This window comes from Solanum lycopersicum, chromosome 10 (genome assembly GCF_036512215.1).
Source record: "Solanum lycopersicum chromosome 10, SLM_r2.1".
Classification (NCBI taxonomy): domain Eukaryota; kingdom Viridiplantae; phylum Streptophyta; class Magnoliopsida; order Solanales; family Solanaceae; genus Solanum; species Solanum lycopersicum.
Genome location: NC_090809.1, coordinates 53,252,967 through 53,325,055, shown reverse-complemented (window position 1 = coordinate 53,325,055; position 72,089 = coordinate 53,252,967). Strand labels below are relative to the sequence as shown.

Sequence of the window (72,089 nt, the reverse complement as noted above, 5' to 3'; positions counted from 1 at the left end):
AAAATTGAGTCATGTGCTAGTACTAGTAAAATTACCCCCGCTTCTTGCCGAAAATAATACAGGATTTTTAAAATTTACGAGTCATTAAAAATAAAACACTATATTATCTTAAATACAAGATTATGCAGTAACAATCATTAATAATGTAAAGGAAAATAAAAATAATGACATCTTATCATTTATTCTCAATAACATAAGCACAAATTAATGACTGTAAAAATAAGTACTAGGATTTGTAATAATAAGAAAAATGGTGTCTCTGAGCCACTCAACATAAGCAAAGTACACAAATTCAGAATTTTTGTTGTTCTAAAATGAGAGGAAATCCCACTATTTATTGACAACAAAGGGTAATTTGAACAAATATTTATTGTGTCTTATCGGAAATGTTACAACTATTTGGAAAAGTTGCAACCCTACTGTAAGGTCACAAACTTTCATAAAAGTCACCACTTTTCATAAAAGTCTCAACTATTCATTAAAGTCGCAACATTTCATAAAAGTCACAACTTTACATAAAAATAGCAACTTTGCATAAAAGTCAGAAAATTTCATAAATCTCACAACTTTTAATGAAAGACGAAGGCTAGTTTTGGAAATTACTAAGTAAAAAGAAAATTCTGATTTGTGATGGAGTCACGTAGACGATCCTAAGGTTTTCTTTTATATAAATATATGATATGATATATGATGATTAACTAAACAATGCATATCCCTCATTTCATATTTGCATTTTCTATTTTCAAATTCATTAGATTTGGAAGTTTTCTTAAGTTGCGTATTGAAGTTGCCTTTAGTTCTCTCTTCAAGATATTCATGAGCAATTTCCCTTTTTTACCCCACAATACTATCTAGATAAAAATATAAGGGGCTTCTGTGAAAGGATTCAATTTGCTTTCCTGTTTTAGTGGGTTGATTTCTCACCAACCTAATTATTTATTTATGACAAGTCCAAAAAAATGTAAAATATTCCGCAGTTGTAGAGAATTGAAGAAAGATCTCCAAAATGAGTATTCTGGAAAAGAGAAGTCTAGAAATATTCTAGAAAAGGTAGTTCTAGTACAAAGATATTTAAAAATATTCTAGAAGAGATCTCTATCTAGATTCTTCCTGTTGGATTTTAAAAAGGTGTGAATGGAAAATGAAGAGTTGCGACTTTTATGAAGAGTTATGACTTTTATAAAATTTTGCGACCTTTATGAAAAGTTGTGACTTTTACGAAAAGTTGCGACTTTTATGAAAAGTTGTAACTTTTATCAAAAGTTGTGACTTTTATGAATAGTTGTGACTTTTATGGAAAGTTGTGACTTTTATGAAAGGTGATGACGTTTTTGAATTATTGTGACTTTTCCAAATGTTTGTGACCTTTCCGGTAAGGCACAATAAGAATCTTTTCGCACTACCCTTTGTTTTCTATAAATTCAGGGATTTCCTCTCAATTTAATATAGAATTCATGGACTTCTTCTTCAACTACTAAATCTAACATTCTAAGTGTACTTTACTGCCGTTGAGTGGTTCAGTGACACCGGAGTTTTGGTATCTATACTCTGGTGATTGAGATCATTTTACCTTGGGAGGTAATATTCCAAATCAAACCTCAGATACTAGAGGGGAATAATTTCTTTAAGGGGACACTGTGAGTTCAGTGCACTTGATCTTTTTCATATTAAAAATTTTCTAGATTCTTGTACGTGTTTTATAAATTTTAGATTTGTGAATTAATTTCAGTTCTTCTATTCTTTCGTTCTTCACTGGTTCATTAAACTTGGTAAGTTCGTGTTTCTGCAAATTTTATTGGAATCAGTAAGATTCTTTAAACACATATTAACAACAACTCTTCTTTAAGAAAAATAATTTAGTATATTTTTTTAAAAATCTGTTTCTGACTCTAGTTTCGCTACTAGTTTTAATTTTCTAGTTGTGAAAATGTTGTTAACCTTTGTTGTCTTACAAAGATGTTCAAAGTTTTGTTATAAGAATGATTGAAATACAAGATGAACAACACTTTCATCACCTCCTATAAATAGAGATGATCCACATTTATTGGTAACCAAGTCAGAAGTAAGTTCTCAAAGCATGTAAGCAAGATAGCAAACAACAAGTGAGTGAAAAATATGATAGAGTTGATAGAGTGTAATGTAAGAAATGTTGTGTGTAATAAATGTAGTACCGAAATGAATCTTTTCTTTACAATAATAAAATATAATTTGTAAGAAATCGATTGTGTCCTTAAAACCAAAAATATACAACAAGTGATTCTAGAGAGTCTAGTGGATAAAGAAAGGTAGAAACTCAAAGGAAAGAAGATCCTACAAGCTACTGTTGGAGGCAACAAATTCACAAGGCACTAATCAATGGTGTATTTTCCTAACACTCTCAATAGTGTTGAGAATCTAAACACAAGCAACTTTCTGAACACAAGCAACTATCTCAAGTTGTTTGAGTGACATGTTATCTATGTTACCGATAGTTTCTCACATATCTTTAGCGAACTTGTTACTTTTAAGCTTTGATATACCTTTAAGAAATCCTATCTGAACACAACATAGTTTCCTGAAGCTATTAATTGTGACACTTATAATAAGTTTTATGACACAAAAGTAAGTTCTTTTTATGCATAGAAAATGGTAGATTTTTGAAGTTCCACTTCTGTCGAGCTCTGATGTGACACGAACATCATTTTGCTAATATGGGTTATTGTCCTTTTTGAATTATTTGCAGTCACCATACTTGACTGCCTTTGTACTCTCTCGTTTTGATGAACTTTTTCTCAGCACTAGTCATTTACATAACCGAGTAGTTTCTTGTAATCTCCTCTTCTTTGTTATAGTGTTAAAGTAATAAGATCCTCCTCTTCTTTGCAAATGCAATCTACGTTCAGATAGTTTCTCACAAGCAGCTATCTCATGTTTTTACAGTGACGACTAATCTATGTTATGACATCCATAACAACTTATGTGGTAGTTGATAAAGTACCAATTCACATACAGAGAAGATATCTTCAAAATGTGAAAATAAGAGTCCATGAAAAACTAGAGTATATGAAACTCTAGAATCCTTTCAAGGGAGACTCTAAGAATCTCTAAAACCTTAATTAAAAAGGATGACATGAATGAAATGCTCAAACGCCAAATATATTAATGCAACACTGGCAGAGATGGTCAATAATAAAGAGACTACTACCTTTGAATAAGCTTAAAAGAGTAGGGATAAGAATAATCAAACAAAGATGAAGATTCTCAAAGGGCATGGATCGGTGTCATGGTGTTTGTAGAGTTTTAAGAATAGCTCACAACAAAAGCAAAGAACACATTAAGTTGGTTATTAAGGTTTAAACAAAGTGAGAAAATTCCATAAGACCCTTGAGTTAGTTGTTGTCGGACCAAACTACGACCTGGACTGACGGGCCGTTGTTCAATCGACCGTCCATCGTTTGGGTCCGTACGTTGGGTCTGTTCGACAGGCCTTTAATAAAACAGACATAATTTTTTACTCGGAGGTCTGATTTTGGCAAACTGGTGGTTATGGAAAGCTATTTCAATTATCTATCATTTCATAGGTCATGGCACACCTAATTCATTTTGTGCAACAAGTTATGATCATTTTAAGTTGACCCAATTACATTTTCCCCCTAACTGTCTTCTAATCTCCACCTACGGTCTGTAGGTCCTTCCACGGACAATACTGGTCAATCGTGGTTTTTATCAGAGAGTGGGTAAATAGTGTCTTGATCGGTGGATACAAATGGACCGTAGTCTGACCTACAGACCATACGTATGTGCAGCATGGGTTGTGCTTCTTGGTGGAGTTTCATTGCCAATCGACGGATGTGCAGCATGGGTCGTGGGTTAGGCTACGGTCCGTTGATTGCACCTGCAGATTTTTGAAAATGTGATTTTTTGTCTCTTTTAGATATGGGGTGTTATATTATCTCCTCCTTGGGAACATTCGTCCTCAAAGGAAGACTAAACTATCTGAAATAGAGGGACAGGGCTGCAATCCCTACTACTAAACATTGAGAAATGAGTTTTTGACTGAATTGAGTTCCAAGAACATGCAAATACACTAAAAATGCAAGTACAAACTGAGGGAACATGATACAAGGCTGAATTTATGAATGAATGACTGAAAATCTTAAGAGGAACTATTACCTCAAGTTGGATTGGAATTGGAATGAAAGAGGTGAGGATACTTGGATTTCATGGCTTCTTCTGCTTCCCAAGTAGCTCCATCTATGGACTGACTCCCCCACAAAAAACCTTCACTGAAGCGACTTATTTATTTCTCAACCTTCTAACCTGACGGTCAAGAACCTCAACTGGTACATCCTCATAAGAAAGACTATATTTCACCGCCACACTCTATAATGGCACTACAGAGGCTGTTTCACCCACACACTTCTTCAATAGTGAGATGTTGAAGATCGGATGTACTACTGCTAATTTTGCTGGCAACTCTAGTTGATATTCCACCTTGCTAACCCTTTTCAAGATCTTGTAAGGGCCTACATATCTAGGACTGAGTTTCCCTTTCTTGCCAAATCTCATCACTCCTTTCATAGGTAACACTTTCAGGAAAAACCAATCATCAACTTGGAACTCTAGTTCCCTTCTCCTTACATCTGTATAAGATTTCTGACGACTCTGGGTTGTGTTAAGTCCATCTCTAATGAGTTGCACTTTCTCCATAGCATAAAAGAATGAATCTGGCCCTATCAAAGCTGCTTCAAACCAACCAATAGGAGATCTACACCTAAGCCCATACAAAGCTTCATAAGGGGCCATCTGAATGCTGGAATGATAACTATTGTTATAAGTGAACTCAATAAGAGGAAGGTGATCATCCCAACTACCCTTGAAATCAATCGCACAAGCCCTCAATATATCCTATAGGGTTTGAATGGTACACTCTGCCTGTCCATCCGTCTATGGGTAAAGTTTTGTGCTAAACTGGGGACCTCTATGTGATATAATAGACAAAGTAACCCCATGCAATCTAAAAATTTCATTAATGTAAAGCTTGGCATAGTCCTCTGCCGGATCTGTAGTCTTGACTGCTAAAAAAGCGAGAAGACTTAGCCATCCTATCAATTATCACCCAAATTGAGTCATGTTGCGAGTACGAGGTAACCCTTAGATGAAATTCATATTGATCACTTTCCACTTCCAAGTAGGAATATCGATCTCTTGAGTCATACCTCCTGGTTTTTGATGTTCTACCTTGACTTGCTGGCAATTGGGGCACTTACTCACAAAATCTTCTATATCCCTCTTCATGTCATTCCACCAGTAGACTTCTTGCAGATAACAGTACATATTAGTTGCATCTGGGTGAATAGAATATCTGGAGTTATGTACAAGGATATGTTTTCTCAGGAACACACAATCTACCCTGATAGCGAAGTACACCATTTCCCCTTTGGGAGGAAACCTCCATTCTCTGATTGTGGACTACACTCCTAAGATCAAGAAATATTGGATCACTGTTTTGCTTTTCCTTAACCTCCACTGCCAAAGAAGATTCTGCCCAATTCTGAACTGTCAGACAATTTTGTGATATTTTCATTAGGCCAACTCCTAAGCGAGCAAGCCTGTGAAAATCCTTCACTATCTCCTTCCTTTATTCCTCAACATAGGATACACTACCCATAGATAAGCTGCTAAGAGCATCTAATACTACATTCTCCTTACCAAGATGATAATGTACACTCCTTAAGGAACTCAAGCCATCTCCTCTGGTGAAGTTTCAACTCTTTTTGGGTGAACACATACTGAAGGGTCTTATGATCAGTGAACACATCTACAAGAATACCATACAAGTAGTGTCTCCATATCTAGAGTGCAAACACTACTACTTAAAGCTCGAGGTAATGGGTTGGGTAGTTCTTCTCATGAACCTTAAGCTATCTGGAAGCATAAGCTATAAACTTATCTCGTTGCATATCATACACAACCTAGGCCAACTCTGGAAGCATCAAAATAGATAACATACCATATGAACCCTCTGGTAGAGTTAAGACAGGAGTTGTAGTCAATCTAATTTTTAATTCTACAAAAATTTTCACACCATTATCTGACTGCTAAAACTTGACAATCTTATGATTTAACCTAGTCAATGGTTAGTCTATGGATGAAATCCTTCCACAAACCTTCTGTAATAAATCGCTAGACCTAAAAACTTCTAACATCTATAGAAGAGGTAGGTTTAGTCCATTCTTTCACTGTTTCTATCTTCTGTGAATTTACTCAGATCCCTTCGCTAGATATAATGTTACCAAGGAAAGCAACAGATTGCAACCAAAACACATATTTTCTAAAATTAGCGAATAACTGACAATCTTTGAGGGTCTGTAGAACAATCAAATTACTTCCATGTTCATTCTCATTCCTCGAGTAAATGAGGATATCATCGATAAAGATGATAACGAACAAGTCCAAGTACTACTTGAACACTCTGTTAATCACATCCATGAAAGTTGCAGGAGCATTGGTTAGTCCAAACCACATAACTACAAATTAATAATGACCATACCTAGTTCTGAAGGTTGTTTTTGGAATATCACTATCTCTGATTCTTAGCTGATGATAACCCAATCTGAGGTCTATCTTTGAGAAATGACTAGTACCCTGATCTTGGTCAAACAAGTCATCAATCTTGGGGATGGGATACTTATTCTTGATTGTGACCTTGTTCAAGTGTCTATAGTCGATGCACATTCTGAGAGAACCATCTTTCTTCTTTACGAACAACACTGGTACACCTCATGGTAAAACACTAGGTCTAATGAAGCCCTTGTCTAGAAGGTCTTTCAATTGCTCTTTCAATTCCTTAAGCTCTGCCGGAGCCATTCTGTAAGGAGGGATAGAAATAGGTTGGGTATTTGAAAAAAGATTAATTCCAAAGTCGATTTCCCTATCGGAAGGGGCTCGAAAGATCTTATGGAAATACTTTTCGAAACTCACAGACTACTAGAACTGACTCAAGAGTTGGGGTTTCATAGCTAGAATCATTAACCCGAGATCATCTTTCTGGCCTTAAGGTAAGAAATGAATCGACCCATAGGCGCTAAGCTTCTACCCTGCCATTCTAAGATTGGTTCATGTGGAAACTGAAGACAAACAATCCTAGTTCTACAATCAACTAAGGCATAACAAGAATGTAACCAATCCATGCCTAGAATTACATCGAAGTCTACCATTTCTAACTCTAAAAGATCTGTTGAGATGACTTTCTAAGTGACTGTGACAGGGCGATTTCTGTATACTCGTCAAGCTATAACTAGGTCATCAACTGGAGTAGAGATTGAGAAAGGTTCAAAGAGAGTTTCTGGACTGACACTGAATTGCACTACTATGTAAGGAGTTACAAAGGATAGAGTAGCCCCTGGATCTAACAATGTATAAGCATCAAAGTTAAAGATTCATACCCTACCAATGACTACATCAGGAGAACCATAGAAAATTTGATAAAAAAAAGTCTCATTTCTCTTTCTGCTATTTGATTTAATGTTTACCATCTTGCTGGACTAAAAAAAAGAAACATTTGAGTATCTCTTGATCCTAGTGAGCTTGAAGAGCATACAACCTGTTCTGACGGTGATCGCCACAATGTACCAGATGAGTTACCCTGCTGAGTTAGGCTACCTGCTGGTGCTTATGAAGTAGTTGACTGAGTTGTACCATTACCACCTCCTTGACCCTGTCTAGTATGTGACCATACTGACCGCACCCAAATCATCCTTCTTTTCCTGGGAGACACTCACCCTGATGGTTCTTACCACACTTAGGGTAGGTGGGGTAAGTCTTGGTGCTTGACAAACTTCCCTGAGACTTAGAGCGTGGTGCTCTCACCTTCTCATCATACCTGTTCTTGGAGGATGGAACACTAGCCGACGAGGGGGCTCGAGCTGAAAACTTTTGCTGACTCTGCGAGTGATTTTCACCACCCGATTTTTGCTGAGAATAGTGATAGTTCCTAGTTCTAGCCTTATTATTCTCCTTAGCCTGTTCCCTAAGTATATCACCCTCATCCTGCTGAGCATGAGTCATAACCCTAGAGATGTTCATATCTCCAAGAAACATAGCATTTCTATACTCAATTTTCACAAAATTCGGCACTCCATACAAGAACTTATTTCATCTGAGCCCTGGAGTCAGCAACCATGTGTGGAACATACATGGTGAGTTGGTTAAATTTTAGCCCATACTCATGGACCGTCATGTTTCCCTGCTCAAGTTCATGAATTCCTGAGCCTTTTCTTCTCTCAACTATATTAGGAAAAACCTGTCTAGAAAGGTCTTACTAATGCAAACCCAAGTAACAGGAGTTGTATCCTTCAACTGAATGTACCATATATGAGCAACATCTTTAAACTGGTATGATTCAACCTTAAGTCGATCATTCCCAGTGACATGCATAGTCTCAAATATCTTGTTGATCTCATCCAAGAAATTCTGAGGGTTCTCATTAGTTTGTGATCCTAAGAACTCAGGCAGATTCATCCTAACAAAGTCACGAACCCTTGTTGCTTCTGATCCACCATTTGCGTTAAATGGAGCATGAACCCAATTGTTCTGGTTGGTCATACAATAAGCCAACATCTGTATAACATTTTTGATCTCAACATTGGAGACTTCCTGATCTGGGATCGGATGAGATGTGTTTACATTCTTGGCATTCATATTACTAGAGTTAGCTCTACGAGAAGGCATGATCTAAAATGTAGAACGTCAAGTTAGAATCGAATTAGATCATACCTTATGCACACTAAGAGTAACAAGAAAGTGAAGTTTTGCTATAACACTTTATAGCCTCCCTCTCATTAGATGTGGTGCACTTCACACCCTTGAAAATGACTCTTTTTATTGCTGTTTTTAAGACATCCTAGGACACTCAAACCTAGTTCTTTGATACCAAATTTTTTTACACCCCGAGCTACCCCCGACACGCAGAAACGAAACCTAGGACCATAAGTGATTCCAAGCTAACCCTGTTGGCATGATCATGAGCATACTAAATATAATAAACTGAATACGAAAGCTAAATCATAATTGAAACTAAAAAAATAGAGAATACCCATAATCTATAACTGATACATTTGAAAATAATGGGTTTAATAAAAAAGAAATATTAACTTAATACTAAGTTGAAACTAACTATGTCTGAAATAAGCCTCTAACTGACTAAAAATGTTATAACAAGCCTAGCTAAGTCTAGCAAAAACTGAAACTAAATGACTAAAAGACTGAAATGAACTCATGACAATTGTCCTCATAGAATGAGGATTCACCACTAAATCTGCTCAACTGGAGATTGGGAATCAATATAAGCGTGATCTAGATGCTAAGAACTTGAACCTACGTCACGAGAAGATGTAGTTCTCGTAGGTGTCAGTACTTGAAGGTACTGAGCAAGTAGGATAAAGTAAAGTTAAAATGATACATAACTGAACAAGCACAAAAGCAAGTATATAAAGTGAACATGATATAGATTTTGAATGCTGAGATAATATAACATGTTGAAACACAATACTGAATATACTAATAAATGGTCAATGCAGTGAAATCTGACTGATCTATAGGAGCTACTAATAACTGATAATAATACCATATGAGCTAAATGTGGAGTCCAATTTATATGCCCCATCGAGAGGACCCAATATACCCTACAAGAGGTATAAAGGCATGCTGGCGTGATCACTAAACTGATGCCCACATAGAGGACTTACAACCCACTTGTCTAGTAGCTCTAGGACTATTGGGTACGTTGAACCCTAGTCCAACTTGATATTAATACTACTCCCAATGAATTATGTAATTATCTAATTATAATTGAGTTTCTGTAAATACTGGATTGCTCCAAACTGTACATGCAAAGTGAGATGCAACAATTAATCTTGTAATTATGCATTTATAACTTAAGCATGTATATCTGAAGTAACTGAGATATCTGATCTAGCATGTGTAATTCAAGAACTAAGGAAATACTTATGTAGGGTTCTAAAATTCATTCGATAAAGTGAATAATAACATGGAAAACTTATTTGGAAGATATAAATAATTCATTCATGAAGTTCCAAAAACCCTAGATCCAATCATGATATAGGAATGAAGAATATGACAGAAAACTAAGGACCTAATGGGTAAAAGAAACCCACTAGTGAAATCCACATACCTAGTGATGAAGTTCATAGAGAAATATTCAAATTTTGGGGCTGGAACTGTTGGAACCTTGTTGCGTTCTTGAACTAGTGTTCTTGACCTTTTTATCCTTTCTTGCTTCTAATTTTCTAAGTTTTTATTTATGATTTTGACTAAGGTAAGTTTTTAGTTATGTTTCTAGGCTTAAACTTACTAAAATTTGATGATTTAGGGTGTAACACCCCGTAGCCAATATAGACCAAAACTTAGTTTTTCAAAAAAATCTGCAGGTGCAACCAACGATGACATCGACGGTACATAGGAAAGACGATGGTCTATCCTTCACAACCGTCGATGGTTTTAGAAACTCCCAAAAATTCAGTCAGAAAAAATTTGTTAAGTCTTGATTGACAGACGGACCTACGGTCCATAGTTTGTGACCGTCGATCGAGACCCCCATTCACCCACTCTCAGACAAGAGCTACGGATGACCAGCTTGGTCCGTAGGTGGAAACTTTGCAGACACCTAAGGGAAAATGAAGTAAGGTCAACTTCAAATGATCATAACTCTTATCACGTAATGAATTAGGTGTCCCATGACCTACCCGCTGATAGATAATTTAATTATATTTCCATAGCCACCTACCTTGCTAAAATTTGACTTTCGAGTAAAATTTATTCCTTTTTTAGTAAAGACTTGTCGAAAAGGCCCTGAGGAAGGACCCAACGACGAGGCGTCGAGCAAACGACAGACCATGAGTCTTGGCTGTCGTTTGGTCCGACAACAACTTTCTCAGGGGTCTTTTGACCTTTTCCACTCCGTTTAAATCCTAAATTACATCCTTTTTGCCCTAAATCATCATATTTTATTTAGTTTAATCTTAGAAACATAATTAAAACATACTAAGACAAATCATTAAATCAAAAGTTAAAAAACTAGAAGCAAGAAGGAGAAAAATCTCAAGAATCCTAGTTCATGAACGAAACAAGTGTCCAGCAATTTCAGCCACAAAACTTGAGTATTTTCCGTGGATTTCATCACCATGTATGTGGGATTTCACTAGTGGGTTCCTTTCTCCCATTGGGTCCTTAGTTTTCAGTCAGAATCTTGATTCCCATATCATGCTTAGACCTAGGGTTTTTAGAATTACAGTAGAACTTCATGATTTAGTTAAAATATATGTTCCAAATCAGATTATCATGTTATTACTCAGATTATTGCATGAATTCAGAACTCTACCTTTGTATTTCTTTAGTCTTTGAATTACACATGCTAGGTCAGATATTTCAGTTATTCAGTTATACATGCCTTAGTTATAAATGCATAATTACCAGATTAATTATTGTATTCTCACTTTGCATGTTCAGTTTTGAGCTATCCAGTATTTACATAAACTCAAACATAATCAGTAAATTTACATAATTCATTGGTTGTAGCATAATACCGAGTTGGGATAGGGTTCAGCGTACCCAAATAGTCCTAAAACTACTAGCCAAGTAGGTTGTAAGTTCCTTCTATGGACAATCAGTTTAGTGATCACACCAGCAAGCCTTTATACATCTAGCAGGTTATGTTGGGTCCTCATGATGGGGCGTATGCATCGGACTCCACATTTAGCTAATCTGGTTTGATTATTGATTATTAGTAGCTCCCACAGTTCAGTCACACTTTCCACATTGAACATTTATTAGTATATTCAATATTTAGTTTCAGCATGTTATAAATTGGTCATTGCATCCAGCTAGCTCAAAATTCAGTGTATCATGTCAGATTATTATACATGTTATTTTCCTTTTTCAGTTATGTTTTATTTCAGCTTTACTCTATACTACATGCTCAGTACCTTTCAAGTACTGACGCATACGTGCGCTACATCTTCTCGTGATGTAGGTTAAGGTTCTCAGCATCCTGATCATGCATAGATCGATTTCCTGATCTCCAGTTCAGAAGATTCAATAGTGAGTCCTCATTCTCCGTGGACAAAAGTCATGAGTTTCATTTCAGTCTTTAGTCATTTAGTTTCAGTTTTTGGTAGATTTAGCTGGGCTAGTCCCTGTGTTTCTAGTGCAGTTTAGATGTTTATTTCAGACATAGTTAGATTTAACTTAGTATTGAGTTAATATTTCCTTTGTATTAAACTCATTGTTTTCAAATATCTGAGTTATAGAATATGGGTATTCCCCATATTTTCAGATTTAATTATGATTTAGCTTCCGCATCAGTTTAATATATTTAGTATGCTCATTATCATGTTTGCAAGGTTTAAGGAAAAAAATAAAATGTTACTTTCTATTATTCTCCTTTAGAATGACTTCTAGAATTCAACTAAAATAAGTGAATATTTGATGATTTACCTTCTTTAGCCATTTGAATAAGATATTATCAATGTTTAAATTTTTAGATGAATTCCATTAATAAAATATACTAAAAGAGTTAAAATTTCCCCATAAATTATGTGAGATAAACCATTTATACCCTCCAATACATATTGGGATAAATGATGCCCTCCACCGTTATATGTCCAAGAGACTACTATTACCCTCAAGAGTTAACAACCCATATTTTTAGTAACGTGGCAAGCCACGTGAGACTTATTCCTCCACCTAAATAATGTGGGCAAGTAAGACTTGAATTTTAAAAGCGACAAAATTGGTTGCCATAAATCGCCACTAAAAGGTTTTTCATTGATGTGAATATATATCTTTAAGAATATTTGTATGATAGAAAACAGTCTACTATTCTACTCCTTTTACTATCTATAGTAAATATTTGGTAGATACTAATGATAAATAAAACATGTCTCTTAATTAGAGTAAGTTTGTGTTTTCCTTATTATAAAAAAAATAAACTTTATCATTTCTCTTCGATGCAAATCTATGGCGTAACCGTGCTAAGGCTGGGCCTGGCTGCGAGGAATCAAGAGATCTTTGCTGGTGCTGACTTGGATCTCGGATGACGGAATAAGGCGGCCAGAAGCGACGAGCAGTCGCGGTCGAAGCTCGGCTCGCAGAATGTGGAGCAATAGTTGGGGGTGAAGCTTGTTTAGTTGATCAGGGTTGATCCACATAGATGACCCGATCTAATTTCCTTCAATTAAATATTCATTTAATACATCACTTTATGTATGCCTTGTGGAGATCATGTCTTTGTGGAAAATACTTTAAACTGTATCACAGGTTTTTAATAAATATTTTGTTGAGCGGATAAGTTATGGTTGTAAATTGGGAATTTAATAGATATTAAAAAAAGTCTTCTAAATTACTTGGTAAGCAAAATCTAATTGAATGAAGAGCATCTTTTCCGTTATTATTCTCAACATAAAATACTTTCTAAGATACATATCCTTTATCAAGACATGCATGCGTAATGCTTAGAAAATTCCTAAGTTAAGATCAATTCCTAATTTTGAGAAGTGTAATGGATGTAAATTAAGGTTATAGACAATGAAATTTTATTAATAAATCCATATTAAATTTAGATTAAATCATAAAGAAGAGGGAGGAAAAAATGAAAGATAGAAAGATGAAAAATTATTCTCTTTAGAAATTTGTAATTGATTTATATTTGTTATCCTTTTTACCTTTTTTGAATTTTTTTGTTCGATAATATTATCTTTTCTTCTATGAATTATTTGTATTCTTTCAAATTAATCAAAATAAAATAAATACATAACTAATACCATAGCAAACAAAAATAATATCATTTTAAATAAATAATGAAACTATTGTGAAGGAGTCCGACTAAAAACTAAAATATTATTGTTTTGAAATATTTCCCTTTTTTTTGGGGTGAATGTGGTTTATATTTAATAAATTAGGAAATTTATCCATCTTAATTTGGTCCTTTTACACAAGTTCAATTTAAAAAACCCAAAGTAAATGGCCAGCCCATCCCAGATAAGCCCTCAATATTCTTCATATATTCATTTCCCTTACGATTAGGGTTCCTCATCCGCCACTCCACTTTGCTCCCCTTTTTTTTCACCAAATTACTGAAATGCTCCCGCGTTGGATGAATCAACATCTTTGCCTCCTTATCTGGGTCACTAACAGTGTTGCTTTAATCTTGGATCGAGCTTGTTCTACATTTAATCTGAGATCTCAATTTTGGTGAAAGGTATATCTTTTCAATTTGTTTCTGATTTTTTTTATGTTAGATGGTTAAATTTAATTCCTTTTCGTTTATGTCGGTTTCTTTACTAGTGATTATATTTATGATTTCTCTTTAAAGGAAACACTTTTTGTGATGTCATTTATTAATTTTGCGTTTTTCTTTTTTCTGGTTGTTGTTTATTTTCTTTTTTTGTACATTTTTATTTTTTTTACTTGTATTTTTACTATAATTATGGTTAAAATTTGTAATTTATTATATATGAAGTTTATCTTTTGGTGTATGAAAATCATCGGTGTCGTAAAAAATCATTATTTTTCTTTTGAATTGTTTGAATGACTTCTATTTAGATCTGATATGAATTTGTCAAGCTTGATTATAGTATCATGATGTTAAGTGAATTTTTGAATTTTTTTAAGCTTCAAGTTTTATACCTTTCCAATTCAACTGAATTCACATAAAAATCCTAAATAACTCCAAATCAATTGTTATATGCTATATGGTTGGTTCATTGAGCTTGTTCAAGCTTTTATTTGATTGTAAAACTTGTTGATTTAAGGTTGGGTTGATGGAAAAACTAATTTGAAAATTAGGGCTCTAAATTTTATTCAATTAAAGACTTTCAAACTTAACTCAGTTAAATGGAGTGTATATATTAGTGTATGATAATCATGGTGTTCCTCTTGCATTAAATATATTTGATTTTGTATCAAATAACTTTGAATTAATAGGTGCATACAAATTAAATTTATTGATATCTTTGATGATATTTTCAAGACTTGATACAAATAATATTTATTCTTGTAGGTATATCAATTAACTTTTTATCTCAAAAATACATGTGACAATATCTTCAAATTTCTTATTGAAATTTCAATTTAGGTAGTCGCTTTAATAGATAGACAGATGACAATCATAGTTGAAGGAGCTTGTCATGAGACAACTGATTCAAAATCCTTAGGATCCGAGCTCAAGGTAATTGTATATTTATTGATATTGATCTTCCATTGTCATTACTATAGAATGAGCACTGACATCATTTTGTCGATATGGTTACTCTCTTTTGTTACCATTTAAATTCAATTAGTATGTATTAATTCATTTAAAATCAATCTTATGATTTAATTAGTATTTCCAAGTAGTAATTCATTTAAAGTCAATCTTATGACTTAATTATATGCATGAGTGAGTTCTCTATTTGTTGTTTCACTTATAGTATTAATTCAAATGTATGTATTGACTATCTTTGGATAATCTTATAATTACTGTGAACTAGTTTGAATTTGAGGATTTAGGACTAGTTTGAATTAGGGTATTGCTTGAATCGATATTGAATTTTAATTTGAAGTTAGAAGGTAGTAATTGAATTGTTTTGAGTATAAGATAGATGTTTGAATGTCATGAATATATTGACCATGAGATCTTTTTCTTCTGTATTAGTAATTGATCAAGTGTTTTGACGTTTGAGTATAAGTGAATTGTGTAAATATTATTTAGTTGGGAATTGATGAAGTGATTTTCAAGTTAGATATTTGAGGTTGAATTACAACTTAATTAGAACTTATAATTTATTATAATTTGAATTTGTTATAAGTTAAACTTATTAGGAATGTGAACTTGATGAATATAGTATGTTTGCACCACATGGCCAAATTCGGTTAAACATGATAATAGGGTTGAACATTCTAATAAGGTTGAACATGATAATATTGATGAAATGATCAATGGTGCTTTGATGGTTCAAGGTGGGATGGAACCCGAACAATATATTGATGTAGCTCCTAATGGAGAAGGAAGACGCTTATATGATCACATAGAAGAGTCTAGTCATCCTCTATCTGAAGAGAATATGAACATAGAAGGGTTCATGAAATGATCAATGGTGCTTTCAAGGTTCAAGGGGGGATGGAACTCGGACAATATTTTGATGAAGCTCCTAATGAAGAAGGAAGACGATTGTATGATCACATAGAAGAGTCCTATCGTCCTCTATGTGAAGGGAGTCCGCATTCTGCCTTGTCAGTTGTGGTTATATATATATATATATATATATATATATATATATATATATATATATATATATATATATATATATATATATATATATATATATTATATGATCACATAGAAAGTCTAGTAGTCCTCTATGTGAAGTGAGTCCGCATTTTTATCTAAGAGTTGTCAATGACTCTCTTAGGACAAGTATAGATTCGCCCCATGGATCTTGGGGGTCCAACAGTCAACAAAATATTTAGAATTTATTGTCTACCATGCCAAGTTCCAAGTTTCAACAAATTGAGAATCACTGTGATTTACATAAACATATAGTCCAAGATAAAAATAATGATTTCAGGTTAACTAACAAAATTCAACCTACATTTAGCTCAGATTCCAACCATGTAAAACGAATTTTCCCTTGAGATATCATTAGAAAATACATTTAATTAGAAGAGTTTGCATGGACAAGAAGTTACATTTCTTAGTCGCAGACGATTTTGAACATTAGAAGTTGAAGGACTACAGAAGAAATAATTTCCTAATACTAGCATATGACATTATTATGTTGCTTGGACTCTTTAAAAATGTCAATGGGTGTGTGTCATGTTCTCAAAAGTAGTGTAATTTATAGAATAAGATACATGTGCAACCTCAAAAGTGAAAAATTTGTACAACTTAGCATATGATTACTTAATACATAAAGTGACTTTCAACTTATTAAGTAGATGTTTTAGTTATGTAGCTTTTCCTGAATGAAGAGGAGCACTTGAAATTCCTACTCATCTTCTTTTGTCTTATATTATAATTGAGTTTTTCATTATAGTTTGTCTAAAAAATAAAATCCATAGAACAACTATTAACACATGTTCCTCAGTCCCAAGTAAGTTGGGTCATGTAAAGTAGGTTTCAATTGTACCTGTTGGTATATGTTAAGTAGATTTTTCTAAAAGAAGATAATGGCCTGGATGTGTATCTCCCTAATTCAGATCAACAACATGGCTAAATCTGGATGAATCTGTAAAACGATCCACAATAGCATTATTTTGCGACCTTCCTTTTCCTCTACCTCTAGCTCTAACTCTACCTCTACTTCATCCCCTTCAATTACTACTACTCGAGATGTTCTGTTGATTAGTAATTTGATCATCCTCAACAAATAGTGTAGTATTTTTGATGGATGAAATTGATTTCTGCTTTCTCTTTGAACTTGTTGCAGCAACAACAAGAGGAGGAATGTTATAAAGTAGAAATAAATATCTTCCATTGCAAATACTACACTACTTGTTGATGATGATCAAGTTTTGAATCAATACAACATCTCAAGTAGTAGTACTCAAAGGGGATGAGGTAGAGGTAGAGGTAGAGGTAAGGGAGAGGAAGAGGAAGTTTGCAAAATAACGCTAAAATTTATCATTTTCAAGATCCACCTAGAGTTAAAATAATGCTAAAATTTATCATTTTCAAGATCCACCTAGAGTTAGCAATGTTGTTGGTCAACATCTAGGAAACTTAACCATTCCTCTTCTTTTAGGGCAAAGATACTCAACATAATCAACAGGTACAATTGAAATATACTTTATGGATTAGTCACGATCCAAACTTATTTGGGACCGAGGCGCATGTAATAGTTGTTGTTCTATGGATTGTTTTGGGAAGAAAGTATAATGAAAAACGTAATTTAAATTGATATAATTAGATAAAGGAAGACGAGCCAGGAAGTTCAGGTGCTCCTCTTCTTTCAGGAAGAGCTACTCAACTTAAACAACATGTACTTAATTAATGGAAATCTACTTTACGTTTTAAGTAATCATATGCTATGTTGTACAATTTTTTCACTTTTGATGTTCCACATGTGTTGTATTCTCCAATATTACATTAGTTTTGAAAAACACAACACACCCATATTGACATTTTTATATAGTCCGGGCAGCATAATTGAGTCATATGCTAGTATTAGTAAAAATACATGTGCTTCGTGCCGGAAATATTATGAAATTTATAAAATAATATTAAAAATTTATGGGTTATTAAAATTAAAACACTATATTATCTTACATACAAGATTATGCAGTAACAACCATTAATAATCTAAAGGAAAATAAAAATTATTACATCTTATCAATCATTCTTAATTTCATAAGCATTAATTAATGACAGTAAAAATACATACCAGGATCTGTAATATAACAAATGGTGTCTCTGAGCCACTCAAGAGGAGCAAAGTACACAAATATTTAATTGTGAAGAAGAAAGAGGAGGTTCAAAATTTTTCTTTGTTCTAAATGGAGAGGAAATCCCTCTATTAATTGACAACAACGGGTAGTTTGAACAAATATTTATTGTGTCTTATTGGAAATTTACAACTATTTCGAAAAGTTGCAACCCTACTGTAAGGTCACAAATTTTCATAAAAATCACAATTTTTCATAAAAGTGGCAACTATTCATAAAATATGCAACTTTTCATAAAAGTCGCAACTCTTCATTAAAGTTGCAATACTTCATTAAAGTTTCAACTTTTCATAAAAGTCAAAACCTTTAAATAAATGTCACAACTTTTAATAAAATACGAAGGCTAGTTTTCTAAATTAATAAATAAAAAGAAAATATTTATTTGTGATGACTCCATGTAGACGGGCCTATGATTTTCTTTTATATAAATATACTAGATAATTTGCCCGTGCTTTGCGCTGTCATAAATTATAATTGAAATGAACTTGCAAAGATAATTTCTTTTCTAATATCCATAAATTAAAAATAATAGCAAAATAGGTTCTTAAAAACATATTTACAATATTTCAACATGAATTTGATTATTTGTCGTTATCACATAACTTAAGAACCTCTAATGAATGAATTACACACAAAATAATAAATCATTTGTTCTTGAGTAAACATTTAAAGGGAAATAAAGAAGAAAAAAGGAACTCAAAAAAGAAATAACGCTTGAACATGAAGACAATTATAACTTTTAAACTTGCATAATGAATTTCGTCAATTGAAATGTGAGAATGTTATATCTATGTAAAAAAATACATGTAAGCTTATAAATATCTTTAAGTTACAAAATTTAATACAGAATATTAAAACGTGAATTCTTAAAACTTAGTACAATAATTATTTTCTGCACAATGAATATACATATTATATGGGTATATGTTCAATATAACCGGAGACAATAACTTTGCAGATACATAAACAACAGAGTTTAAAACAGATACTAAAAAATAACAATTAATATCATAATCATAAATTAATGAGTGTAAAAAACATACTAGAATATGTAAAAAATAAAATGAAATAGAAAGAAAAAAATTGAGTCCACTTAATGCACAATGTGCCCTTAAAACTATTCTCCTTCAATATTAGTGGTTTAATGAATTACATCCACTCAAGATGAAACGATTTTATTCACAAACTTATTGATAAAAAATTAGTGTTGTTAGTAAGTAACGCAATAGGAGCAAAGTACCCAAATGTTTAATTTTATGGAAGTAGAAGAAGAAGATCTGATTTTTTGTTATTTTAAAATGATAGACAAAAACAATGTTCAGAAAGATTAAGGGCCCAAAAGTCTAAATCGGGGGTGAAATATTCCCCATCTCATTGGGGGCGGAAAACGAATCAACATCTCGATGTGACGCAGCCCTTTCGATTTTAGTTGAGAATATTTAATTTTGCGGAAGTAGAAAAAGAAGATCAAAATTTTTGTTGTTTTAAAATGAGAGGAAATTCCACTATGTATAGACAACAAAGGGTAGTATTAACAAATCCTTATTGTGCCTTATCAGAATAGTTACAACTATTTGAAAAAGTTACAACGCATCGAAAAGTTCACAACCTTTCGTAAAAGTCGCAACTCTCCATTAAAGTCGCAACTTTATATAAAAGACACAATTTTTTAAAAAGTCACAACTCTTTATTTAAGTCACAACTCTTTATTGAAGTCACAGCTCTTCATAAAAGTCACAACTCTTCATAAAAGTCATAACTTTTAATAAAAGTCGCAACTCTTCATTAAAGCCACAACTTTTCATAAAAGAAAAGGCTAGTTTTGAAAATGAATAAATTTACAAGCAAATTCTTTCATGTGGTTGTTAGGACAAAAAATAAGAAGGTGTAAACGCGGAAGCTAGAAAAGCAAACCTCGAAACACCACGAGTAAGAAGACAACGAGAAATATCCCAAAAGACACAAAGATTTAACATGGTTCGGTCAATCGACCTACGTCCACAAAAGAGATGAGCAATCCACTATAAATATGAGAGTACAAAATACAGCGGGAAACAAACTCAACCAATTCACTCGGAATACATGGGAGGTTCACACAAGTGATAACGTATCAAACTTGTGACCCATAAATTCTCCCCCTAACCAAAACTCTCAAAGCCCTTAAGACTACATTGTGAATGTTGATTAAGTTAGAAGGAACATGTCTCTATTTATAGAGTCCTAAACCTTTTCCTACCAGAAAAGGATTAGTCAATTCAAAACCTTTTTCTGAAAGGAAAACCTATTTATGGTAAGAAATCAGGGCAAATAAAATCCAACAAATCTCCCCCTTGGCCTGAATTTCTGACAAAATAAATTTATCCACCTTCTTGACTTAATATTCAACAACTTGCTTCTCCTCTCCGTAATCTCTTTTGCAAAATCTATGTCTCAACACAGAGAACCTCTCTGTAACAATTTCTCCAACAAAATCTTCATTACTGTCAAAAAAGGTTGTGGCTAGAACTACACCCGTCAAGATGAACAACTCTTTCTGACCTGGTTCAATAATCTATTATCGAACCACTGTACCTGACTCCATCATTGAATTTGGCTCTGATACCACTTTTTAGGACTGAAAATTAGTAGGTGTACACGCGGAAGCTAGCAAAGCAAACCTCGAAAGACCACGAGTAAGAAGACAACGAGAAATATCCCAAAACACACAAAGATTTAACGTGGTTCGGTCAATCGACCTACGTCCATAACGGAGATGAGCAATGCACTATAAATATGAGAGTACAATATACAGAGAGAAACAACCTCAACCAATTCACTTGGAATACATGGAGGTTCACAGAAGTGATAACATATCAAACTTGTGACCCATAAATTCTCCCCCTAACCAAAACTCTCAAAGCCTTAAGACTACATTGTGAATGTTGATTAAGTTAGAAGGAACATGTCTCAATTTATAGAGTCCTAAACCTTTTCCTACGAGAAAAAGGATTAGTCAATTCAAAACCTTTTTCTAAAAGGAAAACCTATTTATGGTAAGAAATCAGGGTAAACAAAATCCAATAGTGGTGGCGCCACGTAGGCCGCCTAGGATTCTCTTTTATATAAATATATGATGATATGATATATGATTATTAACTAATCATTCCATATCCCTCCTTTTGAATTTGCATTTTATGTTTTCAAATTCATTAGATTTGGAAGTTTACTTAGGCTTGTGTCTTGAAGCTACCTTTAGTTCTTTCTTCATGATACTCGTCAGCAATTTCCCTTTTTTCGCCACAATACTATTCATATCTAGATGAAAATATAAGGTCTTCTGTGAAAGGATTCAATTTGCTTTCCTATATTAGTGGGTTGATTTCTCACCAACCTAATTATTTATTTATGACAAGTCCAGAAAAATGTAAAATATTCCGGAGTTGTAGAGAATTGAAGAAAGATCTCTAGAATGAGTATTCTGGAGAGAGATAGCTAGAAATATTCTAGAAGATATGTCTCTCTAGATTCTTCCATCACCTCCTATTAATAGAGATGATCCATATTTGTTGGTAACCAAGTAAGAAAGTAAGTTTTCAAAGCATGTAGGCAAGATAGCAAACAAGTGAGTGAGAAATAAAAGAGAGTTGATAGAGTGTGATACTAGAAATGTTGTGTGTAACAATTGTAGGACCGAAGTAAATCATTACTTTACTATGATAAAATATAAGTTGTGAGACATTGATTGTGTCCTTAAACCAAAAATATACAACAAGTGGTACCAGAGAGTCTTGTGGATAAAGAAAGGTAGAAACTCAAAGGAAAGGAGACGGTGACATAGAACCTAGGACCACAAGTGATCCCAAGCTAACCCTACTGACATGATCATGAGCATACTAAAGAATATAAGCTATTGCGAAAGCTAAATCATACTTAAAATGAAAAGATGGGGAAATAACCATACGCTAAATCTGCGATATATGAAAACTAAGGAGTTTAATAAAAATAAAATATTAATTCACTACTAAGTTGAAACTAACTATGCCTGAAAATAGACTCTAAACTGGACTAGAAATACTAGAACAAAAGTAATTTCTTTTTATACCTAGAACATGGTAGATATTTTGAATTTCCACTGTTGCTGAGCTCTGGTGTGACACGAACATCGTTTTGCTAATACGAGTTATTGGCCTTTTTGAATTATTTGCGGTCACTACTTGACCGCCTTTGTACTTGCTAATGTTGATGATCTTTTTCTCATCACTAGTCATTTTATAGCCGACTAGTTTCTTGCAATGTCCTCGTCTTTGTTATAGTGACAAGGTAATTAGTTCATCCTCTTCTTTTCAAAGGCAATCTATGTCCAAATAGTTTCTCACAAGCAGCTATCTCAAGTTGTTACAGTGATAGCTAATCTATGTTATGACATCCGTAACAACTTATGCAGGAGTTAATAAAGTACCAAAATGATAGTTCAAAGAAGTTTCCCTGCCAGATAAAAAATGAATTGGATCAAAAGGTACCATATAAGCTTGAAGAAGAAGGACAAGGAACTGAGAGAAAACTTGAACAAGAGGTATGTGAATAATATAATTCACATACAGAGAAGATATCTTCAAAATGTGAAAATAAGAGTCCATGAAAAAGTAGAGTACATGAAACTCTAGAATCCTTGCAAGGGAGACTCTAAGAATCTCTACAACCTTAACTAAAAAGGATGGCACGAATGAAATTCTCAAACTCCAAGTAAATTAATGCAACATTAGCTGAGATGGTCAATAATAAAGACACTACTACCTTTGAATAAGCTTAAAAGAGTAGGGATCAGAATAATCAAACAGAAATGAAAATTCTCAAAGGGCATGGATCGGATGTCATGATGTTTGCAGAATTTTAGGAATAGCTCACAACAAAAGCAAAGAACACATTAAGTTGGTGTTGAGGGGGAGCATTAGGATTTCATCAAAAATTAGTTGTTTATTTAAGATAGGTTAAGAAAAATCTAAAATGTTTCCGAATTGTAGAGAATTGAAGAAAGATATCCTGAATGAGCATTCTAGAGAAAAAAGTCTATAAATGTTTTTTAGAAAAAGATATCTAGTAAAATTCTAGAAGAGAGTAAGTAGTATATCTCTCTCTAGATTTTTCATCACCTCCTATAAATAGAGGTAGTCCATTTGATTTGTAACTAAGTAAGAAAGCAAGAAGAAAGTCATCAAGATTGCAAACAAGACCGAGTGTTCTAGTAAATAATATTTGTTGAAGCAAGTATCAAGTGAATGATTGAGATTCTAAGATCGAAACACGTCCTTACTTTGATATAATAAGATTAATGTTCTGAGAAAATGACAGTGCTTGCAACCAAATACATCCAATAGACAGTCTTCTTTCTTAATGATTTAATTTTTCAATAATAACTAGTAATACATATTAAATATTTAAAGAATATTCAATGTATATGAATTGTCTCTAGTAAATTGCAAACTTTTAAATGGTAATTCGAAAAAGAATCCAAAGAGTTCTAGTTTAAAATCAGTAAAACATAAAACCCCATATCTGCCTCACATAACTTCTATTCAATTTCTATGGGACGAAGCTCAATTTCATTAACAATTAGTCAACCTTTGTAAATACATGTCTTCTTAATCAATCTTGCTTCAACATGACCACCAATGCCTTTCTTGCTATTAAAATATCACAATTTTACTTCCATCCATCACCTCTCATATTTGGGATACCCCCACTTCCTTGCAATCTTACAAGGTGCACAATGTTAACCCGGTTTTCAATATCAATTTCACTCTCATAATTAACAAATCTAATACTTGATTTAGCAGATTTAAGTCCATTGAACCTATTTGCCAACTTGAACACCAGATAAATATATTCTGTCTTTGGTGACAATATTTCAATGTCTATTGTTCCACGAATATTCAATCGACATATAGAGACAATATATGCTACTTCAGAGAATCTGCAAAACATTTGCAAGATACTCTTGTAAAATTAAATTGTAATTTTCTAACGATATATATTGCTGTAGATCTTTAGTAGGTGTACCAGATGTAAATATAATTAGTGGGCTTTGGGTATCTACTAGTTGTACTTTAAAAAAATAGAAAGAAAAAAAAAAGACAAAGTAATACATAGTATTATTTATGCAATTTAATTTCGGACCATGTGAGATTGCGTAGTATAAAGACAATTATTTGTGGGGATAGTTAAGATGTTCCTATTAAAGACATCTTCTTTCAAGGGTGTGCACTACCTTTCTCAAAATGCAAAACAAATGTTTACCTTTTTTGTTAAATAAAATCTCTCAAGGGAAAACATATCTGTAGATGTGTAAATATTTGTATCACTGTAAACAATTGGCTTCTAACAAGCTAATAACTAACTGAGTTAACAATTACAACTAACTGACTAACTATGTGCATAAATATATTGTCAATACACCCTCCCCCCCCTCAAGTGGGATATGAGGCCTTCATAGCCAACTTGAACATGATGCAAGTTTGTTTTACACAACTTTGGTGAGTAGGTCAGCCAGTTTATAACATGATGAAGGGATAAAAGACCACCTTCGAGCTTATTTCAAACAAAAAGACTGTAAACTTCTATATGTTTTGTTTTCTAAGTAAGGTCTAACCAGGGGCGGAGTCAGCAGTATGTCAGGGATTCATCCGATGAAGATTAAAGTAAGAGAGTAACTTGGTATGTAGTTATGAAAGTCGAAAATGAAGAATGAGTAAAATATCATATATTACTATAAGTGGAAAGAGTTTGACCAAAAAGTAGATTTATCATTTTAACCCTATAATTTTAATAAATATTAATTTATTATAAATCATATCATTTCATATATATATATATATATATATATATATATATATATATATATTCTTAGCCCTGCGTATGTGGCTCAACCACAGGGCAGAATTCTCCTTTTAATTATTTTTTTTCCAACAATACCCTTCCCTACCAAACATTCACACCACAATTCTTTATTTAATTATTTTACTACCAACAGAAGTCTTCCCTCTATACAGTCATACCCGTTTGGAAACAATGTACACCTATCTAAACAACATGTCTCTTCCCTACTCTCACCACACTGCCGCAAATAACTCCCACATCAATTCAACTACCAAACCTTCACCCTCCCTGCAAACAACCTCTAATTCCCTTTTCTATTTTGTATCTCTACCCAACTTCCTCCTCACCACTGACTAAATCCTGCACAATCCAACAAACATTAAAATCCTCATATAAACACCTCCAACTGAAAGAAATCCCTACAATAGACCCCCAATACACATCTGTTCCTACAGATATGCACTCTCAGTCAAGGAATTTTTATGTAGCATATACTATTAATTTAAGCATAACATCAATTGTTTCTAATGTCACATTTCCCACCTCTGCCTTTAATTACATTCCATCATGAAATCCTCACGTAATTTATTTTCTTCACATCTTTCTCTTCATGTGTTCGAAACTTCTATTTGTGCCTAAAGCACCATAGTATTTCGGCCTCCTCTTGCTTCTTCAAATGATAAAAATTCTTCGTTGTCAGTTTATCCATGTAGACTTTCTCCTTGTTGGGTTCTCAGACTCCCTCTTTCTCTTAACTTCTCGACAATTATATTTTCTAGAGAAACAATGTCAATTTCCTGTGAAGTCTCAACACTAACATAGGATCCATTGTCATACTCTCTTATTATCTCATCGATAGATATTTTGGCAGTTTTGGAACTTTCAAAAATAATATATTTTGTCTTTAAGACTTCAAAATAGTCTTATTCCTCCATCGATCTCTACTTTCTCCATCTTCTTCCAGAATTTGCTCTGAGTCATTAGTTGACCTTGATATTTTCAATGATTGACCATGCACTTCCACTTTCAGTACATCTTCATCAATGCTTTCTTTGTAGAGGTTTTTATTAGCATTTGTAGTTTCAGATACTACCTGTTCAAGATCTTCTTCTTTGATTTTTTGAATAGTAGGAACCATGTCATCACTGGAAACGACCGCAAAAACTTCTTGCTTTATGCCGACAATATCAATTTCTTGCTTCTCCATGTGATCGGCTATAATATATTATAGATCTTTGATCCAATCTCTTTAGATTGATGGAAATCATGACATCTATTGTTCGAGCCTCAGCTACTAAACATTTTCCCCACTCTTCTTCTTCTTCAAAAACTTTTTGATCCATATTGCTCTCCTTGGCTCGACAATATTTCATTATGTCTCCTACTTCACCACAACAATAACATCTGAGAGACTTCTTACCATAATAGTTAGAAGACTCATCATTCTCTCAAGGTGAGCGTGAATCACCTGAGGATTGAGATTATGGCATATCTCCTATTTTTCTTTTAATGTTTCTCTTGTCTGCTGCAAGAGCATCTTCTTCTTTGTTTTTGACAAACACACTAGCCAATTGCTTGGCTACTAATTCCAGGGACGACACTAAATTTTTAAATTCCTCCAAGATTGGTTGTTGAGCCCATCCTTGAATCGACGTCAAAAATGGAATATATTCAGGTTTTAGTCCACGAATGAATATTCTTCTCATTCGTGCTTCCAAAATAGCCTCTTCCCGATTCAACAAAGATATCTCAGAATATAAGTTCTTAATCTTCAAAAAGTACTCGACGATAAAAAGGTTACCTTGAGTGGTGTTAGCCAATTCATTCTCCAATATTTGCAGCCGAGCTTCATTCTTCTTGTTGAACAAGTGATCGAGGGTCCTCCATATCTCGTGAGCTGATTTACTCTTTATAATGTGATCAAATAAATCGGAGGAGATTGTCCTCTTCACAATGAACTCCGCCTTCGCATTAACCTGCTTCCACTTCTTGTATGACTGTTATTTTCCGGTCCGTCAGCAGGAGGACTTGTGTCATTCCCATTAACAACATCCCACAAATCCTCTCCCACAAGGTATTATTCCATACATGTCTTTCATACCTTGTAATTGGACTGATTCAACAACTCCATCCCCAGCCCATTAACACGACCGCTAAGTTCCATATCGAAATCAGTTGAATCTACCACTAACCCAATCTTGAATAAAATTCAAAATTCAATAAATAACTATGGCTCTGATACCATGTAGAGAATAGCAAAATAAGAGTATAATTAGGGAACCCTTCTGCTAGCCCAAGATCGTTAACTAAGATCTGAAGATACAACCAAGGAAGATGAAGCTAGAAAGGAGAAAGAGTATTTTGGATTAAAGTACTTTGATATAGAAGAAGACTATTTGATTTAGGTTTTGGGTTGATTACAAATTACAATGGTCAGCCCTATATATACTAGAGTAGGGATGCTTCTAGAAATTATTCTACATTGATCTACAAGAAAAATCATGATGACTTATATCTTCTAACTATTTAACAAGAATCTAGATTTTTCTACAATTCACTATAAATATCTACTTCTCTAGAACATCTACACAATTCCTAGATACATCAAGTTACTACTCTACATAACTCTAGAAAGTTCTATTAAATATCTAGGATTATTTATACCTCCATAAGTCATCTTTATTTTTCATAGATTCAAGTATCAATGGTTTTGAAAGCAATGCCTTATGTTTTAATAAATTATAATGCCATGTTTACCTCAACTCAGCCCTCATACTGCCAATTAATTATTCAATCATCAATTATTTACACTTTCAATTTTAATTTTCTACTAAATTTGTCAATGTGCAATTTAGAATTTCAGCAAATTAGTATGTGTTCTGGTTAAATTTTTAATTTAAGTCGGCCTGTGAAAGTCCATGTGTGTTAACCAAGAACATCATCTTTTATCACTTTGTACCTCTTTCAACAACTCAAGTTGCAACAGAGTATTCATAAAATATGTTGCTCGGACAACTCCAACTTTGAATTAGTTATTTTAAATTTATTAAATGTATATTATCAACGTTCAAGAATTTGAAGATTAACAACATAAGATACCTAAATATGTTGTTCGGACGAATCCAACTTTGAATTTAATTCTTTCATATTTATATAATGCATATTATCAACTTCCAATAATTTGAAGATTCAAAAAATAAGATACTATAATGACATCATGTTGTGACTCAGAATCACAGAATTTGACCTTTGACATTATAAAGTTCAGCCCTCATACAGTTTGATTGCTCAACATAGGCGAGCATGCCTAAGCATCTAGCTGCCCTTACGAGATTTTATAAATAAATTGAAAATGACTTGACTAAATTTAAAATGTTTGATGTCCTTTAAGCTTGGTGCATCTTATTTTTTGTGGCACACATCTTCTGTTGTCAATCTGTGTTATGAAAATCAGAAATTACTGATTGTAATAAATCATTTAGAAACATGAAGTAACTGAGATTCTTAGAACCACTAAGTAAGATGAACAGAAATTTATTTGTAAAAAATAATTGAATCTGTAAAAACTTACCAGAATCTGGAATACTCTTTTTAATAGTTTAGGAAGAAAATGAAGTCCACTGAATTCACAGTGTCCCCTTAAGGAAATTATTCCCCTCTAGTATCCGAGGTTTGATTTGGAAAATAACCTCCCAGGGTAAAATGATCTTAATCAGTAGAGTATAGATACCAAAAACTCTACTGTCAGCGAAGAACACGAAGATATATGTGTTTTTAAGAACAAGGAAGATCAGAAAATTCGTAGGGAAATATTCTTAAAACTGAATGGTATTTATAGGCAAGAAGAATATATTCTGAAAGGTTGCAACCCTTTTAGAATTGACGCGACCATTAATGAAAGGTAGCAAACTTTCAAATGGTATTGACTGTTCCTGAAAGTTGCAACCTTTCAGAACAGTCATGGCAGGAATTTTTAAATATAACGGAATATAAAACGGGTCACGCGCGCGGAACCTACTCGGGTCGGGTTAACTAAAAAGTTGAAAACATTCGGTTAACGTCCAAAAAATTATCTCTTGATCATTTGTCAAAGCCGAAGCCGAAGCGAGCGATGACGACGACGTGAGGGGGGTCCCTCTTTCCAACCCTTTTAACAATTCATAGGAGTGTTTATTTATTTAAACTCTTCTATTTTCATTTCCATTACCGATGAGGGACTACTACCTTTTTCATTAAAGCATTAGAGGAAAATTCAAGTTCCAACCCTTCAAGTTCTAAACTTTTCAAATTCCTCCCCTTCCCTCTATTTCCCATCAATTCTTGCTATATACTCAACATCTTCGGCTAAAATTAATACGTTATTGTCTAAAAACAATATTGTTTGTAATCTAATATGCAGAGGTAATCAATATTGATGTTCACTTGATGTGTGTATTCAGCTTATGCAATACTATGATATATTTCTCTTTTAAACGTCATTCAGAATGCAACCTAAACAAGATAATGTTCACGAATATATGACACTGATTTTTGTGTCTATTTTCACAATCGTTTGCTAATGATATTTTAACTACCAAAGGCCAATTTGTATCAATTTCAATAATTAAAATAACAATCTGGTGGAGAAGTGTACTTTACCATGCCAAAACTACAATTTTGTTGGGACAATATTTATACCCATTTGATGTTAAAGCTATCTCCAGTGCAAAGTTCACAGACCTGAATTTACAGAAAAATTAAAATATACTGAAATCATGTTCTAACGCAATAATATATATTTATAGTTAAGATTTTATCCATCATACTTCATCGTGGTCGTGAAATTATCCTCATCGAAAATGAAGACAAATTCATGAACAATTTGGATATCTTTGTTTTTTTCCTAGCTCTACCAGTTATTTGGTGTATTCAAACATGCTGCCCAAAAAATCAAACGGGTACAAATAGAGTGCGTTTTTTTAAACTGTTTAATTATAATATATGGAAAGACCCATGCCTATTCCAGTCCAATACAAAATAACATACTAACACACATAAAACCTAAATGTCTATATGATATTTACGCCTTACAATTCTTTTTTTAAATTGCATATCATATAAATTGTCCAACAACACAGGCTTCGTTTCAATTTTATACATAAATATATGTAGATACCCAGGGCTACAAGAGCCCTATAGATTGAAATATAAACCTGCTAATTAAGCCTACAACTGCCCTCTTAAATATTTAAGACGATATTCCTAACGCCTCTTGCTAAATAGGACGTACTGTCCTTCACAGATGTATAGACACGTCTCTTCGCAAGAGGTGTTACAAAACAATGCGTCTCTTACAAACGTTGCAAACCTCTTTCAAGTTCCCTCTTTGTCTTTATAATGCCTACCAATCTCCAGTCACCCATTATTGATCACATCTCTCTTTATTCCCAAAAAGAACGCAAAACTTCTTTTTCTCTCATATAATTTTTATGGCATACACACTTATTTCATATTTGGATACCTCAAGGGATAACTGGTTGATTAAGGTACGAGTTTGTAGGATGTGGGAATTTAAAAACTACAAGCGAAGCAACGAGATGATAAGTTTGGACATGATACTTATTGACGAAAAGGTACTACCCTTTCACTTTTACGTTATACGACATTGTTGGATGGTCTGGTTATTGGGGATCCACTTACGAATTAACATGTAACAGGGTACTTTGGTACACGCGGTAATCTGGAGAAACCAAGTCAACAGGTTTCGTGCTAACTTATGTGAAGGCTCTGTAATCATTATTAGAAACTTTAAGGTATCTGAAAGTATTGGAGAATAGACACTCATAAAGTCCGATGTTAAAGTCACTTTTCTGCAGCTCACTGCGATACAAAAAATACAGGAGGATAATGTTAGTATCCCGTCAAATGGCTTGCTTTATTAAGCAAAACATTATTCGCTCAACGGTTAATAATAACACCTTCCTAACAGGTATACTTATACATATCATTTATGTGACACACGTTCATCTACATATGTACTTAATATAGTCTATCTTGATCTTGAGAGTGTTGGTTCGAAATGGAATAAATGTGACCTACACATTCTTACTGATCCGTAATTCACTAATGTCATAAGATCATTTTCACTTATATTCATTAATCCCAAATAGCACTCATAACACTAACATATAATATTTTTTGTTTTAGCATGATAGGTCTGCGAAAACTAAATAACGTTGTGGGGAGGACTTTGGAGAAGGATTTTACCCGTACCTATCCCCCCCCCCGAGTCCGGACAATACATAGTCATTGTTACGACAACAACAGTGAAGGAATTCAAAGGTAAGTACTAACACAGACCATATCCGTGAATAAATCATTAGACATCATTAACTCATCCTGACTTATAATGTTTGTTCACCGCTGCAAGCAAAACGTTTGTTAATCTTCCAATGGCAAACGTCACCTCATTGATTCAAAAGTTTGCAACCAAAACCATTCAGAAACAAATAATAGAGAGTGCTAATGGAAGGAACATATCCATTGATGAGGCAATGTTCGAGAACAGGATGACTGTTTCAGAGTTACTGGATTCGTACTAGAGTCAACGACATAGATGTTAGTTCCCTAACAACTTTTCCAAAATTATGCTTAATACAATAAATAAACCCACTTCTTCCGCGTATTTATCTGATGGTTGTTTATTTTTCTAGGAATGTATCGTCACACTACAGGCACAAATCGCTGAAATAGATACTTTTTTAATTGGCATTACATATCATGCAACTTATGCAACAACAAAATAGAACCGACGGATGGAATGTACACATACCATAAATGCGTGAAGAAGTGTGATTTCCCGTTGGTTAGGTATGGAAACACTAAAAAATCTACCACATATTAGCTTAGAAACAAACACTAATATTTTCACCAGATACAGGTACAAGATACACATTAAGGTAAAGGACAATGGTGGGGAAACAACTTTGGTTCTTTTTAATGGTGTTGCCAAAAAGTTGCTTGATACTTCTGCTTTCAAGTTGCTTAATCGGTCAACCCACGATGATAAGGATGTCCCATAACAAATTGAGAGCTTTTGCGGCAAGGACATTGTCTTCAAACAAAAATTTACCAACTTCAATTTGAAAGAAGGTCTGGAAAATTATACAGTCACAAAAGTGTTTGTGCCGAATGAAGATTTAGAATTGCAACACCGCATTAACAACGAAAAAAAAGTGTAGTTATCATTCACAGTTCAATACATACCTACTTTGTACATACATTATTGATCAACAGAAATAACCTCGAACGTACACCGATGTAATAATTTTTCCATTTATTCCTACAGGATCAACTCCTAATGGAATAAATAGCAAAATCACAGGAGCATGTTGCCGGAGGTTCACACAATAACGACTCAGAAGAATATCTCGATGAGGTGGAAGACACTTCAACCGGCAACACAATAGTGTTTGCAAGAAACCAGAACAACAAACCCAATTGCAGCCAAACATTTTCAACTACAAACATCAAAAAGAGGAGAAACATTATCGTGCAGAACAACAAACATATCGCAGGACTAACCAAAATAGAGTCACAACTTGACATTCCTTATGAGGAAATTTCAGAGCCTTACAACATTCAACCAAAATCTAAGGTAAAGTAGTATAATTAAGCCAACTGTGGAATAAAAAGAAAACCTTAAATTGGTAATTATGTTTTAGTTGTATTACATTAATTAGGGTCAAGGAGAAATGAAAGACATAAATGCTCCGAACGAATGGAAATCAGATGGATCTAAGACCAGCGATTTTACCGGAAGAAGATCAGGATGACGCACAAGAACCCATTTTGAAGAGAAGAGTCTCAACTCAAAAACTAAAAAAGAAGAGAAGCGTATACATAGAGGACGACGAAGAAAGCTTTGCTCCCACCAAGACAAATGCCAAATGGAACATTCCCCTACTTTAATGTAGATACTATTAGTTCACCAAAGAAGTAGATTCTTTCAAGATGGGTATTGACTATGTATTAGTAACTACAATAATGAATTTCACTAAATATAATGTTGCATATGTAGATTATTCAATACAATTATGTTATTTTGTGTTGTTAAATCGAATGTCAATCAACAATGTTTACTACATACTACATGCTATTATATTTGTCATGCAATGCGTGAGTGGTAATGATTAGCCAAATTGTCGTTTGATCAACTACCATAGTAAACACAACCTCCCCACTCCTTCTACAAGTAAATGAAACCACAAAACCAGCATAATCAAAAGTTCCAAGGACATAGCGGGGTCCATATCCATCGGATATACCATAGTATCAATAAAAAATTAATAACACATGAAATTACATTGACATTATTCATAAAATGATTGAAGAAGTTCATAGAAGATGATCATATATATGTTAAATCACCCTTTTAAATTTCATCAATTTTGATTTTAAGAAGATGTACTAAGGTAATGCATTATTTTATTATATCTTTGTGATGGATGATTTATGATTCTCAAAGAATTTTGTAGTCTGTTCATCTTCAATTGCACTTGCTAATGTTGTTTGAGGCGAATTTTACTTCAACAATATGTGATTGCACTTATCTTCATTCACTAAAAAATGATAAACTTAAATTGTTTTAAGGATTAAGTACTGAATGGATTCAGGCATATTCAACTAATTTGGGATGTGAGAATTAATTTCCAATTAGAGCATCTTCTTACAACACATGAATTTATCCTTCCTATAAATGATTATTTAATCATGTAAAGGTGTATCTTACAATGTTCTGTGCCAATTGGAGCTCAACTTTTTTATCCTAATTGCAATGGATCTCCAAAGGCGGTGGAAAATTCACTGTATTTACTTATGTGGAAAGTTTGATATTGATTTCTTTATCTACACCCACAAAAATGGTATGTATGTGATTAATGAATCGTATATTTTGTTGAAGCAGATTCTTATAACGTAAATCTTGCGATGTCAAATAAATTTTTAATTCATCAACTTAGTGCAATAAAGACCGTGAACTTTCAATTCCATTATATATTTACACTGTATCTTATTTCAATTTAACAGCTGAAAAATTGACATCCATACATATTTTCAAAGTACATAATCAATAACAAAAGTGTATCTAAGGTGAGAGTTAAGTATACGTAATATATAAGTTTATTCTACCCTAAACTATGTAAGTTATTTTTAAAAATACTAGTTGAATCTTTCAGAATCAGATTACATTAAGTACACGACGAACAATTTCATTTATTTTATGAGTGAAGGAACACATTAATATGAATGGAACTGTACAGGCACAACCGCTTTTGCAAGTGTAATCATATATTAATACACGGAAACAATTATATATTGTTACACGGTAAAATCCAAAGGATGTGTCCTTTGGCATAAAAAGAAACTGTCAACTATCAGTTATTTTGGTGACTGTAACTGCTCCACAAAATAATTTAAAATGCACCTCACATTTATAATATACTAGCTTCTGGATACGCGCCACGTGGTGTGTCCATATAAATAAAAATATTTTTGTGAAGATCCTATATTAGCAATATTTTTAAGTTATATTATGTGTTATAAAATAGAAAATACAAATTATATGTTCTTAAATTGATAAGCATCCTATATGGTGTTTTTGTTTCTAAGATTCAAAATCAAAAACTATACAACTACAATATTTAAATGAATAAGTGAACTTTTATGTGCTACATTAATGAAATATGTGTAAAATCAGTAACATATAGAAATTTTTTACCGTAAAATTAATGTCATGTGTTGCACATATTAAGCCCTAGCAAGGAAATTAAATAATAAGTGTCATGAGTGTATTCTTCACTAAAAAATTTCTTTGACGAATCCAATAACATCGATAGCTGAAATTCTTGCACAAATCCAACAACGTTCGTAGCGTATTTTAATAGCCTTTAACTTTGACATTGATTGAGAAAAAACTGCTCAGAAAAATGATATACTCTTCTTTACAGCCCATAAAAATGGAGAGGGGACTTGAGGAAAATGAAAATTATTCTTGGCTTTATATAATACTTTCACTTTAAATGATTAATTAGTCCCTTTAGCTTCTTTTCATGTATTCTTTGAAAATAACATGTATTAATATATTAATTATGAGATACATTGTATTGAAATCTACAACTTTTAAGATTCTAGCAAAGTAAAGGTAACTACTTCTATATTTTAGTTAATGTGCAACTTGAATCTCTACATATTTGCTCTCATTAACTAAAATTTGTCTCCTCATTTTCTTTAACATTTAGATTATTTAATTTTCATAACTCTTCAAATGTTCTCAATTCATTAATAGTAAAAAGGTTTATTGCTCAAAATTTTTCAAAAATAATATAATTAAATATGAATTTAATATTTTTATTTAGTATAGGGATAAAATAGTAATTCAACTTTATATCTTGGAGCTTCCCACTTATAATATAATATGATATACAAAGGTAACAAGCACAGAAACGATGTGTATGTTGTCAGACTAAGTTACAGACTCATGCCTTTCACTCCAATCAATTGAAATATAATCAAAACTACTGTGAAATTTGATTACAACACACTGTAATTACATAGCCTGCAATTTAATCTGACCCATACTCCACAAAATTCACATCCATTAGTGTACTGTCTCCATTTTCGTCTACAACCACAACAGTGACACATTGCAATCGGGATTGGATCTGCAATTCTATCAAAGTGCCCGTGGTGCTGGGAAAAAATCTCCACATTTTCACTGCTAATCCATAACAATATTGTGAAAATCGTGGAAAAAGACAACCTTACGGAGATACAAGTGGACACAAGTTACTCTTATACAACAATATAACAAAGGTCCAACTCAAACCTATTGAACATCAGGACAATACGAATATATGCTACCATACATCAATGAAATGTTGCCTATGTGCAGGTAAGTAATTCATACATCATAGTGTGCACCCTCAGACTTGCCTCTAGAATGAAAAAATACATTCATCGATACGGTGAACTGTACCTAATAATGGGTCATTTAACTATAGTGTCTCTGACTTTTATGCTACTCATTATGCGAATACAGAGGTCTCTGCTACCTAAAATTATAAACTGCAAAACTACGGAACGAATGAAAATAAGGCTATGCTCAATATTGCTCTATTTAGCATTAAGCATGATGACCAAAATACAACACAATAACCAACAATCGAGTGGATAATATACAAACAAAAAAATTAGTAATTTAAGTATAGTATGAACTACTAAGTACAAACTATGTTAACTAAGTTCAGTCGGTAGGTGTACAATGTTATCTTTACTGTATCCATTATTATGCACAAATAACATACTTTTGACTATTCTGTGAAACAGGCCAAATGGAATTGATCACAGACATAGTTAGAGAATTCAAGACTGTTAATATACCCACAGAGATTATATTGCTTCAACAACTACTGCCGGATTTAGCGCTGCAGGATAGGATGCTGCCACGAATATTTTCAAGATTTCAAAATGAAAACGATGACACTACAAAGACAGAGGAAATAAAGCATATCAAAAGATTCAGGGGCCATTATTCTAGATTGAAGAGAAAGCTCACATTAATCAGCCACAAATACAAGCATGAACCAATTAAGAAAATGCAGCAACTACTACACTTTGTGAAAAGATTTACAAATTTGATGAATGTATCAAACTTTGCGCCACGAGAACTGATACACCGGATATATGGTAAGATGATATTATTCAATATTTACTTACCAAGCCTCAATGAAAAATGGACCTTACTTGCTAATACATAACCATGTAGAACAGTAACATAGAGCAAGCCAGAGGATACATTAAACCGATTATAATTAACCCAGTATTATAACACTTTATAGGTAACCATTGGGCACAGCATTCTGAATCACCACTGGCGGGGAGAAGAACAAGCTCAATTTCCATGTATACACCAATTGATTACATCGGTCTAATTCCAATCCAGAATTCTAGTACGTATCTTCTGCCTTGGCCAACGTTATTATTGCATACAAATGTTTCAATTAATTGAAAACTAAATTATGTGGTAGATGAATATTCAACGCCTTCAAAATTGGGACCACCAACATACACATGTCAACATTGTGGCGCCATTTTATGGTATGAGGAACGGACGGACAAAAGTAAAAAAACGAGACAACCAAAATTCACATTTTGTTGTATGGAAGGCCGAGTTTAGCTACCATTACTTAGTCAACCTCCAATCTACCTGAAAAAAACTAATAAGCACAGAATCTGGACAACTTGGTATAACTTTGAGAAAGCATATTCGAATGTATAACTCCATGTTTGCATTTACATCCATGGGAGGCCGAGTAGACAAATCAATCAACCGTGGTAAAGGACATTACATATTCAGGAACAGTGGTCAAAATTATCATCACATTGGCTCACTATTATCGAAACATGGTAAAAATCCTCAGTTTGCCCAGCTCTATATATATAATATTGAGAATGAGATCGATAATAGAATCAATACTATGCGCCATGAAGAAGTGGAACCAAAATTTGTAAGGGGAATATCTGAAATGCTTGATGACCATAATGTTTTGGCTGTATTCCGTCTACGCCTCCTAAATTAAAGGAGCAACGATGGCCGACAATACAATACACCAACAACTTCAGAAGTGGCAGGATTAATAATTGGTGAACTTATAGATGCTAACTTTCAGCGTGATGTTATTGTAGAACATCGGAAAAATGGTCTACAAAGAATCACAAATTTACACCCATCTTTCATGGCCATGAATTACCCATTGATACACCCATATGAAAGAAGATAGATAAAGATTTGGTATTCAGTTGGTGGATTTGTGTAACAAATCATTCGCAAGGAACAGCTTAAGCATGAGGCAATATTATTGTTTTCGAAAACAGCAACGACTTAACGAACGACACACAGTTCTACAAGCTGGAAGATTGTTACAACAATACATTGTGGATGGTTACATGGCAATTGAAGAATAAAGATTTTGGTATACCCGAAATAATCAACAAAAACTACGAACAAATCTTTTTGGGGGGTTGATGGATGCTATTGTTTGGGGAGATTTTGATTGTTTAAGGGTTGGGAAAACAATTATACTACCTTCATCGCACATTGGGGGACCACGATGTAGGGCACAAAATTATCAAGATGCAATGGTAATATGGAGGTGGGATGGTTACCCAGATTTGTTCCTTACGTTCACTTGCAACCCAAAATGGCCAGAAATAAATGAAATGCAAAACTTGATATCACAAGAGAATGATGGAAGTCATGTGGATATCATATGTAGAGTTTTCCAGATCAAGCTGTTTCAACTAATGCAGCATATTAAAAAACAAAAACCCTTTGGAAAATTGTGGCATGTAAGTACCGTGTATTACGTATTTTACATTACATTATAACTCACTCGTACAATGCACAGCATCAAAAAAAGAGCATTTCAATAACATCGAGTACGCATTACATTATACACATATATATTACTTCCATTAACAAACGTCCAAATTGTTTAACAAAACAACTCTCTACGCAGGTATATATATACAATTGAGTTCCAGAAAAGAGGATTACCACATGCGCACATACGACTCTTCCTTCATGAGACATTAAAAACCCCGTCAGTAGATCACATTGACAGAGTAATAGCAGCAGAAATCCCTAATATTGCACAAGACTCGGATGGCTATAATGCTGTTAAAAACATTATGATTCATGAACCGTGTGGTGACTTAAATCTAAAATGCCCATGTATAAAATAAGGCAAGCGCATAAAACATTTTCCAAAGAAATACAATGACCATACCAATTTTGATATGGACGGATTCCCTATTTATAGGTGAAGGAACACAGGTATTGGAGTTACAAAAAAATGGAGCCAAATTGGACAACAGATATGTTGTTCCATACAACAGGAACTTGCTTGTTCAATTTGATGCACATATAAATGTTGAAACATGCAATTACTCAAAGTCAGTGAAGTACCTATTCAAGTATGTTCATAAAGGGTCCGATAGAGCAATAACAATAATAGAAAATAATGAAATTACAACATATAGGGATGAGATAAAATAATACCTGGACTGTAGATATATATCGGCTACGGAAGCTTACTGGAGGATTTTTTAAATTTTACATACATCACAGGGAATCGGCAGTTGAGCGACTACCTTTATGTTAAGAGGGACAAAACACAATAATATTTGAAGAATCAAGGAGGGCTGAATGCGTCCTGAGCAGACCTAATATAGAAAAAACAAAATGCACAGAATGGTTCGAGGCAAACAAAGAAAATGCAGATTCTAGAGAGCTAACATATTCAGATTTTCCAACAAGATGGGTATGGAATGCAGGAGAGAAAAAATGGACCAGGAGGCAGAAGGGAAGAACAGCTGGGAGAATCTACTTTGCACACCCCGCCAGTGGAGAACAATTTTATATGTGCATGATGCTTAATTTTGTCAAAGTATGCATATGCTTCCAAAGCATAAGAACAGTCAACGGAATAGAGCATAAAACATACCCACAGGCCTACTACGCATTAGGTTTATTAGATGATGATAAAGAATTGAATGACTGCTTGGTAGAGGCTTCGGGTGGGCCACTGGTAATGAATTGAGACATCTCTTTATAACGATTCTAATGCACTGTCAAATGTCAGATACAAGACAACTATGGAAGAATAACTATGAGATATTATTAGAAGATATAGAAATGAATCAGAGAAAGAGATAGCACATGAAAGATTTACAATTACATGATAAGCAAATTGAGGTGTACACATTGGTTGAGATTGAAAGCATTGAAGATGGGCAAAAGTTTGAAAGACATATTGGCATGCCACATCCATATTCGTCATTACATCGCACTTTAGGCAACTGCCTAATAAATGAGGAGCTCGACTATGACATAGTTGCCCTTAGACGGGAGCAGAAAAAATCCTATGCACAATTGAATAGTGGTCAATTTCAGGCTTATGATGCAATCATAACATCTGTATGGAATGAAGAAGGCAGATTACTATTCATTCATGGACACGGTGGTACTGGAAAGACCTTTCTATGGAATACAATAATTTCACACCTCCGATCACAATCAAAAAATAGTTCTTCCCGTTGCTACTTCTGGTATAGCAGCTTTGTAATTACCAAATGGAAGGACAACACATTCACGTTTTGATATTCCATTGGATGTCACTCCAGAGACAACCTGTGCTATAAAACAAGGAAGCCAACTAGCTGAACTTTTAAATAAAACTTCACTGATTATCTGGGATGAAGCATCAATGGTAAATAAATTATGTTTTGAAGCGTTAGAGAAGACCTTGAGGAACATACTACGAGACAGGTATGAAAATAGCGCAGATAGACCTTTTGGGGGCCTAACACTTGCATGTGGTGGAAATTTTTGACAAATACTACCAGTTATTCCAAAGGGAACAAGATCTGACATTTTTGACGGAGCCCTGAATTCCTCTCCCTTGTGGCACTTTTTCTCTATTTATGAATTGAAGGAAAATATGCGTTTGAGTCGTGGAAAACTAAAAGGTACGGGGCCGCAAAAATATCAACGTTTGACAAATGGTTGTTGCAGGTAGGAGAGGGATCAAATTATGATGCAGCAAATAAGGACATGATTAAAATGTCACATGATGTTTGCATTGAACCATTTGGGGATCCTATCGGATCCATTGTGGAAGATGTATATCCATCGCTATTACAAAAGTACAAAAACCCAAAATAATTGAAAGAAAGGGAAATACTCAAACCTAAAAATGAACTGGTACATGAGTTAAATGAAATAATTATGAAGAAGATACCCGGAGAAGGAAGAACATATTATAGCTTAGATAATGTGTGTAAAGCAAGTGTGAACACTAACAAGGAAGATATATTGTACCCAACTGAATTTTTAAACAACCTGCGCTTTCCAGGGATCCCGAACCAGGACATACAGTTAAAAGTAGGAATCCCTGTTATGCTTCTGAGGAATCTAAACCAAACAGAAGGCCTTTGTGTTAGGTAGTGGAGCCTGATTAATATATATAACTGTTTACGCGATTTAGCCTCCACGGTGAGGTTGCCAGGGGGTTATGGGAGGCGGGAGCCCCCCATCTGAAGGCGGGGTTCGGGGCAGCGGCCCGACCTAAATTTTAGGCTTTCGTATTTATTCTCTATTTATTTACTGTAACCAAAAATACTCTGATTTATTAATATAAATATACCTTACCGCCGTGGAAGTTTACTTACGGGGTGTTACCACGAAATATTGGGTTTTTTCTTTCTCTCTCTAGATCTCGTATCTCTTTCTCTTGAAAGTTCTTGTGTTCTTCATTCATCTAGTGTGTGTGCGTGAATTCGATCACAACACTTTGCAATGGAACAAGATTATTCATCACACATCTTGGTATTTGGTGAGTCAGCGCTAACATCATTTCCGGTAAGAACCTTGGTTCACGTGTCACAATTCCAAGAATTATTTTTTCATCGAACGAAACAAAGTGGTCATTCAAGTTACAAAGGCGAAAACTATCATTAGCGACATGTTAAGCTATGACAATCAATAAAAGTCAAGGACAAACACTAAATCAGGTAGGCCTGTATCTACCAAAAAATGTATTCACACATGGACAACTGTATGTAGCCGTATCCCGAGTAAGGACAAGAGAAGGATTAGTTGTGTTAAATGCGGATGGGGAGACAGAAGACCAAACATTCATTAAGAACATTGTTTACAAAGAATTCTTCTAGAATGTATGGCCTAGAGTGGTAGAAAAAGAAGAGGTATTCTTTTTAATTTGTGTTTTTCAAAGGCTATAAAAAAGTAACTTTCAAATATACAATTCATAACAACCATTTCACAATGTCATACATTCAGATACGTAGAGATACAACTAATGAATCATAAGGGAGATGGAAGCCAAACAAGGACGCCACAAAAGGTACAACATCAGGCATACATAAGAACGAGATCAAACAGGTATGATCAATAAAAATGACCACTAAATTTTCAAATAATTGTTATGTAATCTCTCCCATATCTTTATCACAGCAGCCAATACAAACATGTAACATTCGGCGTAGTTGTAATTTACATAGCTATTGTATGACTTTGTATAAATACATAACTTGCACTTGCTGCGGAAATGTATGTACACTTACAATGCCATTTGTAAACAAAGAACATGTTTTATTATTAAATATGATCATTTATTTACTTGTTAAGCACGACGTCATACTACTACACCGGAGGAGAAGAGGCACTAAAGCAAGTATGACGTACAGAAAAAGGACAATTGGAAATACAGACGATATGAAGTACAAAATACAAAAAGAACAAAACAATTACAACATCAATATATACAATTAGTACAATATACAAACTAATATATACATGAATTAGTTTATTTACATGTACATCACAAATAACACTTTCAACAGAAAAAAGTACAAAACGTGCGTACTAATCAGCATTGTATATACATTCCATTACGAGCATATGATGCATACAAATAAATGCATCAGTTTATAAAATAAAAACAGGCCAATAAATATACCTAAAACGAAAAAAATTACTGAAAAACAATAAATTACAATTCGCGCGAAGCGTGGGATCTTTACCTAGTTAGTGGATAATTCCAGACCTAATTTAATACTCCAGAAACCAACCGTTGTCTCAGAATGATGATTCAACGTAAAATAAATGTAGAGTTTATTCTCAATCATCAGCCTTATCGTTCAACGTAATAGAAACATAGAGTTTCTGCTCAAACTCCTCAATCGGTGCTACAGACCTTTTCAGCCGCTCAAGTTCAGCTGATCAAAAGGCTTTTTAGATACTTCTGGCGTCTATACATATGTCTACAACAATTTGTTATTGCCCATTAATCTGTTACTCTTTTCTGTGCCTCAATCAAGTATATCATTGTCAGGTAAGAAAAAATTTCTCCTCAAATCATTGGTTGATCAATAGACACGGTCATTAAAGTACTCTGAGGCTATTGTTTAATCAATAAGTACAATCAGTAAAGTAAACTTTCTATGTTTTATTGCTTGATTCTGCTTGAAAGTATGCATTTTAAGTCCTTAACAATTTATTATCATTATGGTCCGCATGCTCGGATCTTTGTCAAATACGAAAGGTGTTAGCAATGTTGTGCCTAATGGTTGTCTTTGATATGCAGCTTCTAACACCAGTATATTGGAAACTTTTACACCAATATGATCCTGCACTGGTTCATGTAGTCCTAAAAACTCCATTATGATTTTAATTGAGGAACTTTTTTTAATTGTTCCAGAAGGAGCTTGTCATTGGTTTATCTTCCTCCCATTTACTGATTGAAGTCCTTTTTTTGTTTAAACTGCTAAGTTAGTGTGTTAATTCATTGGTATATTCACTGCAATTTCTCTATTATTTCCATCTAAATAACCATTTAGGGGACCACATGGACCGGGGCTTCCAATTTTTCTCTATATAAACAAAAGGAAAAATTGTATAAATTAATATATTTTAAAAAATAATTACTGATTTTAGCGATACTTTTTGTTTATTACCATTTATACCAATGCTTTGTTAAATTTGTAGTATGTATTAAAAGTGAATTATATATGCAATATATATGAATTATAATTGTTTTTTGAAATATATCATGTTTGTTTGGTAAAAAATTGTCACATTGTATTATAAGTGTATTAAAATGTAGGATAAATGTATTATTCATCATTAAATTTGTATTATATGTGAATAATAATTTATTCTCTGTAATATGTATTTAACTTGTATTATAAATGTATTAAAAGTGATCAAGTGAATAAAAACTATAATTGCTATAAATGGTAATTATTTTTTATTATAGTATATTTATGTAAGTTTGCCTAAAGAAAACCCATGAGCTGCATTTCTTACACAAAATACAAAGTTGCCACCATTTTATTAGTAACAAACTGAAAAACAATTCAACTTTCTCTTATAATCTTATGGATAATCAGCACATCATATCATATATCATATATCATATATTACTAACAGTGAGAACCTCTAAAGTTAAAAGTGAAATTACCATTTTATTCCTATATTAAATTAAAATAAATAAATATCTAATTAATCAATAACTATTAAAAAGTAATCATATCATATTATACTAAATCTCATACTATCATTTAATACTTATTATTGTTATTATTTTTATTATTGTCTACGAAAAATACCCATAAATCATTGGCAACAAATTTAATATGTTCTACACCAAATAAAATTACAGTAAAAAGATTTTTAAAAAGAACCTTTCACTGTGTACATTGAATCCGAAAGTAAAAAAGTTAATTCATATTCCAAAAATATTTAATGCATCTTTCAATTGCTTAATTGTTACATGTAATTATTTGAATCTTAATATTTTGTTTCACATTTTTCATAGTAATAACCTTTTCACATTTTTTACAACATTCTATAAATTTGCACTTAAAAGAGTACATACATTCAATAACATTATTACATGGTCTATCAAATCAAGTAAAAGTTTTTCATTAGTTTTATTTTCTCAGTTATATCACTCTTAAAAGTTTTTCTCATCAACATGCATCATCACCTATATATTTTCTCCTTCAATTTTAGGTTTCAATTACTGAATACTATTGATTGATGAGTTTTAGCATTATATTATTTCATGATGAGAGCGTCGGAGGCAAAACACGTTATTATTTTGATAATGGGATAAGCCTTTATTTGGGTAGAGAAACACGTCGGCAGTAACTCTCATAAATTTTGTATGATATTCTTGCTTATTTTTTGAATGACTACTAGAAGTCAACTAAAATAAGTGAATATTTGATCATTTACCTTCTTTAGCCATTTGAATTATATATTACCAATGTTTTACATTTTCAGATGAAGTTCATTGATAAAATGTACGAAACTAAAAAGGTTTAAAATTGCCCGTGAATTGTGTGAGATAGACCACTTATACCCTCCATTAAATATTGGGATAAAAGATGCCCCCACTATTATATATCCCAAGAGACTACTATAACCCTCAAGAGTTGAAACCCCATATTTTTAATGACGTGGAAAGCCACATGGGACTAGTCTCTCAACCTAAATAATGTGGGCAAGTAGGACTTGAGCTTTACTAACGACAAAATTGGTTGCCACATATTTTCAGAATATCACCATTAAAAGGGTTTTCATTGATTTTAATATATCTCTTTAAGGATGTTTGTATGATAGAAAACATTCTAGTGTTCTACTCCTTTTACTATTGTAGTAAATATTTGGTAGTTAATAATGATACAAAAACAAAATGTCTCTTAATTAGTGTATGTTTGTGGTTTCCTTATTATAAAAAATTAAAGTAGACTTTATCATTTCTCTTCCATGCAAATCCATGGCGTAACCCCATGGTGTTGAGGCTGGGCAGAATGAGGAGCAATAGTTGGAGGTGAAGCTTGTTTAGTTGATCCGGGTTGATCCACATAGATGACCGATTCCGATTTCCTTAAATAGCATATTCATTTGATAAATGTCTTTATGTATGCCTTGTGGGTATTATGTCTTTCTGGAAAATACTTTAAACTGTACCACAAGTTTTTATTAAATATTTTGTTGAGCTGATTAGTTATGGCAGTAAATTCGGAATCTATTAGATTTTATTAAAAAGGCTTCCAAATTACTTGTGTAATAACTCGGACCCAAAAGTTATTTTTTTTTGATAATTTTGAATAGTCATTTAACTATATTAATTAATTTGGGGGTAATTTAGTTATTTTTAATAATAATGGGTCAAGTCTGAAATATTAATATAGGTTAATAAGGAGTGTTACTTTTAATAACATAAGTAATTTAGAAGAAAAGAAAATAGAAAGGGAAACAGAATCTACCTGTGAGTGGCGGCTCGCGTAGCTTCATTCTCGTCCAGGTAGGAGCAAACTGCAAAGCATGCTAACAATATATATATATATATACATATATGTATGTATGTATGTATATATGTATAACTAAAACATTAATATCCTATAACTAGGTCAGTAAGTATTATTTTGTAATTGTTAATTGGGCAGAAACAAATGTGTTGATAATGATGTACATGTTTGAAAGAAGATTTAAACTTAGCCTTGAAACTTGGAAAATATGATCGTTGAATTGTTAATTGACATCAAGAATTACAAACTTGATTATAAATTTGGGGTGAATTTTTAGGTCAAGGTTAAACACATAAAAGTGTGAGTGTTGTTAGTTTTGAAACCTTATTGTGAATATATACTTGAATAGATTCCATTGGTTTGGAAGCTCAACGGAAAGGGAAGGCTCAAGTCCAACAGTAATTATTCGATTTGCTAAGACGAGTGGATTTCTAAACTCTTGTTAAGCGTACGAAATTCATGTATTTCCTTGTGTGATGTTGAGAATGATTTGGAGACTTCTTGTTTATTTATTGGTGTTGTATTTCTTGTTGTAAATTGTGTGTTGTTATGAAATGGTTATCTCCTCCTTTTCATTTGAGCATGTCATTTGCATTGTATCTGAGACATGGTTGTGGTAAGAGGATGATTTTCTAGGGTCGTATCGCGCGCTGCGATGGATATTATATTTCGAGGGACGTATCGCGCGCCGCGAAGGTTACTATTTTATCGAGGGTCGTGTCGTGCGCGGCGACAGATGCATGGACAGATATGTCCCCCATGGGTCCCGACCTGAGAGACAGCGGGTGTGTATCGTTAGGAAAGACATGCATCACGATATTTGACATTGCATCTCATGGCATTGCACATTTTTATTATTGATTAACTTGAACATGTGTTTTGCTGATCTTGTGATTGTTTCTCTGTGAAGCTTGTGACTGTTGAAGATTGAGTTGTTATTGAGAATGTGTAAACTGATAGAGTGTGGTTATTGAGTGGTGTGTTTGGTAAACTTTAGGCTGTAGCTTAGAGGTTTAGATAGGGCTTAAGGAGTACCCGTATTTTGTTTACTTAACTTGTGTTTAGAGGTTTTCTTGTTGGGTACCGCGTGATTTGATACTCACCCCTTGCTTCTACAATTTTTTGTAGGTTACGAGCCCGGATTTTTGTGATACCTTCCATTCTCTTCATTTCCGACGCATCTTGTGGAGGATTGTGAGGTAGTTGTTTGTCATCTCAGCGAACTTTCCTACTCCAGTTTATGACTTTGTTTTTACTTTAAAAACAACTTCATGTTAGACTTCTATTTTATTTCAAATTCTAATATTTACATTAGAGGCTTGTGCACGTGACAACCTTGTTTTGGGGATTGAATTAATATGACTTGGTTTCATAATAGAAATTGTTATTGGATTGTCATTTACTTCCGCACTTTGTTAGATATTTTGTTTTAGGCTTACTTGTCTTGGTGGGATAAGACAAGTGTCATCACGTCCATTTTTGGGTCGTGACAAAATGGTATCAGAGCCCCAGGTTCATAGGTCTCACGTGTATACAAGCTAAGTCTACGTAGAGTCTCAAGGATCAGTACGGAGACGTCCGTACTCATCTCTGAGAGGCTATAAAGATTACTAGGAAACTTCCTTTTGTTCATTCTTTCTCATCGTGCGTATTTACCTTCGTTAGTACTGAGTTGTTGTATACTCTTTTGACAGATGACGAGGACTAGAACTAATGTTATTGGTGGTAGAAGGGAGGCACTTCCCGAGGCAGTTGTTGAGGCCCCAGCTAGAGTTAGGGGTAGATCTCGAGCTAGAGGTCGTGCTAGTAGTGCGACAGTAACCATAGGTCATGGAAGTGGAGCAGCACCAGTGAGAGGTCGTGCTAGAGAGGTCTCTACCGAACCACAGATTGATGACAGAGAGGACCAGGTTCCTCCAGATCCCGTAGTCACACCTTTGCTTCAGGATACGCTATTGAGGGTGTTAAGTGTGCTAGAGGGTTTTTCTCAGGGTGGTGGTGCAACTACCACACCAGATGACTCTCGTACTAGAGAGGGGGCTCAGAGCCAAGAGCAGCAACAAGCTCCAGTTGTTCAGGATGCGGTAGGGCAACTACCAGTAGATCCCGCGGTTCAGAATGATGTTGCACTAGCAGTTGGGGGTCAAGTTGCATCAATGGTTGTTCTGACAGAGGATGAGCAGCGTAGGTATGAGAGATTTCGAAAGATGGACCCACCTCAGTTTCAGGGTGGGAAGAGCGAGGACGCTCATGAGTTTCTAACTACCTGTCGAGAGTTACTAGAGGTGGTTGGATTAGCTGAGTCACATGGGGTTCGATATGCTACACTCCAACTTCGTGGACCAGCAAGAGACTGGTGGAGGACTTAATCGGGATGTTTGCCAGTTGGATCTCCTCCAGTGACTTGGGAGCAGTTTTCTAGCGCATTCCAAGATCGTTTTATTCCATGGATCGTGAGAGAGGAGAGTCGCTTGAGGTTTGAGAGTCTGAGATAGGATGGTTTATCGGTTACAGAGTATGAGGCGTGTTTTTGCCAGTTGTCTAGGCATGCGTTGGCCATTATTCCAAATTAGACAGAGAGGATCCGCAGATTTGTGAGGGGATTGACTTTCTCTATCAGGTCAGCTGTGCTTTGGGCATCTAGGGAGGGGGCTTCTTTCCAGTCCAATGTGAGTGCCGCCAAAGAGGCAGAATTAATAGAGAGAGAGGAGTTTGGGGACCCTAAAAGGGACCGTATATTAGGCCAGTTTCATGGTGCCTCATCTGGAGGTAGGGGATCACAGAGAGTGAGTAGTTCTTCTCAGCAGCGGGGACCTATTCATGCATCTATGCCGACATTTGAGGGTGGCTAGACATCTAGGGGTTCTTATAGCCCGGGTCAGAGCTCGTACGGTTCACAACAGCGAACTACGCGGCATGGAAATTTTAGTGGGTTTTCAGGGTCCACACAACAGTTCCCAAGTCAGAGATTTTGTTTTACTTGTGGAGATCCCGATCATCTAATGCGCCAGTGTACTTCACAAAGGGGTCTTGGTGGGCCTCGACCTAATTCTTCATTCCATACTAGACCACCAGCACCACAGGGTAGAGGTCGTGGCAGAGTTCAGTCAGGTAGAGGTGATAGAGTTTCTAGTAGTGGTGTTGCAGCTCAGCAGAGTGAGGGTAGAGGTACCACCCAGGATGGAGGTTGACGAGGAGGCCACTTCTATGCTTTCCCCGGGAGACCTGAGGCGGAGACCTTTGATGTTGTTATTACAGGTATCATCCCAGTGTGCCATCGACTTGTGTCTGTGTTGTTTGATCCAGGTTCTACATTCTCTTATGTGTCTACGTATTTTGCTGCTAAATTTGATATCACATGTAATAGCATGAATGTGCCTATTCGTGTTTCTACACCCGTGGGTAAGCCCTTAGTGGTGGATCAAGTGTATCAATCCTGTGTTATTTCTTTGGCTGGGTATGACACTTGGGTAGACTTAATCATTCTGGGGATGGTGGACTTTGATGTTATCTTGGGTATGGATTGTCTTTCTCCTTATCATGTTGTCCTTGATTGTAATGCTAAGACTGTGACTTTAGCAATGCCTGGTGTTCCGAGGGTTGAGTGGAAGAGTTTTAGTGGTTCTTATCCTAGAAAGGTCATCTCTTTTATCCGTGCTCAGAGATTGGTGGAGAGGGGGTGTTTGTCTTACTTAGCTTTTATTCGGGGTACTAGTGTTGAACCACCTTCCATGGACTCTCTTCCCGTGGTTCAGGAGTTTCTCGATGTATTTCCTTCTGATCTTCCAGGTGTTCCTCCCGTTAGGGATATCGATTTTGCTATTGATTTGGAGTCGGGCACTAAGCCTATTTCTATACCTCCATATCGTATGGCCCCAGCAGAGTTGAAAGAATTGAAGGATCAGTTGCAAGATTTATTGAGTAAGGGTTTTATTCGCCCTACTGTATCACCTTGGGGTGCTTCTGTATTGTTTGTGAAGAAGAAGGATGGGACTATGAGAATGTGTATTGATTACAGACAGTTGAACAAGGTAACAGTTAAGAATAAGTATCCTCTTGCGCCTATTGATGACTTATTTGATCAGTTACAGGGAGCATCATTGGTCTCTAATATTGATTTGAGGTCTGGGTATCATCAGTTGAAGATTAGGGCATCAGATATCCCTAAGACAACTCTTCGGACCCGGTATGGGCATTATGAGTTTCTAGTGATGTCTTTCGGATTGACTAATGCCCCTGCAACATTCATGGAGTTGATGAATGGGATGTTTCGAACATACCTTGATTCTTTTGTGATTGTTTTCATCGATGACATCTTGGTTTACTCTAAGACTGAGGAGGACCATGTCTGACACCTAAGGATTGTACTTCAGAGTTTGAGAGAAGAGAAGTTGTATGCCATGTTCTCAAAGTGTGAGTTCTGGCTTACTTCTGTGACATTCTTGGGACACGTGGTGTCCAAGGAGGGTATTAGAGTAGATCCGGCCAAGATTGAGGCAGTTAGAGGCTGGACGCGACCTACTTCACCTACTGAGATTAGGAGTTTTGTGGGATTGGTAGGCTATTATCGACAATTTGTTCAGATTTTCTCTACTATTGCAGCTCCATTGACTAGATTGACTCGACAGGACGTGGGTTTTCAGTGGTCTGATGAGTGTGAGGAGAGCTTTCAAAAGCTCAAGACTTTGTTGAATTCTACTTCTGTGTTGACTCTACCTGAGGAAGGTGTAGACTTTACTGTGTATTGTGATGCTTCAGGAGTTGGATTGGGTGGTGTGTTGATGCAGAAGGGGAAAGTGATTGCTTATGCTTCTAGGCAATTGAAGTTCATGAGAAGAACTACCCTACTCATGATCTGGAGTTAGCGGGTGTGATATTTGTACTTAAGTTATGGCGTCATTATTTGTATGGAGTTCATTGTGAGATCTTCACTGATCATCGGAGTCTTCAGTATATCTTTAGCCAGAGGGATTTGAACTTGAGGCAACGGAGATGGCTTGAGTTGCTGAAGGACTATGATGTGACCATTCTGTATCATCCAGGAAATTCCAATGTTGTGGACGATGCTCTGAGTAGAAAGACTCCTAGCATGGGGAGTCTTGCAGCGCTTAGTATTGAAGAGAGACCATTGGCTAGAGATGTGCAGATATTAGCTAATAGTCTTGTCCGCTTGTAGATTTCAGAAGAGAGTGATGGGATGATTGCTTTTATTGAGGCTCGATATTTTTTAGTCGAGCAAATCCATGCACACCAATTTGATGATGAAAAATTATGTCTCATTCGAGACAAAGTATTGAGAGGGGAAGCTAAGGAGGCTGTCCTCGATTCTGATGGTGTCTTACGGATCAGAGGCAGATTTTGTGTGCCCAGGACAGATGATTTGATTAGATTGATTATTGAGGAGGCCCATTGTACTTGGTATTCCATCCATCCGGGAGCGGCGAAGATGTATCATGATCTGATTCAGCATTACTGGTGGTGTGGGATGAAGAGATATATTTCAGACTTTGTTTCGAGGTGTTTGACTTGCCAGCAGGTCAAGTGTGAGCACCAGCGGCCCGGGGGTGTATCTCAGAGGATGCCTATTCCTACTTGGAAGTGGGAGCGTATTACTATGGACTTTGTTGTGGGTTTGCCTACCACAGTGGGTGGTTATGACTCTATTTGGGTTGTTGTTGATAGGCTGACCAAGTCTGCCCACTTCATCCTGGTTTGGGTAAAGTATACAGCAGAAAAGTTAGCCGAACTATATATCAGTCAGATTGTGCGACTACATGGAGTTCCTCTTTGTATCATATCATATCGAGGTTCACTATTTACTTCTCACTTCTAGAAGGCATTACAACATGGTCTGGGTACTCAGTTAGATATGAGTACGGCATTTCACCCTTAGACAGATGGTCAATCTGAGCGGACCATTCAGGTATTGGAAGATATGCTTCGAGCGTGTGTGATCGATTTTGGTGCAAGATGGGATCGACATTTACCCTTAGCGGAGTTTGCCTATAATAACAGTTATCACTCTAGTATCCAAATGGCCCCATTTGAGGCATTGTATGGTAGACAGTGTAGATCTCCGATTGGTTGGTTTGATTCGGCAGAGATGGACTCTTTGGATACAGACTTGCTTAGAGATGCTATGGAGCAAGTCCGTATGATTCAGTATAGATTATTGACAGCTCAGAGTCGACAGAAGAGTTATGCAGACCGGAGAGTTAGAGCCTTGGTGTTTATGGAGGGTGATCATGTTTGGCTCCGAGTATCACCCATGAAGGGTGTGATGAGGTTTTGAAAGAAGGGCAAGCTTAGCCCTAGGTTCATTGGACCTTTAGAGATTTTGAGACGAGTGGGAGAGGTGGCCTATAAGTTGGCCTTGCCACCTAGTTTGTCGGCAGTTCATCCTGTTTTTCATGTGTCTATGCTTCGGAAGTAAATTCCGGATGAATCTCATGTGTTTTCACTTGATTCTGTGGAGTTGGGTCCAGACTTGACATTTGAGGAGGAGCCTATAGCTATTTTGGATAGGAAGATTCGAAAGCTTAGGACCAAGGAGATTGCTTCAGTAAAAGTGCAGTGGAAGCACCGATCAGTGGGAGAGGCAACTTGGGAGATAGAGTCTGACATGCGTGCCAGATACCCTCAGATTTTTTAAGCTTCAGGTACTTTCCTTCACATTATGTTCGAGGACGAACATGATTTTTAGTGGTAGATAATGTAATGACTCGGACCCGAAAGTTATTTTTTTGATAATTTTGAATAGTCATTTAACTATATTAATTAATTTGGGGGTAATTTAGTTATTTTTAATAATAATGGGTCAAGTCTGAAATATTAATATAGGTTAATAAGAAGTGTTACTTTTAATAACATAAGTAATTTAGAAGAAAAGAAGATAGAAAGGGAAACAGAATCTACCTGTGAGTGGCTGCTGGAGTAGCTTCATTCTCGTCCAGGTAGGAGACAACTGCAAAGCATGCTAACAATATATATATATATATATATATATATATATATATATATATATATATATATATATTAGTTTATTAGAATTGTAATGTTTTGAAATTGAAAGGAGTGAATTCTAATTGCATATAAATATGCAAATTGGCATATCTGTAGTACCTTTTTCGTTGTACTTGGAAAAAAAATAATGGTTGCCTTTCATTTTGTTGACCAGATGAGTGCCCTTTATATATATATATATATATATATATATATATATATATATATATATATATATATATATATATATATATATATATATATATATATATATATATATTTTATAATAATTCCTTACCAACAATTAATGATAACGATGGGAGAAATATTATTTCCATAATTAATAACTAAAACATTAATATCCTATAACTAGGTCGGTAAGTATTATTTTGTAATTGTTAATTGGGCAGAAACCAAATGTGTTGATAATGATGTACGTGTTTGGAAGAAGATTTAAACTTAGCCTTGAAACTTGGAAAATATGATCGTTGAATTGTTAATTGACATCAAGAATTGCAAACTTGATTATAAATTTGGGGTGAATTTTTAGGTCAAGGTTAAACACATAAAGTGTGAGTGTTGTTAGTTTTGAAACCTTATTGTGAATATATACTTGAATAGAATAAATTGGATTGGAAGCTCAACGGAAAGGGAAGGCTCAAGTCCAACAGTAATTATTCGATTGGCTAAGGCAAGTGGATTTCTAAACTCTTGTTAAGCGTACGAAATTCGTGTATTTCCTTGTGTGATGTTGAGAATGATTTGGAGACTTGTTGTTTATTTGTTGGTGTTGTATTTCTTGTTGTAAATTGTGCTTTGTTATCAAATGGTTATCTCCTCCTTTTCATTTGAGCATGTCATTTGCATTGTATCTGAGACATGGTTGTGGTAAGAGGATGATGTACTATTTTCGAGGGTCGTATCGCGCGCCGCGATGGATATTATATTTCGAGGGATGTATCGCGCGCCGCGAAGGTTACTATTTTATCGAGGGTCGTGTCGTGCGCGGCGACAAATGCATGGACAGATATGTCCCCCATGGGTCCCGGCCTGAGAGACAGCGGGTGTGTATCGTAGGAAAGACATGCATCACGATATTTGACATTGCATCTCATGGCATTGCACATTTTTATTATTGATGAACTTGAACATGTGTTTTGCTGATCTTGTTATTGTTTCTCTGTGAAGCTTGTGACTGTTGAATATTGAGTTGTTATTGAGAATGTGTAAACTGATAGAGTGTGGTTATTGAGTGGTGTGTTTGGTAAACTGTTAGGCTGTAGCATGGAGGTTTAGATAGGGCGTAAGGAGTACCCGTATTTTGTTCACTTAACTTGTGTTTAGAGGTTTGCTTGTTGGGTACCGCGTGGTTTGGTACTCACCCCTTGCTTCTACAAATTTTTGTAGGTTACGAGCCCGAATTTTTGTGATACCTTCCATTCTCTTCGTTTTCGAGGCATCTTGTGGAGGATTGTGAGGTAGCTGTTTGTCATCTCAAAGAACTTTCCTACTCCAGTTTACGACTTTGTTTTTACTTGAAAAATAACTTCATGTTAGACTTCTATTTTATTTCAAATTCTAATATTTACATTAGAGGCTTGTGCATGTGACAACCTGGTTTTGGGGATTGAATTAATATGACTTGGTTTCATAATAGAAATTGTTATTGGATTGTCATTTACTTCCGCACTTTGTTAGGTATTGGGTTTTAGGCTGACTTGTCCTTGTGGGAAAAGACGAGTGCCATCATGTCCATTTTTGGGTCGTGACAACTTTGTAAGCTAAATCTAATTGAATGAAGCATATTTTCCTTTTTTATTCTCAGCATATAATATTTTCTAAATATACGTATCTTTTATCAAGACATGCATGTATAATTCTTAAAAAATTCCTAAGTTAAGATCAATCCCTAATTTTGAGAAGTGTAATGGATATAAATTAAGGTTGTAGACAACGAAATTTTATTGATAAATCCATCTTAAATTTGGATTAGATCATAAAGAATAAGGGTGGAAAAATGGAAGATAGAAAGATGACTAATTATTCTCTTTTGAAATTTATAACTTACTTATATTTGGTATTTTTTTTACCTTTTTGTTCCATAATTTTCTCTTTTCTTTTACTAATTATTTATATTCTTTCATATTAATCAAAATAAAATAAATACATGACTAATACCATAGCAAACAAAAATAATGACATTTTTAATAAATAATGAAACTAATTCTAAGGAGTCCGACTAAAAGCTAAAATATTATTTTTTTGAAAATGTTTCCCTTTTATTGGGTGAATGTAGTTTCTTCTTAATAAATAAGGAAATTTATACATCTCTAATTTTGGCCTTTTACCCAAATTCAATTATAAAATCCCAAAGTAAATGACCAGCCCATCCCTGACAAGCCCTCAACATTCTCCATATATTCATGTCCCTTACGATTAGGGTTTCCTCATCCGCCGCTCCATTTAGCTCCCCTTTCCTTTAACCTAATAACCTGAAATGCTCCCGCCTTGGATGAATCAAAACTTTACCTCCTTATCTAGGTCATTAACAATGTTGCTTTAATCTTGGATCGAACTTGTTCTTCATTTAATCTGAGATCTCAATTCAGGTTAAAGGTATATCTTTTCTCTTTATCAGATTTTTTTTCATGTTAGATGTTTAAATTTAATTCCTTTTCAGCTTGTTGGTTTCTTTACTAGTGATTATAATTATGATTTTTCTTTAAAGGAAACGCTTTTTGTGATGTCATTTATTAATTTTGCGTTTTTCATTTTCTGGTTGTTGTTTATTTTCTTTTTTCTTTGTACTTTTTTTTGTTTTACTTGTAGTTTCATTATGATTATGGTTAAAATTTGTAATTTATTATATATGAAGTTTATCATATGGGTGTATGAAAATCATCAGTGCCGTAAAAAATCATAATTTAACTTTTGAATTGTTTTAAATGACTTCTATTTAGACCTGATATGAATTTGTCAAGCTTGATTGCATTATCATGATGTTAAGTGAATTTAGGAATTTTTTTTAATCTTCAACTTTTATACCTTTCCATTTCAACTGAATTCACATAGAAAATCCTAAATTACTTCAAATAAATTTTTATATGCTATATGGTCGGTTCATTGAGCTTGTTCAAGCATTTATTTGATTGTAACACTTGTTGATTTAAGGCTGCGTTGATGAAAGAACTAATTTGAGAATTAGGGCTCTAAATTTTGTGTCATTAAAGACTTTCAAACTTAAATATATTTGATTTTGTATAAAATAACTTTGAATTAATTGGTGCATACAAATTAAATTTATTTATATCTTTGATGATATGTTCAAGACTTGATACAGATAATATTTATTCTTGTAGGTATACCAATTAAATTTTTTACCTCGAACTTACAGACGACAATATCTTCAAATTTCTTATAGAAATTTCGATTTAGTTAGTCGTTTAAATAGATGGACAAATGACAATCATAGTTGAAGGAGCTTGTCATGAGGCAAATGATTAAAAATTTTCAGGATCCGAACTCGAGGTAATTGTATATTTATTGATATTAATCTTCCATTGTCATTGCTACAGAATGAGCACAGCCATATTTTTTTCGATATGGTTCGTCTCTTTTGTTACCATTTAAATTCAATTAGTATGTATTAATTCATTTAAAATCAATCTTATGATTTAATTAGTATTTCCAAGTAGTAATTCATTTAAAATCAATCTTATGACAATTATATGCATGAGTGAGTACTCCATTTGTTGTTTCACTTATGATATTAATTCAAATATATGTATTGACTATCTTTGGGTGATCTTATAATTATTGTGAACTAGTTTGAATTTGAAAATTTAGGACTAGTTTTAATTAGGGTATTTCTTAAATTGATATTGATTTTATTTGAAGTTAGAAATTAGTAATTGAAGTGTTTTGACTGCAAGATAGATGTTTGAATTTCATGAATATATTGACCATGATTTTTTTTCTTTTGTATTAGTAATTGATCAAGTGTTTTTACTTTTGAGTGTAAGTGAATTGTGTAAATATTATTTAGTTGGGAATTGATGAAGTGATTTTCAAGTTAGAGAATTTAAACTTGTATTACAACTTAATTAGAACTTATAACTTAATATAATTTGAATTATTATAAGTTAAACTTAATTAGGAATGTGAACTTGATGAATATAGTATGTCTGCACCACATGACCAAATTAGGATTAAACATAATAATAGACTTGAAGATTATAATAGCGTTGAACATGATAGGATTGACGAAATGATCAATGACGCGTTGAAGGTTCAAGGTGGAATGGAACCCGAACAATATTTTGATGTAGCTCCTTATGAAGAAGGAAGGCGCTTATATGATCACATATAAGAGTCTAGTCATCCTCTATGTGAAGGGAATATGAACACAATAGGGTTCATGAAATGATCAATGGTGCTTATAAGGTTCAAGGTGGGATGGAACCCGAACAATATTTTGATGAAGCTCCTAATGAAGAAGGAAGACGCTTGTATGATCACATAGAAGAGTCTAGTTGTCCTCTATGTGAAGGGAGTCCGCATTCTGCTTTGTTGATTGTTGTTAGATTGATGTATATGATCACATAGAAGAGTCTAGTCATCCTCTATGTGAAGTGAGTCCGCATTTTTATCTAAGAGTTGTCAATTGACTCTCTTACGACAAGTATATATTTTCCCCATGGATCTTGCAGGTACAAGAATCAACAAAATATTTAGAAATTATTGTCTACCATGCCAAGTTCCAAGTTGCGAAAAGTTGAGAATCAGTGTGATCTACATAAACACATAGTCCAAGTTATTTCAGGTTAACTAACAAAATTCAACCTTGATTTAGCTCGGATTCCAACCATGTCAAACAAATTTTCCCTTGAGATATCATTAGAAAATACGTTCAATTAAAAGAGTATGCATGGACAAAAAGTTACATTTCTCAGTCGCGGACTATTTTGAACATCAGAAGTTGAAGGACTACAGAAGAAATAATTACCTAATACTAGCATATGCTTTATTATGCCGCTTGGACTCTATAAAAATGTCAATGGGTGTGTGTCGTGTTCTCTCAAAAAGTAGCATATTTTCAAACAATACGACACATTTGCAGAATCAAAAGTTAAAAAATCTGTAAAACTTAGCATATGATTACTTAAAACGTAAAGTGACTTTCAACTAATTAAGTAGATGTTTAAGTTGAGTAGCTTTCCCAGAATGAAGAGGACCAATTCAACTTCCTGCTTATCTTCCTTTATCTTATATCATAATTGAATTTTTCATTATAGTTTGTCTAAAAGTAAAATCCATAGGACAACTACTAATACATGCGCCTCAGTCCCAAGAAAGTTAGGATCATGACTAAAACATATAAAGTTAGGATCGTGACTAAAACATATACTAGATTTCAATTGTACCAGTTGGTATATATTAAGTAGATTTTTCTAAAAGAAGAGAATGGCCTGGATGTGTATCTCCGTAATTCCGATCAACAACATGGCTAAATCTGGATGAATCTTGAAAACGATCCACAATAGCATTAAAATGCGACCTTCCTCTTCTTTCTCAACCTCTAGCTCTAACTCTACCTCTACTTCATCCCCTTCAAGTACTAATACTCAAGGTATTGTGTTGATTAGAAATTTGGTCATCGTCAACAAGTATTGTAGTATCTTTGATGGATGAAATTGATTTCTGCTTTCTCCTTGAACTTGTAGCAGCAACAACAAGAGGGGGAATGTTATCAAGTTCAAAGAGAAAGTAGAAATAAATATCTTCCATTGCAGATACTACACTACTTGTTGATGACAATCAAGTTTTGAATCAACACAACATCTCAAGTAGTAGTACTCAAAGGGCATGAGGTAGAGGTAGTGGTAGAGGTAGAGGTGAGGGAGAGGAAGAAGAGGAAGTTTGCAAAATAATTCTAATGTTTATCATTTTCAAGATCCATCCAGAGTTAGCAATGTTGTTGGTCAACATCCAGGAAGTTTAACTATTCCTCTTCTTTTTGGGCAAAGCTACTAAAAATAATTAACAGGTACAATTGAAATATACTTTATGGATTAATCACGATCCTAACTTATTTGGGACCGAGGCGCGTGTAATAGTAGTTGTTCAATGGATTGTTTTTTTGAAGAAAGTATAATGAAAAATGCAATAATGATTGACACAATTAGATAAAGGAAGACCAGCCAGGAAGTTCAAGTGCTCCTCTTCTTTCAGGAAAAGCTACTCAACTTAAACAACATGTAATTAGTTAATTTAAATCTACTTTACGTTTTAAGTAATCATATTCTATGTTGTACAATATTTTAACTTTTGATGTTCCGCATGTGTTGTATCTCCAAAATTACATTAGTTTCTAAAAACACAACACACCCATTGACATTTTTATATAGTCTGGGCAGCATAATTGAGTCATATGCTAGTACTAGCAAAATTACCCGTGCTTTATGTCGAAAATATTACGGAATTTATAAAATAATACTTAAAATTTATGGATCATTAAAACTAAAACACTAAATTATCTTACATACAAGATTATGCCGTAATAATCATTAATAATGTAAGGAAAATAAAAATTATTGCATCTTATCATTTATTCTTAATAGCATAAGCATAAAATAATGACTGTAAAACACATACCAGGATCCGTACTGTAAGAAGTGGTGTCTGTGAGCCACTCAACACAAGAAAAATACACAAATATTTCATTGTAAAGAAGAAAGAGGAGGTTCAAAATTTTCGTTGTTCTAAAATGAGAGAAATCCCTCTATATATTGACAACAAAGGGTAGTTTGAAAAAATATTTATTGTGTCTTTGATATGCTCAAACTTACTTCTCAAATAAGAAGTAAAGCGATCGTATCAAGTAAAGAACCCAACTAATGAGGTTGGGATCGTTCCCACGAGGAAAATAGTTCAAACTTAACTTCAATCTATTATTACTACTATTTAGTCAATTATTTCCTTGGAAAGCAAAGACAATAAAAGGGAGATTTTTATTTCTAAATGAATGAAAATAATTAGCTAAATCAAAGTAGTCCACTAACAGATTCAAATGTTGGAGTTTATATAGTTAATAAAAGTAACTAAGGTTTACGTGTTCCCCATAGGTTCCTAACTTGATAATTCTAACTATAACAATTCTTTCTTAGTATCTTGCATGTAAAGTGATAAGTTATGCATTTCTAAGTCCTTGGTCCGGCATCTAGAAAATTTCACTCCGTACCTTGGTCCGGCTACGTGTGTTGTTATACTAACCCTTAGCTTTACCTTATATTAAGCATCATATTCGATATTTGACTAAGTTATTACCTCGTACCAATCAATACTAGCCTATTACATAGTATACACTAAATCTATATTGATAATTTTTTTCCTGTTATCTACCTCCTTGGTCCGACAAGTAGCATTAAGGCGAGTTCTAACGTTGGTCATCCGTTAAAAAGACTTCTAAGCGAAAGAATTATCAATACATGCACAACAATATTCTAGAATTGTTATTTTAGTTAGGTTTTACCTCATTATTCGCCTATGGTTGCCACAACCCTAGTTATGGAGTTTAATTACCCATAGTCATATTCACAATATTCAAATATGTAATATAAGAATTCATGCACTTACTTCAATGAGAAAGAATGAAATCCAAAAGTTCACTTGATTCTCCAAAAGTGTACTAATAAACACCAAGTCTAATCCACAAAAGAAGCTAAAATAACCAAGAGTCTAACTATAAGAGAGACTAATCACCAAAGAGTCTAATACCAAAAATGAGGTTTATCGAACTATTTATAAAAAAAACAAAGAGCTAATTAAAGGCGGACTCTATTTGCTGGAAATCTGTCAAAATGCGGATGGTCCTTCTTTAATTAGGTTTTTGTTTTTTTATAAATAGTTCGAAAAATCTCATTTTTGGTGTTAAACTCTTTGGTGATTAGACTCTATTGTAGTTAGACTCTTGTTTATTTTAGCTTCTTTTGTGGATTAGACTTGGTGATTATTAGTACACTTTTGAAAAATCTTTAGTCTTCAATTAATTTCAGTAATTGATTGTTGGTGATTTTGTTGATTAATCAAGTGAACTTCTAGATTTTATTCTTTCTCATTGAAGTAAGTGCATTAATTCTTATATTACATATTTGAATATTGTGAATATGACTATGGGTAACTAAACTCCATAACTAGGGTTGTGGGAACCATAGGCCAATAATGAGGTAAAACCTAACTAAAATAACAATTCTAGAATAGTGTCTTGCATGTATTGATAATTCTTTCGCTTAGAAGTCTTTTTAACGGATGGCAAATTTTAGAACTCGCCTTAATGCTACTTGCCGAACCAAGGAGGTAGATAATAGGAAAAGAATTATCAACATAGATTTGGTGTATACTATGTAATATGCTAGTATTGATTGGTACGAGGTAATAACTTAGTCAAATATTGCATACGATGCTTAATATGAGGTAAAGGTAAGGGTTAGTATAGCAACACACGTAGCCGAACCAAGATGGAGAGTGAAATTTTCTAGATGCCAGACCAAGGATTTAGAAATACATAACTTATCACTTTACATGCAAGATACTAGGAAAGAATTGTTATAGTTAGAATTATCGAGTTAGGAACCTGTGGAGAACACGTTAACCTTAGTTACTTTTATTAACTGATTAAACTCCAACATTTGAATCTCTTAGTGGTCTACTTTGATTTAGCTAATTATTTTCATTCATTTAGAAATAAAAATCCCCCTTTTATTGTCTTTGCTTTCCAAGGAAATAATTGACTAAATAGTAGTAACAATAGATTGAAGTTAAGTCTGAACTATTTTCCTCGTGGGAACGATCCCAACCTCATTAGTTGGGTTCTTTACTTGATACGACCGTATTATTTCTTATTTGAGAAGTAAGTTTGACTGTATCGGAAATGTTACAACTAAATTGGAAAAGTGTCAACCCTACTGTAAGGTCAGAAACTTTCAAAAAAATCACAACTTTTCATAAAAGTCGCAACTATTCATTAAACTCGCAACTTTTCATAAAAGTCACAACTTTTCATAAAAGCCGCAACTCTTCATAAAAGTAGCAACTCTTCATTAAAGTCACAACTTTTCATAAAGTCAGAACATTTCATAAAAGTCGCAACTATTCATTAAAGTCGTAACTTTTTATAAAAGTAACAGCTTTTCATAAAAGTCGCAACTCTTCATTAAAGTGACATCTCTTCATTAAAGTCCCAGCTTTTCATAAAGTCAGAACATTTCATAATTGCCACAACTTTTAATGAAAGAAGAAGGCTAATTTTAGAAATAAATAAATAGAAAAAGATTCTGATTTGTGGTAGCACCACGTAGACAGACCTAAGGTTTTCTTTTTATATAAATAATATGATATGATATGATATGATATATAATGATTAACTAATCACTGCACATCTCTCCTTTTTGAATTTGCATTTTCTGTTTTCAAATTCATTAGATTTGGAGGTTTACTTAGGCTTGTGTATTAAAGCTACCTTTAGTTCTCTCTTCACGATACTCGTGAGCAATTTCCCTTTTTTTCCCCACAATACTATTCATATCTAGATAAAAATATAGGGGGCTTCTGTGAAAGGATTTAATTTGCTTTCCTATATTAGTGGGTTGATTTCTCACCAACCTAATTATTTATTTCCAACAAGTCTAGAAAAATATAAAATATTTTGGAGTTGTAGAGAATTGAAGAAAGATATCTAGAATGAGTATTCTAGAGAGAGAAGTCTAGAAATATTCTAGAAAATGTAGTTCTAGAATAAAGATAGCTAGAAATATTCTAGAAGAGAGATCTCTGTCTAGATTGTTCCATCACCTCCTATAAATAAAGATGGTCCATATTTATTGGTAACCAAGAAAGAAAGTAAGTTCTCACAGCATGTAAGTAAGATAACAAATTACAATTGAGTGAGAAATAAGAGAGAGTTGATAGAGTGTGATGCAATAATTGTTGTGTGTAACAATTGTAGGACCGAAGTGAATCCTTATTTTACAATAATAAAATATAAGTTCTGAGAAATAGATTGTGACCTTAAGCCAAACATATACAACAAGTGATACCTGAGAGTCTGGTGTATAAAGAAAGGTAGAAACTCAAAGGAAAGAAGATCCTAAAAGCTACTATTGGAGGCTACAAATTCACGAGACACTAATCAATGATGGATTTTTCTATCACTCACAATAGTGTTAAGAATCTCAACACAAAAAACTATCTGAACACAAGCAACTATCTCAAGTTCTTTGAGTGACATTTAATCTATGTTGGCAATAGTTTCTCATAAATCTTTAGGGAGCTTGTTACTTTTAAGCTTTGATATACCTTTAAGCCATCCTATGTGAACACAACATAGTTTCCTGAAGCTATTAATTTTGACACTTATAATAAATTTTATGGCACAAAAGTAATTTCTTTTTATACCTAGAACATGGTAGATATTTTAAAGTTCCACTTTTGTTGAGCTCTGATGTGATATGAACATCGTTTTGCTAATACGATTGGCCTTTTTGAATTATTTGCGGTCACCACTACTTGACCGCCTTTGTACTCGCTCATGTCGATGAACTTTTTCTCATCGCTAGTCATTTTCATAACCGACTAGTTTCATGCAATCTCCTCTACTTTGTTATAGTGACAAGATAATAAGTTCCTCCTCTTCTTTGCAAATGCAATCTAGGTTCAGATAGTTTCTCACAAGCAACTATCTCAAGTTGTTACAACAACAGTTAAATCTATGTTTTGATATCCGTAGCAACTTATGCGATAGTTGATAAAGTACCAAAATGGTAGTTCAAAGAAGTTTTCCCGCCAGATAAAAAATGAATTGGAGCAAAAGCTACCATATAAGCTTGAAGAAGAAGGACAATGAAGTGAGACAAAACTAGAACAAGAGGTATGTGAATAATATAATTCACATACAGAGAAGATATCTTCAAAATGTGAAAATAAGAGTCCATGGAAAACTAGAGTACATGAAACTCTAGAATCCTTGCAAGGGAGACTAAGAATCTCTACAACCATAACTAAAAAGGATGGAACGAATGAAATGCTCAAACGCCAAATATATTAAAGTAACATTAGTAGAGGTGGTCAATATTAATGAGACTACTACCTTTGAATAATTTTAAAAGAGCAGGGATCAGAATAATCCAACAAAGATGAAGATTCTAAAAGGGCATGGATCGGATGTCATGATGTTTGCAGAGTTTTGGGAATAACTCACAACAAAAGCAAAGAACACGTTAAGTTGGTGTTGAGGGGGAGTATTAAGAATTCATCAAAAATTAATTATTTAATTAAGATAGGTTAAGAAAAATCTAGAATGTTTCAGAGTTGTAGAGAATTGAAGAAAGATCTCTCAAGTGAGCATTCTAGAGAAAAAAGTCTATAAATGTTCTAGAAAAAGATATCTAGTAAAATTCAAGATGAGAGTAAGTAGTATGTATCTCTCTAGATTCTTCCATCACCTCCTATAAATAGAGGTGGTCCATTTGATTTGTATCTATGTATGAAAGTAAGAAGAAAATAATCAAGATAGCAAACAAGGCCAAGTGTTTTAGTAAAGAATATTTGTTGGAACAAGTATCAAGTTAGTGATCAAGATTGTAAGACCGAAACACATCCTTACTTTGATATAATAAAATTAAAGTTATGAGAAAATGACAGTGCTTGCCACCAAATACATCCAATACATAGTCATATTTATTAATGATTTCATTTTTCAATAAAGCAAGTGATTCATTCTCAGATAATAATTAGTAGTTGAGCGAGCCATTGTATTAGACAAGACAATAATCCAATATATTTGTTGGTCTTTATTTGTGATACAATCGACATATTGTTGAATTTACAAAAAAGGATATGATTATTTGGTCTAAGGCAGTAACTCTAAGGAATAACTTCCTCGTCCAGACATTCAAAAATATTAATGATGGTGGTGTGACAATTGCATTCGTAAGGTAATAACTGATTAAAGATAAAGAGACAAATTGGTGAAGCTTCTGCGCGCACTGGCTCTACTAATGCAGCTACCAAGGTGTTATCTAAGTAATGCTCAACTCAAGGAATAAAACAAATACCCCATGAAATTTTAGACCATTCAAGACAATCTTTATATTTTGCACTTGTTTATATATTGCAGCCAAAATTGATATGTTGCTTTTGCTTTTAGAAATAGTTGTTAGATGTGGAACATCAGAACAAAAATTGAGCCAATTGCTTTAAATGATGTAATGGAAAAGTAGTCCTCATGAAAGACGAAGTGTTGATGGTAGTGATAGTAAAATAATTCATACAATAGAAAAGTGAAATTAATTCGGAGAAATGAAAAGGCTCTTAAAACTGAAAGAATCCTCGAGCTTGCTAGCAAAGAAAATAATGTTAATGTGAGCAATGTGAGGGTTCATGGATTTCATCCTCTTGGATTGAGTAAATCACTTATCAAACATCTAAGGGGGATGATGTAAATTACGCAAAAAATAGTTGATGTGATTTGCATGAGGATATTGCAAAAAATATAAAGCATCACAGAATTCCAAATTCCCGCTTTATGATTTCAAGATTTTTCAAAAGAAAATATGTCTTAAGAAGATAACATCTAGTAATTGAGAAAACAATATGGCTTTGGTATGGTTCTTGGATTCAGAGCACTCCTTCAGGATCATGCTTTTTCCTTCCTCCTATTTTGGGGTTTTTGTCTTGACTTTCAAGAATCTCTTTGAACCTATCAACAGTGCAAGTGCTTCCTGGTGTTCTAATTTTCTATTTGATTTCTAATCTTCCTCGGGATCATTCAATAATCTAAAAGATACATATTACTATTATTCCATTCTCAACTGGCCTCAGTTTGCTACTTCACCAGGACCCTGAATTTTCTATGACACCCAAACAAACACCTAGTTTTGTCTGTAACGGATAGAGTACGATATTCCTTGTTTGGGTCCTTACATATGCAGACACAAAACTCTTGCTAGTAGTGATCATTAGAGTCCTTGTAACATGGCCACTTTTTGGTGTTTGCTCTGGTTTCTTGTGTTTTGCTAATAGTTTTCCTGCTTTGTACTATGAGGCTATGTTTTTTCCTTAAATTTAATTTCTTCAAGTCTAAATTTTTAACAGTTTTCATGAGTTGTGAACTTGCTCATGTTTGTTTGCTACTATTAACTCTGCATTATTTGCGTCCTATGAGGCATGATTCAACGCCAATAACATGCTTTAGCTGCTAAATACCCAAAGTTCTGTTCGTTGATAAGGGTTTCTTTTGGTAGATGTAACACGTATGTCAAGTGGGTCCTGGAGTGGCATTAAGATTCTCATTGTCATTGATATAGAAGGTAAATTGGTTGCATTTTGGTCTCTTTATTCCCCGTTCATTGCATTAATGTTCTTATGAGAAAAGTGAAGGTACAAATATATAATTGTCATAGGAATGTATAAAGATCTAATTGTGCTATCATATACTGAATAGGGTTTTATGTTACTGCATGCAGGTCTGTGGTTATGGTTCCACATGCAAGGCTGGATAGTCACTATCACCAAGTCGCTGATCAGATTTTGAATTCTCTACTTGATTTCGGCCCAGCCGATTTGTAAATGCATCAACTAAACTCGATTAGTTTAGCTTGATCATGATCCTAAAGTTCCCAAACAAACCCTATTTTATGAGTTGAAAATTCAGATTTGGGGGTTTGACTCTATTTGTTATTCATAGAATATTCAGCTTCAATTATTTATTTTAGATACTAAAGGTCCCTTAATGTTCAAATGAAGAAACTATGAATTTGTTGTATTGCAACTCATATATGCCCGCATGAAAAGGGTTAAAATACCCCTCGACTTTATTTTTATTGGTTAACTATACTGTTGCTGTTAAAATGAAATTATTTTAACCCTTGCCATCTATAAAATTGTCACATGTACCCCTCAAATTGGATAAAAAATTCTAAATCAATAAAAATAACCCGATTTACTTAAATTAACAAATTAAAACCCGGCCCGACCCAATCCGACCCACTAATCATTTAACCCACCTATGTTCATCTTCATCTTTTAAGCAAAAAACAATGGAGAACATATATTAAATACATGAATAACATTTCCATAACGAAGGTGATTAAGTCGGATCTGATTAAGTCTATAGAAGTAGGTCTAAAACCTCAACCTCCCCAACCTTTCTACTTCTCCTAGACGCTTAAATCAACTGCCTCCGTAATCATTGTTCCGGTGCCATTACAAAGCCCAAGCAATTCGGTCAGAAGCTCTTATGTAGTAACCATGTGTTGTTTTAATTGATTTATCTCTCATTCTTTGTATGATCATTCCATAACCATTTTAACACATCAGAACACCTTATCTGCATTCACAAATTCCATAGTCCAAGATGCAATTTTTCTGAAACCCATTTCTGCAGCTTCACTAAATCGTTCATCAGTTCAAATTTCACAACATCAGTTCACAAATCAAAGTCGGTTTCATCAGGGACAGTATCAACGATAGTCAATGAGATTTTGCATCTGACGTTGTTGGAATTATCCGATTTGGGGGAGGTTATAAGGAAGAGAGTGGGGTATTGCCTATAATGGCAATGATGATGCTTGAGATGGGAGTTGGGAAAAGACGGAAAAGAAGGCGTGAAGCTTCAAGGGGGATTTGATTTGATGAGATGAAGATGAACCGTAGGAAATATGGTGATGGTGAATAAATTATATTAAAAAGGAAAATGAATATAGGTGGGCTAAATAATTAGTGGGTCGGATTACGTTAAAATTGGTCAATTTAAGTCAATCAGGTTATTTTAGTTGAGTTGAGGTTTTCCATCAAATTGAGGGGTTTACATGACAAGTTTGTAAATGGTAGGGATACAAATAACTTTATTTTAATGGCAAGGGCATAATCAACTAATAAAACAAAGTCGGATATACTTTTAACCCTATTACTTTTTTTATATATGGTAAACTCCATTCTCCCACAATTCAATTCCAATAGTCAAGTGTCCCTTTTTACCTTTTAGGTTATCTCTTCCTTGTCATATGGAGTTGCATGTCAAAAATCTCAAATATAGTCCTTTTCCCTTTTAAAATGTCAAGAGTCATAAATGTAGTTCTATACATTTTATAATTTTTTGGCTTTATATGTTGAAAATCAATTTTAAAAAATGATTGTTGTGTAGGATATTGGGTCGATTCATTTCAAATTTTCAACCCTATCTTGAAAAGTATTGTGGCTCCTGAATCTAACAAGACTCATAACATACCAATGACTATATCAGGGGAACGAGCATAACACATGTTCTCATGCAGTCCGCCCCCACTGCTAGATGAGGTACCCTATATTGAGTCAGGTGATTTGCTAAAGTTTAAGTTGAGTCTGCTTGTTGACTATTCTTGCCCTTGCCTACCGATGGGCAATCCCTCAATCTATGACATGTATGACCAAATCCAAAGCACCCACCAGTACCGGCCATATATATTCCTAGATGATTTTACCACACTTCTGACAAGTAAGGAAAGTGGATCCACTAGAAACACTGTCCTAGAGCACAAGCAGAAGATGGGGTTGGACTTGAGTATTTTTGACGAACATACCTCTAAATTCTTTTTTGTTTTTCATAAACAAAAAAGAAAAATTGTTTTTGCAAAACAAAAATGACCTCCCTCCCCCACCTTCCACCAACCTACTCCAAAAAAAATTAATTTTCAAAAACAAAATTAAATTTACTTTTGCAAAAAAATAAATTATCCCCTCCCCGGGCACCCTACCCCACCCACCCCACCTTCGACCAACTTACCCCTAATTTTTTTCTACCAACCTATACCTTAATTTATTTTGTTTACCAAACACAATTTTTTTTTCATTTCACTTGTATGGGCTGAATATGGATTCTTATGATAACCATTTTGTCTATATTTGCATGAGCTTAACTAGGTTGAAGATCATATTAACTTATTAAAGAAACAGAAAGAAAAAATGAGTGATCCATTTAATTTAATATGGTCAAAATAACTTCATTTCAATTATAAGGGCTGAAATTGCCACCCCCAACTCAAAGAACATAAATCAGGCATTAAGATTTTCCCTTTTTTGTACCCGAGCAGTACTTTTAAACATAACATCCAAATCATAAGTTAAGAGCCAAAAAATGTTTCTCCATTCCCCCTCCCCTCTCTCCCTCAAGATTTCATCAAACTCTTCTGGTATAAAACTCAAAGCGTAGAAACTTACATATATTAAATAGAGAAGAAAATTCAACATAATAATTATTGAAAGAAGGAATTAGTCTTCATCTTTTTTTACCTTCTAAAAAGTTAAAAGAAAAAATACATAGGACACAAAATTGGCCAGAAGGTAACCTTCAGGTAGAAAGAGGACATCCCAATAATTAAGGAATATTATATTCAAGTTTAAAGGATATTTGATTTCTCATAAGGTGCCGGCGGAGTCCTTAAAAGCAACATCTGCCGATCCCTGGTCGGCATCGTTTATGGTTGAGACTAGGACGGTATCTGATCGTCTTTGAAGAGGGGAAAGGTTCCATGTGAACGGCACTTGCACATCGGTTAGTCGATCCTAAGGGTCTCATAACTTGTATTCAATCTATTTGGGACAGAGCTTCATTCATTCAACAATTTGTCCACCTTTGTAAATATGTTTCTTCTTAATTAATCTTGCTTCAACAGGACCACCAATGCCTTTCTTGCTATTAAAATATCCCAATTTTACTTCAATCCATCCATCTCCTCTCATTTTTGGGATATCCCCACTTCCTTGCGATCTTACAAGGTGAACAATGTTAACCAGATTTCCCACATCAATTTTACTCTCATAATTAACAAACCTAATACTTGATTTAGCAGATTCAAGTCCAATGAACCTATTTGCCAACTTCAACACCAAATTAAAAACATTGTTCTATCTTTGGTGAACACATTTTTGTGTCCATTGTTCCACGAATATCCAATCGACGTATGGAGGCAAGATATGCCACTTCAAAGAATCTGCAAAACAATTGCAAGAAACACTTGTAATTTTCTTTTATATAATTTTTATGATATAAAGGGTTATAGATCATTAGCAGGCGTACCAGATGAAAATATTAATTAGTGGGCTTTGGGTATCTAGTTATCTACTAGTTGAACTTAAAAGAAAAAAGAAAAAAAGACAAAGTAATACATAGTATTATTTATGCAATTTAATTTCGCACAATATAAAAATAATTATTGGTGATTATAGTTAAGATGTTCCTAATAAAGACATCTCCTTTCAAGGGCCTGATTTACCTTTCCTAAAATGCAACCAAATATTTACCTTTTTTGTTGAATAAAATCTCTCAAGGGAAAGAATATCCGTATTTGTCGCTGTAAATAATTGGCCTCTAACAAGCTAATAACTAACTGAGTTAACAACTACAACTAACTGACTAAGCTAACAGTTAAGCTAATCAACAACATATAACAAAGGTAACTAACTATGTGCATAAATTCATTGTCAATACACACACACACACCCCCCTTTTTAAGTGGGTTATGAAGCCTTCATAGCCAACTTGAACATGATTAAAGTTTGTTTTACAACAGTGAGAGCTTTGGTGAGTAGGACAGTCAGTTGATCTGTGGTAAAAACATGATGAAGGGAAATAAGACCACCTTGGAGCTTATTTCGAACAAAATGGATTTAATCTTCTGTATGTTTGGTTTCTATGAAAGGACTAATCAGGGGCGGAGTCACCGGTAAGTCAGGGGTTCAACCGACTAAGATTAAGCAGGAGAGTAACTTGGTATATAGTTATAAAAGTCGAAAATGAAGCATGAGTAAAATATCTTTATATAAAGCTGGACATAATACATCTATGTTCGATTTGAGGAGAGTGTTACATAATATGTAGTGTCTTTGTATATAATATTACATAAAATTTGTAGGAATTTCTGAGATTATTTTGGATTTCTTTTCCTTTGTATAACCCTGTTCGTATTTAAAGGTTGATTTTTTGAGGGGTGATTTATAACATAAATGCGTAGTAGTGTCCGTTCACTAGAAACTTGTAGGAAAAAGAGTTTAAGTTCTACACATTAACTATGCATAAATTATTTACACAAAATTTAAATTACTTAAAAAATAAATAAATAATTCTTCATTTGCCTGTGCAAACACACTCACTTCGACACGAATAACATTCAATCAAAAATGTAATTGGGTATTTAAATTATAATTAGAAATAATAGGGCATATGAATTTTAGTTAATGCAATATAATTGAGTGTGCTCTGACCATCACTATAAGTAAACTTTGAATTAAATGGGGATATTCCTCGAAATTAGTATGAAAGTTCGCAGGAAAACTATTAAAATTTAATTTTCTTGCGAATTTGCATATTGATCAACATGTAACTCACAGTTTTTTTGTAGTGCACAATGTGAAATGATTAATTTCAATGTTATTCGAACATTGGTCGGGTATGTATACTAGTTATGTTAATATTAACAACATAAAAGAAAAACTTACATCATTTGTTTCCAAAAACCATCAATTTCATCAAATATTCGTAGTACAGATTTGTAAAATCTTATTAATATTTCTCTATCGAGAATTCAAAAGCATCCACAAAATAGTAAAAGTTTATAGTAGAAGTACAAAAGCAAAATATCATATCCCAAAGGCAATAACATAAAACAACTACTCTAACTATTTTAGTCTTCGGATAAACATTTGTGGGTTGAAAGTCGTCCCCCATGATAGTCTTGAGCGAATAAAATCTTGGAATATATTTAGTTGATGTAATGACATCACCGTCA

At 33.9% G+C, this 72,089-nt stretch overlaps 1 protein-coding gene, 1 long non-coding RNA gene and 1 pseudogene across 2 annotated transcripts; 2 read left to right on the top strand and 1 right to left on the bottom strand.

The window, feature by feature from the left end:
- Positions 1-26,813: 26,813 nt before the first annotated feature.
- Positions 26,814-27,496, bottom strand: LOC104649723 (uncharacterized). Its single transcript, XM_010329254.1, has 2 exons — positions 27,434-27,496; positions 26,814-27,329 (listed from the first exon to the last, which is right to left on the bottom strand). Exons 1-2 carry the CDS (start codon positions 27,494-27,496, stop codon positions 26,814-26,816), a joined length of 579 nt encoding a protein of 192 aa, XP_010327556.1.
- A 12,594-nt stretch (positions 27,497-40,090) lies between these two features.
- On the top strand, positions 40,091-42,102 carry LOC138338918 (uncharacterized; annotated as a pseudogene).
- A 13,522-nt stretch (positions 42,103-55,624) lies between these two features.
- LOC109121333 (uncharacterized) lies at positions 55,625-58,008 on the top strand. The gene is made up of 3 exons (XR_002028731.3): positions 55,625-55,887; positions 56,631-56,799; positions 57,529-58,008. It is a non-coding gene; the product is annotated as an uncharacterized lncRNA (long non-coding RNA).
- The last annotated feature ends 14,081 nt before the right edge of the window (positions 58,009-72,089 follow it).

Bases quoted from the DNA above. Each gene is read 5' to 3' on its own strand.
- LOC104649723 (XM_010329254.1), bottom strand. From the start codon at position 27,496: ATGGAACTTAGCGGTCGTGTTAATGGGCTGGGGATGGAGTTGTTGAAT. The intron at 27,330-27,433 runs GTATGAAAGACA...GGAAAATAACAG, and splicing joins TGAATCAGTCCAATTACAAG to TCATACAAGAAGTGGAAGCA.